We start from the raw sequence: 70,011 nt of genomic DNA on the forward strand, positions 1-70,011 counted from the left end.
TCACATGACCAAGGAGCTATTGAAATTCTAAATTTTGAAAAATTTATGTTAAACCATGTGAGATAAAATGGACAAACTAAAGGGTGTGCAATGTCTAGGCCCACTGAGTGGACATTCTGAACCTTGTTTGAAGTCACTAGGTCACATGACCAAGGAGCTATTGAAATTCTAAATGTTGAAAAAATGTATGGAAAACCATGTGAGATGAAAATGGAACAACTAAAGGGTGTGCAATGTGTAGGCCTACTGAGTGGACATTCTGAACCTTGTTTGAAGTCACTAGGTCACATAACCAAGGAGCTATTGAAATTCAAATTTAGAAAAATTCAATGTAAGACCATGTGAGATGAAAATGGACAAACTAAAGGGTGTGCAATATAGAAGGGTAGTCAGTGGACATTCTGAACCTTGTTTGAAGTCACTAGGTCACATGACCAAGGAGCTATTGAAATTCTACATTTTGAAAAATTCATGTAAAACCATGTGAGATGAAATGGACAAACTACAAGGTGCTGCAAATATAAGGTAGTCAGTGACATTCTGAACCTTGTTTGAAGTCACTAGGTCACATGACCACGGAGCTATTGAAATTCTACATTTTGAAAAATTAATGGAAAACCATGTGAGATGAAAATGGACAAACTAAAGGTGTGGTGAATGTGTAGGCCTACTGAGTGGACATTTCGAACCTTGTTTGAAGTCACTAGGTCACATTACCAAGGAGCTATTGAAAATTCTACATTTGGAAAAATTCATGTAAAACCATGTGAGTGAAAATGGACAAACTAAAGGGTGTGCAATGTGTAGGCCCACTGAGTGGACATTCTGAACCTTGTTTGAAGTCACTAGAGGTCACATGACCAAAGGAGCTATTGAAATTCTACATTTGTTAAAAATGTATGGAAAACCATGTGAGATAGAAATGGACAGACTAAAGGGTGTGCAATGTGCTAGGCCCACTGAGTGGACATTCTAACCTTGTTGAAGTCACTAAGTCACATGACCAAGGAGCTATTGAAATTCTACATTTTGAAAAATTAATGGAAATCATGTGAGATCATGTGAGATGAAAACGGACAAACTAAAGCATGTGCAATGTGTAGGCCCACTGAGTGGACTTTCTGAACCTTGTTTGAAGTCACCAAGTCWCATGACCAAGGAGCTATTGAAATTCTACATTTTGAAAAATGTATGGGAAATCATGTGAGATGAAAATGGACAACCTAAAGGGTGTGCAATATGTAGGCCCACTCAGTGGACATTCTGAACCTTGTTTGAAGTCACTAGGTCACACGACCTAGGAGCTATTGAAACTTTACATCTGGAAAAATTCATGTAGAATCTTGTGAGATGAAAATTMACAAACTAAAGGGTGTGCAATATAGAAGAGTAGTCAGTGGACATTCTGAACCTTGTTTGAAGTAAGAATGTTACATGACCAAGGAGCTATTGAKATTTGAATGTATAAAAAGTTTGTACTTTGTTCACGCTCCCTAACTAATTCAACTAGGAATACAAGACGCTGCAGACATGTTTATTAGCTTTGGAAAGCAAATTAATGTCTAAATCATGAAAATAATGTCCTGTGCAATGTTGTGCGCAATTATTCCAACATCAGTATTTGGAGTATGTGGCTCAAGTGGTTTGAAAGCTATTGAGGTTTGAAAGCGCGAATATCCATCGAATATCGAACTTGAAACTGTCTTTACCTCGGTATTTACTTTCTATTTGGCAGCTCAGGCGGTTATTCTAGACAAGGCTCTTCTGTGTCTTTATCCTTCTCACACAAGTGCTCAAGCCTTCAGGGCTCTCGAGTGGCGCAGCGGTCTAAGGCACTGCATCCCAGTGCTAGAGGCATCCAAAAACACCCTGGTTCGAATCCAGGCTGTATCACAACCGGCCATGATTGGGAGTCCCATAGGGCGGTGCACAATTAGCCCAGGTTTGGCCGGTGTAGGCCGTCGTTGTAAATAAGAATTTGTTCTTATCTGACTTGCCTAGTTAAAAAATGTTGTTTAAAAAAAATATACTACAGTACATAATCTACTGGTATAACGTTGTTGTTGAATGCTGTTCTAAAACAAGCTCTAGACTTTTATTTTGGAAATGAAACCGGAAGCTGCCAAGCAACTTTAACATCTGGGCTAACTTCGACTAGCTCCATCCGGTTCATATATTTAGCAGATTCCACATTATTGACAAAAGTTTGCACACATTAAAAAATATCTATAACCGAGTAAAGTGAGACGTAAAGTTAGAATTTAACGTGTAAATGTTCATTCATAGTCGTAACATAGGGTTTACAGATCTATTTTAACATTTACGTTTCATTTTATGTTTCACTGTATTGGATCACTCCAATATATTGGTATCACTCCACGGCAGAAGGATACATCCGAGGTGAGGATTTACAGATTTACTCACGTGTACACCTGTGTCACAGCTGGGGCCGCCCCTATATTTAGACCCCATGGCCGCGACACAAGTTGTCTTCATTTTCTCGCGGACGTCTGTATTGTTTGTGGTACAAACTTATGAAAGTTCGCTTTGTAAGTCACTGGTAAGTGTAATATCTTGCGTGGAAGTATACTCACTGACTGTTTGTAGCCTGGAGCAGCTGGCCACATGGCCAGCCCCTCTTGAGTGCTCCACTCYCTGCACAGGGTTGATCTGTATCTTCCTCCTGTGGTTTTTCGTACTTGAGTTTTGTTAGCGGTACACTACGACTCTGTGTGCATCCATTAGTATGGTGGCTCTTGCTGCCACAAACTGTAATTTACCTTACACAACTTGCCAACTGGCTTGTTCTATGTGTGTGTTGTGAATTGCTTTAACCGCACCTTAGGTGCGGGTTTTCTGCTAATTACCCTGCAGGGTTATTTTCTTGTTCTTTCCCCTGCAGAGTGTAAGAATATCGTGGTGGGCTTTCCACTACGTTGAGACATTAACTTTGGAGTTCCTTAACTGAATTACTCCATCATATGGTGCTGTTTTACTGCTTGGATATTAAACCGGCTAGGTAACATTGCAGTTGGCGTAAACAAAAAACAGATAAAACAAATCRATTACCTGGTTGCTGTTTTTTTGTCTGCCTGCTTTTCCCACACAGGTCTTCCATGTTTTTTGCAGAGGTACTGGGTAATTTATCTCTCACCGGGTTCCTATTCCTCCAAGCAGGTCACGACATAAGCTCTCCCAGGGCGTCGGACCCCTGCTCCGTTGCCTTGTTGGCTTGGCTGAGCTTATGGATTCACTTTGTGAGAGGTGATGGTGGCATCCCCCTGGGGATCCACATACCTTGTGTATGCACTGCCTGGGTTTGAGCCACGTGGASAGGGTGGTAGAGCGCCCTACCGGATGCCTGTTCTGTGTGATGTTCTCAGAACGCCTGCGCCTGGCGCGATTGAAGGCCATGCGCAAGTGGGTTGGCCAGGCTCTGGCTCAGGCTGGGGACGAGCTCCCTCCCTAGGAGTGGTGCGCCCGCGAGCTGTTAGTCCCTCTACTGGGCCCAGTACCCCTCCCAGGAAGCTTGGCCGGAGCCACCGCCGGCAGAGCCCATCTGCTGCTAGTCCTGGACGGGGACAGGAGTCGGACAGCTGYGACCACCTTGAACGGAGGGCGCATGCCCTGCGTCAGGAGGTTGATAGTTTCGATGGCGACGACAGCTGTTCCCTGTTGGCCAGTGATAGGCAGTTCCTGGGGGACGATGCTGGCACTGTTCACCACCGTGAGCGGGGCTACCAGACTGACATGCCATCAGAAGCCGGCAGCAGGGCTTCATCGCCCCCAGTTCCCCTGGGTGTTGTCCATAATGCTTGAAAGGGCTACCAACTCCAATTCCACGGTGGCTGACCCCCTGAAGAAAACCCTGCGGCTGGAAATCTCCTAACTCCTGGACAATGGTGTCATCCGCAGGATCGAAACATCAGAACGGCTAGGTGGGTTCTACTTATTTTGTGGTTCCAAAAAGAGACAGAGGGTTTCAATGGTTCTGGACCTCCGCAACCTCAATGAGTACTTGAAGGTACTGAGGTTCCACATACTGTCCCCAGCCCACGTTTTGTAGGCCGTGTCCAGGGACCCTGTGGTTTGTGACGCTGGACCTGAGGGATGTGTACTTCCATGTTCCTGTTCACCCAGCTCATTGGCAGTACCTCCGATTCACTTTCGAACCGACGGCTTACGAATTCATGGTTCTTCCCTTCGGCCTCTCCTTGGCACCCCGCACTTTCACAAAGTGCATGGACACTGTCCTGGCACCTCTCACGTCCTGAGGATTGTTGATCCTCAATTACCTGGACGATTGGCTGATTTGTTCCCCGACAGACAGAAACATGCTCCTGACCCACATCGGCGGGCTGAGCATTATTGTAAACAACAAGAAGAGTTGTCTGATGCCCACCCAGAGGGTGGCCTTCATTGGCATGGAACTGYAATCAGTCCTCATGAGAGCATGCCTGCCCACCAGAAGGGTTCAGGCGATCTTATCTTGCCTTGACCACCTTCGGRAGGGGTGGGTGGTATCTGCCCTGACAATGCATGTTGGGCTTGCTGACCACGGCCTCGTTGCTAATTCCCCTGGGCCTGCTACATCTCCGGCCTCTACAACAGTGGTTCAACTCCCACCGGCTGCACCCAAAGCGTCACCGCCAGCTGCGGGTGATCGCACAGTYCCTCAGGGCATTGTTGAGGTGGCGCTGTCGCTCCTTTCTCTCAGGGGATGGAGGAGATGCCGAGGATGTGCCGCCGGGAGCTGGTCAGCACAGACGTCTTCCAGATCGGCTGGGGGGATGTGACCAAGGGCAGGTTGGCCAGAGGCTGTTTGCTACCTCCTTGGAGCGGCAGGCACATCAATACATTAGAGCTCCGAGCTGTACTGCTATCCCTGCGGTCTTTCCTTCCACATCCGAAGGGAAGATATGTCCTGGTGAGAACGGTGGTGGCTTACATCAACCATCAGGGTGGACTGAGGTCCCACCACCTCCATCTTATGGCACAGGAGCTTCTTCTCTGGGCTCAGGGACGTCTAGAGTCTCTACGCGCAGCGCACGTACCTGGCATCCTGAATGTGGCAGCGAATATGCTCTTGAGGGAGGGACCACCACCTTGGGACTGGAGCCTACATCCCCAGGGGGTGCAGCACCTGTAGGCCAAGTTTGGGAGGGCGCAGGTGGACCTGTTTGCAATGCACACTGGACATCTGGGCTTGGATGCTCTGGCTCACCATTGGCCAGGGCTGGAGCTTTACACATTCCCCCCTTTTCCCCTGATCCAGGCTGTGCTGGACAGGACCAGGATGCTGGTATCCCCATACTGGCCCAGACGACCCTGGTTCAGCCTTCTCATGTCCCTGTTGTCTGGGACACCTTGGCAACTGCACCTGAGACCCGACCTGCTGTCTCAGACCGGGGGAACTCTGTGGCATCCGAGACCACACCGCCTCAGTCTGTGGGCTTGGCCGCTGAACGGCACCAATGGTCCATGTTAGGACTACAGGAMGGCATAATGAACACCATGCAGAGCGCAAGGGCACTGGCTACAGTTGCACTGGCGGTTGTTCGGCTCTTGGTGCACTGGTATTGAGGTTGTGCACGAGTCATGCGGGTTGCAGTATGTCCTTCAATACCTGCAGTCTCGCTTGGATGAGGGCTTGGCAGCCTCTACACCGAGAAGGTATTTGGCGGCTATATCGGCCTGCCATGTGGGGTGGATGGACAGGCCAGTGGGGCATCATCCCTTGGTCTCCAGGTTTATGAAGGGGGTTTGTCGCCTAGAGCCCGCTCAATGGCAAGCTGGGATCTGGATGTGGTCTTGGCAGCTTTGGCAAAGCGGCCTTTCGAACCGTTGGAGTCTGACTCCCTGAAACACCTCTCTATGAAGGTGGCTTTTTTGGTATAATTTACTTCCATGAAGAGGGTGGGTGAGCTCCATGCTCTTTTGGTAAGTTCTGAGTGCTACCGGATGGACCCTGGTGGGAGGAGTATATCTCTCCGTCCCAACCGTTCATTCCTCCCGATGGTTCTGTCAGACAGGCATGTGAACATCTTTTATCCTGTCTGTTTACGACCCCCGGCAGTGGCAGGGGAGTCTGGTGTCCGACATGCTGTGCCCTGTGCGGGCACTGGCTGCCTATGAGGAGCGGACACGGTCAGTGAGAACAACAGACCAGCTCTTTGTCTGCTATGGTAAGAGAATCCTGGGGGATGGGCCATCAAAGCAAAGGCTCTCTCGCTGGATCGTGGACACGATTATGACAGCATACCGCTTGGCTGGCAGGCCAGTGCTGGGATCTGTGGTGGCACATTCAACACGAGGTGTGGCTGCTTCCTGGGCTCTACCGAGAGGAGTGCCCCTCACTGATATTTGTGCTGCGGCCAGCTGGGTAAATGTGGAACCTCCCTCTGCGGTTGGTTCAGCGATCCTGGGCGTTGCCTCCCTTTCCGGGGACTGTGCCGAGACCCCCCCCTTCCACATGGAAGGTTACATATGTAACCACGGTTATGTGAGCTATATGGATCACTCCAATCCTCTACGGTACTAGAGGCGCTTCAAAAATGATGTAGAGAACGTGTGTCGCGGCCATTGGGTCTATATATAGGGGCAGACCCCATCCATGACACAGGTGTACACGGGAGTAAATCTGTAAATCCTCACCTCGGATGTATCCCTCCAGCGCAGATTGATACCAATATATTTGACTGATCCATATAGCTCATATAACCGTGGTTACATACGTAACCTTCGTTTCACGCATGCCTTTTCTTACGATCCTAATAATTTACTTATGGATTTTGTTACAATCCTAACGATATGTATGTTCAACCTTTTGACAAGTATCTGGCTCCATATGTGTGCATCGTTGATACAGACAGGCAGGGAGAAACGTTAGTCAGATAGTAGACAGTAGATGCTCGCTACTACCATTGGTTATTACCGAAGACAGTACAGTTTAGAAAATGCTACTACCTAGCGGCTACGAGTACACACTGCATGGGAAGGGAGGGAGTCCCTGAAGTGGGCAGGGCAAACGTTAGCTAGCTAGGCTACGTCACAGTCTTGATTTCAGGCGAGGGCTTGCAGGAGATTGAATAGGAAGGTGGCAGAGACGCTGTGAATATTTACTTTTTTTAAATCGATTTAACCACACAACCAAAGTATATTACAATACAGAAGGGTTTCACGCATATTTGTGAGGATATATCACCGGAAGAAGATGGGTAGCTGCCTTACAGTTGGACCAAATGAAGCCGTGGTTGTTTCTGGTAGGTGTCCTCCCTGCATGCTAGRTAGCCAACAAAATGCGTAATTGTTATTAATGTATGATTATTTTGTTAACCTGTTCGTTTACCAAGTGTTTTCAGTTCATGTATAGCTGACTTTAGCTAGTTAATGAAACGGTAATTGCGTTGCTTTTGCTCGATGGATAAACATAAATCATGTCGCTTCACTAACGTTAGCTAGTTGTAACTAGCCCTTGATAATGTCTCAGTTATATTACATTACACATTAAGATACATTGGACGAAGGCGTCTTCTGTGGGGGAGTTTTATCTGTAGGGACAAGTTTTATTGTCTGGGTAGTTTTGTTTGGAGCACCGCTCAGTCTGAACATTAACACACATTGCTTGCAMTATGATTTGTGAAGCATAAGGACCTTATCTTTCATATCAGAGAAACCATCCTCAAAAAAACAAAATGTTACATTGATACACACCTTTTTATAGGGTTAGTGTTCCCACACAGCTATATTTCCGTGTTTACTGTTTACGGAAGACAGAGGGACCACCTGTACTAATTAGCTATCTAGCATGCGCCGAACACCTGTGTGTAACCGAAGAAGGCCACCATAAACGTGTTGCCGGCTGCAACATACTGTCGTCTGCAACTGTAATAAAGCCAGTTAAAACAGTATACGTTAAGTGTGTATTATGTTTGTAGAACCGTATCACAATTGAGAATCGATAGATGGAGTGTTTGGCTGCCAGGGCCAGTCTACCTCTGAAAATAACATACTCAGCAAAAATATTAACATCTCACTGTCAACTGCGTTTATTTTCCAGCAAACTTAAAACGTGTAAATATTTGTATGAACATGACAAGATTCAACAACTGAGACATAAACTGAACAAGTTCCACAGACATGTGACGAACAGAAATGGGAAAAATGTGTCCCTGAACAAAAGTAAGTCAGTATCTGGTGTGGCCAACAGCTGCATTAATTACTGCAGTGCATCTCCTCCTCATGGCCTGCACCAGATTTGCCAGTTCTTGCTGTGAGATGTTACCCCACTCTTCCACCAAGGCACCTGCAAGTTCCCGAACATTTCTGGGGGGAATGGCCCTAGCCCTCACCCTCCGATCCAACAGGTCCCTGACGTGCTCAATGGGATTGAGATCCGGGCTCTTTGCTGGCCATGGCAGTACACTGACATTCCTTGTCTTGCAGGAAATCACGCACAGAACGAGCAGTATGGCTGGTGGCATTGTCATGCTGGAGGGTCATGTCAGGATGAGCCTACAGGAAAGGTACCACATGAGGGAGGATGTTTTCCTTGTAACATAGTGTTGAGATTGCCTACCATGACAGACCCTCCATCTCCAAATCGATCTCGCTCCAGAGTACAGGCCTCAGTGTAATGCTCATTCCTTTGACGATAAACGCAAATCCGACCATCACCCCTGGTGAGACACAACCGCGACTCGTCAGTGAAGAGCACTTATTGCCAGTCCTGTCTGGTCCAGCGACGGTGGGTTTATGCCCATAGGCGACATTGTTGCCGGTGATGTCTGGTGAGGACCTGCCTTACAACAGGCCTACAAGCTCTCAGTCCAGCCTCTCTCAGCCTATTGCGGACAGTCTGAGCACTYATGGAGGGATTGTGCCTTCCTGGTGTAACTCGGGCAGTTGTTGTTGCCATCCTGTACCTGTCCCGCATGTGTGATGTTCGGATGGACCGATCCTGTGCAGGTGGTGTTACACGTGGTCTGCCACTGCAAGGACAATCAGCTGTCTGTCCTGTCTCCCRGTAGCGCTGTGTTAGTCGTCTCACAGTACGGACATTGCAATTTATTGCCCTGGCCACATCTGCAGTCCTCATACCTCCTTGCAGCATGCCTAAGGCATGTTCACGCAGATGAGCAGGGAACCTGGGCATCTTTCTTTTGGTGTTTTTCAGAGTAAGTAGAAATTCCTCTTTAGTGTCCTAAGTTTTCAGAACTGTGACCTCAATTGCCTACAGTCTGTAAGCTGTTAGTGTCTTAACGGCTGTTCCACAGGTGCATGTTCATTAATTGTTTATGGTTCATTGAACAAGCATGGAAAACAGTGTTTGTTGAACCCCTTACAATGAAGATCTGAAGTTATTTGGATTTTTGTGAAWTATCTTTGAAAGACAGGGTCCTGAAAAAGGGYCATTTCTTTTTTTGAGTTTATAAGGCCCTTGGACCTTAAGAAGTAACAGTAAAGTTAGGCTCCTTAATAGTACATCTTGGGCTATGTTGTTACCAGCTGATTAACCAACCTGGTGTCAGAGCATTTCATATTGTTCTGTACGTAAATATGAGATACCATTTAGTATGATWTGTTTTGTATGGTAAAGTGGAGTCTGGTAAAGTATGGTAAAGTAAAGTCCTCATGGGAGGAAGGGGAGGACCATCCTCAGTGAATTTCATAAAAACAAAAATATTGAAACATTTAAAGTTGTCCTGTTTTAGATAAAACTTTAGCAAATAATTGATTAAAACACACTGTTTTGCAATGAAGGTCTAAAGTAGCCTCAGCAGCACTCTCTAGGGTCACACCAAGCTGTAGCTGGAGGACAGCTAGCCTCTGTCCTCCTCTGGGCGCATTGACTTCAATAAAAAATCCAGCAGGCTCTTGGTTCTCACCCCCTTCCATAGACTTACACAGTAATTATGACAACTTCCGGAGGACGTCCTCCAACCTATCAGAGCTCTTGCAGCATGAACTGACATGTTGTCCACCCAATCAAAGGATCCGGGAATTAATCTAGTACTGAAAGTATAAACTAAAGCTAGCTAGCACAGCATAAAATGTGGTGAGTAGTTGACTCGGAGAGAAAGACAATTGTTAAACAGTTTTGAACAAATGTATTTCTTCCAAAATTTAAGGAGACGCAAGAGAGCGCTAGCTATATTTGGTTGAATTTTTTTTAAATGTTCATTTAGCTAGCTGAATGCCATCAGCTAGTTTAGCCTATTCAAACACCTGGCTCAAACAGAGAGGGATGTTATGTTAGCTAGCTGGCTATGGCTATCCAAAATTGGAACTCTTAACAAGTCAAGGTAAGCTTTTGGTTTAATAAATMTATTGCCCCCGGGGCCTGCCGTTGTAACTGTTGAACTGCGTTCTGACTGTACACTACTGCATGATTGTAGCGGGTTTACTAACCCATTAGTTCCAGTAGCTATGTTGACTGTGAGGTGACAATGATATAGGCTCTGCGTAGTGGTTAGCAGTCATGATATGGTTTGGCTTGAAAGGTTTTTTCGCCCGGTCACAGACAGCTTATCTGTGGTGCACATAAGTCCACAAGCGAAGGGAAAAGGTGAGAGGAGAGCGAGTATATGGTTGCGAGATGGAATGATATATATATATATATATATAAGGAGCAAAGTGATCATGCTCTTTTTATATGGCTGCTATGAAAGTGAACTGTGTTTGCGTGTGATCAGGGGTGTATTCATTCCAATTCTGTTGAAAAATGCTTCTTAAACGAAAGCAAAAGGAATGGGGATAAACATACCTGAATTTGTCCAATGAACTAATTTGCCAATTTTGGACTAGTGATTACACCGTAGATCAGCTAGATGCAGGCAAGAATGTGCAAGGAGGTATTGAATGTGTCACTGTCTGTCACCTTGATTACTCAATTCTCTCYACCTGTGCACTTAGATTGTAAACTTTTATTCATAGGCTAGGTTGTAGCAACCTCATGGTGGGTACAGGGGAAATTTTAGTATCATGCAGTAGCCTAAACCTATCAATGTTACATTGAGCTGGGTGAATGGAATACGAATGAGTCATCCAATATGCTGTAATAGAAATGTCCATGCTCGTAAAAAAAATAAAAATAATCATCCTCATCTTAAGCGGCASCGACCGCCACTGGTATGGTATGTATTAATTTGTGGATGTCCATCACCCAATTCATGATATGTTACGAATTACAATTTGTATTATATGTTACGAATTTCCAAAATATATTGTTATACAATACATTATGAATTTGAAAAACGTACAATATGTTAATAATTCTAGCTAGGTGGCTAACTTTAGCTCGGCTATGGGTTAGCTCGGCTAGCTCGGCTGAGCAGCTAACCGATCGCTGCAGCTGTACATAGTCCATCTGTAAACAGCCCACTCAATTTACCTACCTCATCCCCTTACTGTTTTTATTTATTTACTTTTCTGCTCTTTTGCACACCAGTATCTCTACTTGCACATGATCATCTGATGATTTATCACTCCAGTGTTAATCTGCTAAATTGTAATTATTCGCTGCTATGGCCTATTTATTGCATACCTCCTCATGCCTTTTGCACACAATGTATATAGACTCATTTTTTCCCCTACTGTGTTATTGACTTGTTTATTCTTTACTCCATGTGTAACTCTGTGTTGTCTGTTCACACTGCTATGCTTTATCTTGGCCAGGTCGCAATTGTAAACGAGAACTTGTTCTCAACTAGCATACCTGGTTAAATAAAGGTGAAATAAAAAAATAATAAAAGGGTTAAGATTAGTAGTTAGGTTAAAGGGTCAGGGTTAACTAAAAGGGTTAATGTTAGGGTTAGATAACATGCTAAATGTATTAAGTAGTTAAAGTTGCTAATTAGCTAACATGCTCATGTTGTCAGTGATGAGATTTGAACTCGCAACAATAAATCGCAAACAATTCACACAATGAAGTTATGAAACAATGAATGTGCACAAGTTGGCTGGAGAGTGCGCATTCTGGAGAGAGAAGTGCGTTGTGCATTGTCAATCTGACGTCTGCATTGGCCATGCAGCATTTACGGTGATATAGCTTCAGCATAAGTCAGGGTATTCATACMTCTTGCACTTCACAGAGCAGTGCAGAGCTGTTGTCAAGTAAGTGAATGTGTGTTTATACAAGATCTACCGCCCCCACCTACCGTCAACCAATCATGTCAATGTGGAGCTATACAGAGCCCTCCGCATTGTTACAACATTTGGGAGGAGCATTGCAATACTGTACAGAGCTCAAATTGGACTCTGCATTCCTCTGGAGAATCCGCAATTGTGTCAGACCCTCGATATGGAGCCTCCGCCCACATTTTCGGATCAAGCGTAAATTGGCTTTTAGTCTAGGCCTCCGCAATGGATTAGTTCACTGAGATCGGCACACAAATATGTGTTTTAGTCAAGCAGTAACACACAATCTCGGTCGAACAAACAGCCTAACGACCAAACACTCGACCAGTCGACTAATTGGGGTCAGCCCTAAGCTAAATAATATATTTTGATTGGTTTTGTTACTACATCCTTAGCTATATACACTGTAATAGGATCCTCACTTAGCTTCCAAGGCCAAGGGATTTCTGAGCTTGCAGGGAAATTATACACAAGGCTAGGTAATCATGTAGGCTACCCTTATAGAAGTTTGAGTAGCCTATACCTAAACATTTTACATTTGGCCCTGTAGTAACATAGCTAGTGCAGGGCAGCAAGACAAAGGACTTGTTGTGCTAACAACCTAAGAAGGTCTCGGACAAGTGTGTCAACTGAGTATCAATAATGAATGCTGATGAATGATGAATTCTTTCCCCAATGGAAATCTTGTGCCACTGACTCACGCCTTGTCTGTTTAATTTTTCAGGTGCCTGTTGTGGCTCAGATGAGAAGACCTACATGGTGGGGGGCTGGGCCTGGGCCTGGTGGCTCATCACTGACATTCAAAGGTGAGACCATTGATGATGGCATAGAATTGTCTTCATCTATCAGTCTATCAGCAGTTATGGGTTGTTTTGCTAATGGTCTGGAGGAGGCTTGTTTTATTTCTTCAATGGCTAAATAATCCTACACGTTTCCATACAAATACTAAACTGGATAAAAGGGCTTCCTGAGGTTTAGAAACCCACTATTATTTATGAACACGGATCCAACAGGTTATCCAACATTTTAGATTTCCACAATGATAGCCTATAATTCACTAATCACACCCATCTGCGGCCTGACAATCAGCCAGGAGGCGTGCGTGAAAGACTATTTTATTCTGTGCCACACTTTACTTACTGACCTACATTGTGTTAATGAGTTCTGGATGTTTCAAATGGAGACACTGCAAAGGACACTTAGCCTCACCTTCTTAAACTACAGTACACATTAGAGGTCGACCGATTATGATTTTTCAACGCCGATACCGATTTTAATTTGCAGGAACAAAAAAGCCGATACGATTAACCTTTTTTCGGCGGGCGTCAGGCCCGAACATCCTCGGTTGACACTTATGACAAACATCCAGCTCAAGTGCAGGTAGGCGCGCAACTTCAACAGCTATTTTTTTTTTAAATATATTTAACGTGCCACGACGATTAAACCAGTCCATATACAGCATATGAAAGGTTAGAACTTCTTGTGAATCAAGCCAACATGTCCTGATTTTTATAAATGTTTTACAGAAAATGTACATATGAAATAATTATGTTAATCTATATTGCTAACCATACGTTTACAAAACACTCACTTTCCTAAACACCGATCAGTTAACCTCCATCACCAGCTATACTAAATCCCGAATTAAATAAAGATATATTATAGCCACTAACGCAAGAAACAACTTCATATATATATCATGTCTATAAAATATTTATTGTATAGCATATGTTTTTTTTTTAAATGTCCGTATTTATGGTATAAATAATCTATAAAATTACATTTCAGCTACAATCAGAACATGCACCGAAAGCAGCCATAACATTTACAGACACCAACATCAAAATACCTAATTACTCCTCATAAACATATCTGAGAAATACATACTGTGCAGCAATTGAAAACAGGATTCTTGTGATTCAGACAATATTTCCGATTTATTAAATGTTTTACAGCGAAAACAAATGTAGCGCTATATTAGCATAGCCACATTAGCCAGACACACTTGGGCGCGCACGACCCAGTTACATGCACGACAGATATATGAAATAACATTATAAATTGGGTCTTACTTTTGCTGATCTTTCATCAGAATGTTGATCAATGTTCTGCTTTGTCCAGATGAGTCGTTGTTTGGATTTCATAATTGCAACTTTCCACCTTAATTTAGCATGGTACCGGTCCACTGGCAGGATCTGTCCAACATAAATAAATTCAGAGAACGGAACACGGCAACTCCCGAAAAAATTCAAATAATCTGATTAAACTTATATTGAAAAAACATACATTACGATGATATGGTCTCATTTATCAACTAAAAACCGAGCCGGAGATTGTTCCCGTCCAAAACGGCAGCAAAACAGAACCCAATGTCACTCCCAAGTCGCGCGTTTCAGACTTCCGGAATTGGTCGGTCACGCCAAAGAAAGCTATTTATTCAACCTCTAAACAAGATGAACACAAAACCTTCTCTCACACCCTCTTGACACCCAGAGGAAGGCGTCTGAAGTGTCCGTAGGGTCAACGTCAAATGACCATTTATAGGCATAACGTTAGAGAGACAGAGATTTCTGACATCCTACTTCTGGTCAGGGAAAGTGCTGCCAAATGACTTCTGTTCCACTCAGAGAAAAATTTAAACGGTTTTAGAAACTAGAGACTGTTTTCTATCCAATAGTATTATAATATGCATATTGTAAGAGCAAAAATTGATTAAGAGCCCGTTTGAAAATTGGCACATATTTTCCAGTTTTTCCAATACGCCCCCTGCAGCCATAACAGGTTAATCGGGCGATTAAAAAAAAATAATATTAATATTTTTTAAATATATATATCTCTCATACACACACGTTTTGTAAAAATGACAATTGCAACAATACTGAATAAACAATGAACACTTTTATTTTAACTTATAATATCATAAATAAACAATTTAGTCTCAAATAACATGAGAACATATATGTTAAAACGAACCACCAGCATTCATGGGTCTTCAATATTCCCAGTTAAGAAGTTTTGGGTTGTAGTGCAGAAAGCAGAGCTTGTCTGCATGGTCCCCTGTCAGTCTGCTCCTCCGAAACACAGACCTTATTTGAAGTAGATCAAGACATTCTCTGTAAGAATGAACTGGTAAAATAACGAAGGAAACCCTTTCAATTCAGCCGCAAGTTATTACAGGAATTAAACGGTCGACTATTCTCTCAAAACCATATACCTTGACTAATCCGGAAACTATCACCTCGGAAACAAAACGTTTATGCCGTTCCGTATTTTATCTAACGGGTGGCATCCATTGAGTCTAAATATTCCTGTTACATTGCACAACCTTCATGTTATGTCATAATTACGTAAATTTCTGGCAAATTAGTTCGCAAAGAGCCAGGCGGCCCAAACTGTTGCATATACCCTGACTCTGCGTGCAATGAACGCAAGAGAATGACACAATTTCACCTGGTTAATATTGCCTGCTAACCTGGATTTCTTTTAGCTAAAATATGCAGGTTTAAAAATATATACTGGTGTATTTTATTTTAAGAAAGGCATTGATGTTTATGGTTAAGTACATATTGGAGCAATGACAGTCATTGATTGTTTTTTTAATGCTAGCTAGCAATTTACCTTAGCTTACTGCATTCGCGTAACAGGCCGGCTCCTCGTGGAGTGCAATGTAATCAGGTGTTAGAGCATTGGACTAGTTAACTGTAAGGTTGCAAGATTGGATCCCCCGAGCTGACAAGGTTAAAAATCTGTCGTTCTGCCCCTGAACGATGCAGAAAGTTCCTAGGCCGTCATTGAAATATAAGAATGTGTTCTTAACTGACTTGCCTAGTTATAAAGATTAAATAAAGAGTGTAAAAAAAAAAAAATAGGCAATCGGCCCCCGCACGAACACCTATTTCCGATTGTTACGAAAACTTGATATCGGCCCCGATATTAATCGCCATTCCGATTAATCGGTCGACCTCTAGTACACATTCACTCTTCTGCCTTTTTTCCGGTGTCACTTGGCCAATTCTTACCTTCCTTTTCGCTGTAGGTTAGCTGCTGTCCTCTGCGGGATTTCAGCCGTAAGAAGTTAATAAACAAACGGGATCGATATGACAACAGCCAGTGAAAGTGCAGGGCGCCAAATTCAAACGGAAATCTCATAATTAAATTCCTCAAACATACAAGTATTTACACCATTTTAAAGATAAACTTGTTGTTAATCCCACCACAGTGTCCGATTTCAAAAAGGCTTTACGACAAAAGCACACCAAACGATTATGTTCTAGTCACAGAAAAACACAGCCATTTTTCCAGCCAAAGAGGAGGCAGAAAAAGAGATAAAATGAATCACTAACCTTTGATCTTTGATATTTTGTTCGATAAAGTTCATATTTATATCCCAAAATCTGTTTACATTGGCGCGTTATGTTCAGTAATGTTTTGCTTCCAAAACATCCGGTGATTTTTGCAGAGAGCCACATAAATTTACAGAAATATTCATAATAAACATTGATAAAAGATACAAGTGTTATGCATGGAATTAGATCTCTTCTCCTTAATGCAACGGCTGTGTTCAGATTTTTTTTTAAAGCACCCCGTGCAATAATCTGAGTACAGCGCTCAGACACAAAAACAAGCCATACAGATACCTGCCATGTTGTGGAGTCAACAGAAGTCAGAAATAGCATTATAAATATTCACTTACCTTTGATCTTCATCAGAATGCACTCCCAGGAATCCCAGTTCCACAATAAATGTTTGTTTTGTTTGATAAGTCCATTTATGTCCAAATACCTCCTTTTTGTTGGCGCGTTTAGTTCACAAATCCAAATTCATGAGGCGCGAGCTCTAGGTCCAGAGGAAAAGTAAAAAAAGTTCTGTTACAGTTTGTAGAAACATGTCAAACGATGTATAGAATCAATCTTTAGGATGTTGTTAACATAAATCTTCAATAATGTTTCAACCAGAGAATTCCTTTGTCTTCAGAAATGTAATGGAACGCAGCTAACTCTCACGGGCGCACGCGAGACTGAGCTCATGGCACTCTGCCAGATCTCTGGTTGAAACAGCTCTCATTCTCTCCCCCTTCACAGTAGAAGCCTCAAACAAGGTTCTAAAGACTGTTGACATCTAGTGTAAGCCTTAGGAAGTGCAATCGGACCAAATTTATACTATCTTGGATAGGCAAAGAGTTGAAAAACTACAAACTTAAGATTTCCCACTTCCTGGTTGGATTTTCTTCTCAGGTTTTTGCCTGCCATATGGGTTCTGTTATACGCAGACATCATTCAAACCGTTTTAGAAGGTTAGAGTGTTTTCTATCCAAATCTACTAATAATATGCATATCTTAGCTTTTGGGCCTGAGTAGCAGGCAGTTTACTCTGGGCACCTTATTCATTCAAGCTACTCAATACTGCCCCCCAGCCATAAGAAGTTAACTGACTCTAAGGCATTATCCCCTGGGTTTACATGAAAGCATGCAATGTTTAGGTTTTCTTCAGGTTATATTTGTCAGGTTTGCTCAATAGCCAGTAACTAGTCTCTAGTCGTTTTGGCCGTGTGTCAAGGAAGTGTGTGGCAATAGAGGTAATAAATCTCCAGAAACAAACGTTCCACTATAGAAATATTCCATGGCTGAAATGTCGCCATTGTGAAACTACTCATGTGACTTCCCAATAATATTTATTCAATGATGAGAAGATATTTCAGCTGAGCCTCAATTATCCCATTACTTCTGCTACAGATGTTTTGTCAGTGACAACAGTGTCCCATAATACTGATTGTCAAGTTTTGACCTCTTTCTTGTGCAATTCCCCACTTGAAAAGGACAGTCCCTCCACATGAAGATTTTAACTGGATTTCACTCAATAAACAGCCATGGAATCAGTTTTTTGTCTTTTATTTACCATTCTTTGGTTGGCAGTAAACAGGTGAAAAACCTCAAAAAAGAGATGACAAATACAAGTTACTATTTGAGTTGACAGCCCAATCAAATACACAAAATTATCCACATTCACTCCAGATAAACACATTTCTGCCACCATAAAACACAAGGTTTCCACTTTTAAGCAAATGTTTCCCAAAATAGAAACCCACCATTTTTTATCAAATGAGCAGAATCAGTATATTTTCTCTGAATTTGCATTTTAGCCAAATACATTCTAAATATTTTTTGTAGTAAAAAATTACATTTATTTTCTAATCAGTAGTTTTAAGCAGACAAATCTTAAWTTTTTTWGCCAAAGATGTTTTAGACTATACATTTGTTACTGAATTAAGAACTTGGTTTACTAAGATTTCTACAAAGTTTAAATTACTTTTAACCATTTCAAACAAGTTCTTTGTCAACAATGAATTTGGCTCTTCTTACTTTTCCTTTATACCCCACAAACAACATTTGAAGTTATAAATACCACTGCAAAAGTCCTATCAAAGTTAAGAGTTAAGAGTCTGTGTTTTCCAGAGTATCATTAGCAGTGCACTGCTTGAGTCAGTCTAGCCAAGCATGGCTAATATGGCGTCTTTCACAGTTTTGTGGAGGGCTTGGACTTGCACAGTCACCTTGATCACAAAGATGAAGTTTCCTTGGTCTTGTGGTGTTATAAATGCTCCTTTCACTGCGGTCTAAAGACAACAGCAGAGCCAGGTGCTGGCACGCCCAGATTGCCTGGAAGATTTGTTCCACCTGGTTCACCACTGATTGAAGGAGGAGGAGTTTCACCACTGAGGAGCTCCCAGGCAGTTTGTCAGCACACTGATACAGAGCTTTTTTTCTCCTCTGCCTGTTAACTTCAGGATTGGTGGGTCCTTGCATCCATAGCTCTATGAATTTGAGTGGTTGCATTTCTACAGCCCCATCGCATACCTTTTTACCCAAACAGTGGGAAGAGAACGTGTTATTGTTTGAACTGCAGGTTGCCCCTTTAAGGTCTGCATTACTTAAAATACTGTTTTTCCTCAAACAGGATTACACTGGAGATTATGACACTCCAACCTAAGTGTGAGGATGTTGAGACTGCTGAAGGGGTCGCCATCACTGTCACTGGGGTGGCACAGGTAAATAATACAATGCTGGAAAGAGACCAGTTACCACCATGACATGCCTCCGTCGTTTGTCTCACAAAATGTGTTGTCAGTGAGAAGAGTGACAAAGTATAATTTTGTCAATTGTATTGAATTGGAAAATACCGTTGAAGTCGGATGTTTACATACARTTAMGTTGGAGTCATTYAAWCTCGTTTTTCAACCACCCCACAAATTTCTTGTTAACAAACTATAGTTTTGGCAAGTCGGTTAGGACGTCTACTTTGTGCATGACACAAGTAATTTTTCCAACAATTGTTTACAGACAGATTATTTCACTTATAATTCACTGTATCAAATTCCAGTGGGTCAAAAGTTTACATACACTAAGTTGACTGTGCCTTTAAATAGCTTGGAAAATTCCAMAAAWRMATGTCATGGCTTTAGAAGCTTCTGACAGGCTAATTGACATAATTTGAGTCAATTGGAGGTGTACCTTTGGATGTATTTCAAGGTCAAACTCGATGCCTCTTTGCTTGACATCATGGGAAAATCTAAAGAAATCAGCCAAGACATCAGAAAAAAAATTGTAGACCTCCAAGTCTGGTTCATCCTTGGGAACAATTTCCAAACACCTGAAGGTACCACGTTCATCTGTACAAACAATAGTACGCAAGTATAAACACTATGGGACCACACAGCCGTCATACCGCTCAGGAAGGAGATGTGTTCTGTCTCCTAGAGATGAACYTACTTTGGTGCGAAAAGTGCAAATCAATCCCAGAACAACAGCAAAGGACCTTGTGAAGATGCTGGAGGAAATGAGTACAAAAGTATCCACAGTAAAACAAGGTCCTCATATCATTCATAACCTGAAAGGCCGCTCAGCAAGAAGAAGCCACTGCTCCAAAACCGCCATAAAAAAGCCAGACTACGGTTTGCAACTGCACATGGGGACAAAGATCGTACTTTTTGGAGAAATGTTCTCTGGTCTGATGAAACAAAAATAGAGCTGTTTGGCCATAATGACCATCATTATGTTTAGAGGAAAAGGCGGAGGCTTGCAAGCCGAAGAACACCATCCCAACCGTGAAGCACGGGGGTGGCAGCATCATGTTGTAGGGGTGCTTTGCTGCAGGAGGGACTGGTGCACTTCACAAAATAAATGGCGTCATGAGGAATGAAAATTATGTGGATGTATTGAAGCACATCTCAAGACATCAGTCAGGAAGTTAAAGCTTGGTCGCAAATGGGTCTTCCAAATGGACAATGACCCAAGCATACTTCCAAAGTTGTGGACAAAATGGCTTAAGGACAACAAAGTCAAGGTATTGGAGTGGCCATCACAAAGCCTGACCTCAATCCTATAGAAAAGTGTGTGCGAGCAAAGAGGCCTCCAAACCTGATTCAGTTACACCATCTCTGTCAGGAGGAATGGGCCAAAATTCACCCAACTTATTGTGGGAAGCTTGTGGAAGGCTACCTGAAACGTTTGACCCAAGTTAAACAATTTAAAGGCAATGCTACGAAATACTAATTGAGTGTATGTAAACTTCTGACCCACTGGGAATGTGATGAAAGAAATAAAAGCTGAAATAAATCATTCTCTCAACTATTATTCTGACATTTCACATTCTTAAAATAAAGTGGTGATCCTAACTGACCTAAGACAAGACATTTTTACCAGGTTTAAATTTCAGGAATTGTGAAAAACCGAGTTTAAATGTGTTAGGCTAAGGTGTATGTAAACTTACGACTTCAACTGTTTGTCTTATTTATAACTTTAACTGTTATTGATTTAATATCTCGTTGTGGCATACCAGTTTACAACTGCTGCAGTAGCTACTCCATGTACTGTAAGCTCTTTTTGTGTCACAGGACAGATTCTGTTCTGAGTATGAAAAATACATTAATGTAAACCAAGGACTAAATCCTTGTGTAAACTAACTTATAGCCTGTTAGGAATTTTGTTAATAAATAGTTAAAACAAATTCTAGCTTTAGATAAAACTATAACTAATTGAACTCTGCATGCCTGGGGAAAAGAGATTTGTGTTGTGGGTCATAAAATAAGCAGAAAGGGTCGTTAAACTATGGTTGAACTGACCCAACTTAGCCCTGAGGTGTTTAGATAAACTTTTTAGGTCTTCCATTATCTTGAGTTGTCTGCTAAAGTGGTAATCAATTATAGTGAGCCTTCAGGATAAATGATTATATGGTGTTTCATGTGAGTGCCCTGTGAGGTTAGAATGAACTTTTGAACCTGTTTTCTATTTGTCAGGACAATGAGACTCATTCTGTAACCTATGACGTCATATCTTGTATATAACCCTGTGTTTATGATCAAATGGCAGCGTGCTCCGAGAATAAACACTTATTATCTAATTTTGATAAGACTGTATCCTGTCTATTTTATGTTAATAAGTATCTTACAAATTCTTATAAATAGACAGATTGAATTTAATTAATGAGTACATTAGAGGAATTATTTAATTCCACTAACATAGCCATAGATCAAGTTAAAGCACAGTGATTCATATTTGCGCATGCAACCAGGCCACAGTCTGTCTTTCTAACCCTCCATCTTTTCTCCAGATCAAAGTGATGACAGATCATGATCTTTTGGCAATTGCTTGCGAGCAGTTTTTGGGCAAATCCGTCCCCGAAATTAAAGGAGTGGTTTTGCAAACCTTGGAGGGACATTTACGCTCAATTCTAGGTAAGGAGAATCTTTCCAAAGTGAAAATGATCTTTGTCTGTTATGGTCATCTGTTGATTTCAGCTTTGTTCTCTGTTAGCTGATGTAAATCAGTGGCTAAACCTCATTATACAACAGGTGGGTCTAATCCTGGATGTTGATTGGTTAAAACTGCATTCTAGCCTGTGTTTATTCCACAAGTGACCACCGGCTAAATGTATGATGTTGAAATGCCTATTTACTCTATTCCATCTCACATCAGCCCAGCCAGGCAATTTATACATTTGATACCCACTATAAAAAGCATCTAGACATCATCTCCAATTTCTTTTAGACTAGCATATATTCTCAACAGTGGAGATTTGTTTAAACCTTGCTGTCTGTCTCCGACATTTGCAACATTGTTTCAATATTGAAATTCGATCTCCAGCTGTTCCATAATAATGAACGTGTTGGGACGAGAATAATGGGCAGGCAGCTTTTCTCAGCCAGTCGAAATCATGAATCAACTGCCATCATTTTTATTGATATACAGGTATACAAAGAAATGTCAATAGAAAATGGGGGGGAAAGTTTAGCTAGTTTGCTGTCTTTCCAGCTTCAGTTTAAAGTAATTGTGTTAGCTGTGGTGTTGGCTAGCTTCTTTGAACAGCAGTGTCCTGGCGAGAGAGCACATTTTGTATGCCAGGCGAAATCGAACATCATTAGCTCATTGTTATGGATGCATCCAAATAAATGTCACTAGAAAACAGCTTAGACAAACGCAAATGCAGCTACTTTGTTGTTATTCTGGCTGAACTGTTTGCCGTGGCTAAGTTAGCCGTAGTTGGCTAGCTAGCAAGCACGGTATAAGAATGTTGCCAGCCAGTATGGCATTGGAACATTTAGAACGAACGACTGGGTTGCGTCTATAGATACAGAACAAAAATACTTGACTGGGTCACGTCTCTGGCAACCAAACCGATAGAACAAACGACCAGCCGGCTTGGGTAGCAACCTTAGATATCTGTCGGGACTGTATCTTGTGGAAGGATGAAACACTGGCTTCTCAGGCATTATCACTTAAYCGTTCCACACACGTTAACTTCTCTAGGATAGGGGGCAGCATTTTCACGTTTGGATGAAAAGCATACCCAAATTCAACTGCCAGCTACTCATCCKCAGAAGATAAGATATGTATATTATTAGTAGATTTMGATAGAAAACACTCTGAAGTTTCTAAAACTGTTTGAATCATGTCTGTGAGTATAACAMAACTTATTTAGCAGGCGAAACCCTGCTAAATAAGGTAAAGGTAAAGAATCCTTAACTGGAATAGTGCCAAAAGCAAGTCTTATGGCTATAGGTTTTGAGGAGCTGGCTGCTAAAGAACTCCCAAAAGGTTCACCGACATGCGCCTCAGACTCACTCAGATTGCTGCTAACAGTGATCCGCCAGAATAAAATGGAAACTTCCTTCCATAGACATCAAATCTGCCTTTTTGCAGGGAACAGCGCCGTCAAGGGACACATCCGACCTCGCCTGAAGCTAAGCGTGAAGGAACACTGTGGAAATTTTAAAAGTGTGTGTATGGCTTGGCAGATGCATCGCTCTACTGCTACAACAAATTCAAGACAACAATGCTAAGTACAGGTGGAAAAATGTCACCYGTGGATCCAGCACTCTTCTATTGGCTTGATCAAGACTGCAATGTGACTGGAGTACTTGCCTGTCATGTTGATGACTTCATCTGGGGTGGCTCACAGACCTTTGCTACAACTGTGATTCCACACCTCAAAGCTGTTATCCAGGTCGGCCACAAAGGAGCAGCTTGCTGACTGTCTGACTAAAAAGGGAGCATCCGGTCTTGTGCTCCTAAAGGCAATCAGTAATGGAAAGTGGCAGCTTGAGTAATACAATTAAAAACTTTGTCACACAACCCATTTGTAATGGGTAACTTAAATAATACTTGGGYCATTTAATTATGTTGATTTTTTGTCTTTAAAGAAAAGTGGGAGATTGTTAAGTTCATGTTTTAAGTATCCCTATATTTCTGTTATTACAGTGCTATCATTATTAGTGTGCCTGCGCAGGAGTCTCATTGTTGATGAACCTGGCCTGAGGGGAATGGAAACCATGTATTGTGCTAATACGGTTGAGTAAACGTTGTTAAACTGGAACCTTGTCATTTTGAGTTAGCGTCCCACATATCCCAGAGAATTTAACGTCCCACTTGAGCACCAAATTTTAAAAAAGAAATTACTATAAAAATCAAACTTTCATTAAATCACACATGAAAGACACCAAATTAAAGCTACACTTGTGAATCCAGCCAACATGTCTGATTTCAAAAAGGATTTACGGCGAAAGTACACCTTGTGATTATGTTAGGTCAGTACATAGCCACAGAAAAACACAGCCATTTTTCCAGCCAAACAGAYGAGTAACAAAAAGCAGAAATAGAGATAAAATGAATCACTAACCTTTGATCTTCATCAGATGACACTGATAGGACTTCATGTTACACAATATATGTATGTTTTACAGGAATACTCATCATAAATGTTGATGAAAATACAAGTGTTATACATGGAATTAAAGATATACTTTTCCTTAATGCAACCGCTGTGTCAAATTTCAAAAAAGCCTTACAGAAAAAGCACACCATGCAATAATCTGAGGGGAAGGTTTTGAGGGAAACGTTTACATACAGTAGTATGATTTGACATGTTTTCTTAKAATTTTATCCTGTTTTAGCATATAAAAAATGCTTGGAAAGATCAGAGATTGGACCTAAGCAAATGTATAAATACTTCCCTACACATATAGAATATTTTATTATTTATATATAAATATTTTATAGAATACAATAAATAATTTCCTCTTGAAACAAACATCACCAATAACTATAACATGAAGCATAAGCAATCTCATACAGATAAGGAAATTGAGAACAATTCCTCAAGAGTGCAGAGCTCAGGCAGAGCTCAGGCACCAAAACAATCCATACAGATACCCGCCATGTTGTGGAGTCAATAGAAGTCAGAAATAGCAATATAAATATTCACTTACCTTTGATGATCTTCATCAGAATGCACTCCCAGGAATCCCAGTTCCACAATAAYTGTTCGTTTTGTTCGATAAAGTCCATAATTTATGTCCAAATACCTCCTTTTTGTTCGCGTTTAGTTCACAAATCCAAATTCAAGAGGCGCAGGCACTTAGTCCAAACAAAGTCAAAGTTATATTACATTTCGTAGAAACATGTCAAACGATGTATAGAATCAATCTTTGGGATATTTCTAACAAATCTTCAATAATGTTTCAACCGGACAATTCCTTTGTCTTTAGAAATGCAATGGAACGCAGCTAACTCTCACGGGCGCGCGCCYACTTAGCTCATGGCGTTCTGCCAGACCCCTGACTCAAACAGCTCTTATTCGCTCCCCCTTCACAGTAGAAGCCTGAAACAAGGTTCTAAAGACTGTTGACATCTAGTGGAAGCTGTAGGAAGTGCAATCGGACCACTGACACTGTATYTTGGATAGGCAAAGACTTGAAAACCTACAAACCTCAAGAGTTCCCWCTTCCTGGTTGGATTTTRTTCTCTTTTTTTCCTGCCATATGAGTTCTGTTATACTCAGACATCATTCAAACAGTTTTAGAAGCTTCAGAGTGTTTTCTATCCAAATCTACTAATAATATGCATATCTTAGCTTCTGGGCCTGAGTAGCAGGCAGTTTACTCTGGGCACCTTATTCATCCAAGCTACTCAATATTGCCCCCCAGCCATAAYAAGTTAACAATACTTTGTTTTTCCTTTGTGTTCATGTTCTCTGTGAGTGTCAGAATCTCCTAGCGCTTTGTGTTCGTCAGAATCTCATTTTTACATGCACTCTGTGACTTCTTTGTCTAAAATGTTTACACAATCGTGGCCTGAGGTAGTAAGTTCAAGGGTCACTGGTTGTTTAAWKWTCACTGCCTTGTCATTTTTTATGTCTCGTACAGCCTCTGCCTTCTTGAMGGAAGCTTTGCTTAATAGTAAGGGGATATCTGTAGTGACCACCTCRGTTTCAATATGACACTTAATCTGACCAATTGTTCCTGGTATCTTAACTTTCGGTAGAATGGACGATTCTCCCATCTCCAAATTTGAAAGCTCTGTTGCTTGGTGTGTCAATCATATTGTGTACTTTTATATTTAGTTCACTGACATAGCTATCAAGCCATTTTGCACCACACACTGTGCGTGTACATGCAGTATCAATCACAGCAGATCCTATGGATTCAACTATAAAGATCTCAGTATCAGAAGCAGATTGGTTTGAAAACAGTGTAATGTTACACTGCTCTGTTTACTTTTTCCTCTGTTTAACGTGTTAATTTTTATGACAGTCATTAACCCAATGGTAAGTGCTTTGACAAATAGCACATTTGGATCTCCTTCCATCTGTCCAGTGGATTTGTGCCGAGCAATGGTGCCCTCGTCAGGTTGTCTTGAGAACGTGACTTTTTGGTGCCTTTTCTCTGCTGACCAGTGTAATATGCTGCTTCACTCACTTGCATTCCGTCTGTTATTGGCGCCACAGACGTCTTTCCACCCAAAATTATTTTTAGCGCCGACTTCATTGACGCAAAAGTCAGCACAGTACAAGCAGTCAAAGCCAACTGTTTCTCCCTACCATCCAGACAGGCAGCATCTAGCAACTTGAAAACTAACACTGCATCTGGGAGAACCATCTCCCGGAGGGGGGAGGCCAAGATGGCGGCTTGAACAGACGCTTTTTTTTACCGAACTCCGCYCCAATGTTCAGAAAGATTGTGAAAAAACAAGTTTACAGTCATTACTATTACTGTTTTTATTTGTTCAAGATATAAGAACTTTCCTGTGACTGGAATAAGAATTTGATAATTTATTTCGGCATGTCCATGTGAAATCGTGACAAAAAAAAGAAAAGCTAACTGTTCTATTGCTAATCAACAAGAGAGAAACGTGCTTATAGACAACTGCCATAACTACGCTTGCCCTATGGATACTATCATGCTTTCGAATGCTGTTGAAGATGACAAATTCCCCTCTTTACCTGTTACTCCGTGCAAACCTCCACCCTCCAAAAAAAAACAAGACTCTGACATCGTGGCTACCCTCTCCTTACTCATCAACTCCAGGTCTGACGCCATTGAGAAAATGGTAGGATCGAAGGCTTGAAAATGACTGGAGTTTGCATGTGGTGAAAATGAGTGGCAAAAGTTGAAAAAAGTGTGGAAAAGAATAACAATGTATACAATACTGCCCTCCCAAGCAAAAAGGCAGTAACTGCTCATTTGGTCAAATGAGTTAATGTCATTTTTGTTACATTAAATGCATGCTTAATCATGTGGACAAGTATCCTGCCTCTTTTGTTTTGTGTTTTGGAGAAAATGGGGGTCGTATTAGCAGTAACTGCAAAAAGTTACTGTGAAACCAAGGTAAATGGCAGTAACTGAACTTACTGCCTTTTAGCTTGGTTTCAACCTGCCCTTGGCTGCAGTTACTGCGTTTTACCTTGGTATCATATCATTATATTCTGATAGTTATGCAATCGAACCTGTATGACACTGACTGACAGCTACAAACACATACATTGCTAATCTAGGGATACAACACCATGGCACAGCATTCCCGGGGGGAAATGATGGTTGAACTTGCTCTGAAACACCGACATCCAGACACTGGTAAGAACTAGCTAGCTAAATAGATCTGAGATCAAAATTAATTAGCTAGCTAGCAAGCTAAACTAGCTAGCGAGCATAGATTAACAATGCTACCTGTTCTCATAAGAGGAGATCTGCAATTGATACTAACTTAAATCTATTAGCCGTATAATGAATTATATTCTGAAATTTCATCTGATGGTTTCTTTGAATCAGTACACCATATACACTATTTCTAGCCAGTGACAGCCACCTAGCTAAAACTGACACGACCCTACCAAAACGTCAAAACCAACCTAGCTAGCATTAGCATGAAGCAATCGATTTGTGCTACATGTTCCCATAAGAGACGATCAGTTTATACTAGCTTCAATCTATTATACCTAGAATTAATATAATCCCTAGTTGTATTGTGACATTCCATGGGTTATTTGAATCCGTAACGTTACACCACACACACGATCTCTAGCCAGCTGACAGTCAGTTGGACGTGCACCCCATACTGAATTGTCAAAAGCCATGCACACTCGTTTCTGGTTTTCTTTTATATTCCAGTATTGCGTGACTGTACCGGTCAGGAAAGTTAAAATCCCAAATTGTATCCATCACCTTTGTTGGTGGCATATGTAATTAGTACAACAAGCTTTGATATGCCAAATGTGTGCTCAATGCGTCTGCTTCAGTGCCATCATTACATGAATGCAGAAAAAACAGTTTTGCATGACTTCCACCAATCCCTCTTGTCTAGATAATAAGTATCTATACGGATCAAAGTTGCCACGTAAGGGTGCATTAGGACAGTATAACCACGTCAATACTAGGTTTTATTCCTGTCAATGTCCATCCATGCAATTTTTTTGTATTTGTAAATCAAAATAAATTTAAGAGCCTTTTTGGGAGTTATGACAGTGAAAATTATGTTTACACAAGATAAAATCAACATTGATTCTATCCTATATTATAGAATAACTGAAAAGGATTATGATCAAATGTTTGCACACCACAAAATGTCAGTATTAATTATCATGACAGAATAGAATCATTTGGATGCATGTCCCTGATTATTTGCTSTATTTATTTCAGTTGAGTTTGAGGGCCACATTCCAACAAAGATTCCTGATCTACCCCCTTTAACTGAAGTCAGTGTCAACACTATTTGAAGAAATAGAGAACCAGTGGGTGGTCTATGACTCCTTCGACATCAGTCTATCAGATGAGACWTCAATTGCCGATGATGAAGATTATCATCCACTTTCAGCCTATCAAACAAGAAATCCAAGATTCCACCAATGGGTAAGCCATGTGGTCCCAAATGCAATTGGCAATGTACTCAGAATATTTCAGAGGGTAGGCGAAAGGAAATATGGGAAAAGTATTGGGGAGATGAAGTATAAGGAGAAGAGGACATTGCTGTACCACCATGTGGAAGATCCATCTAAGAAAAATATCACTGTTGGTGCTGACAGTCGACGCAGCAGGTCGTTTCTGTACCATCTTCCAAACCAGAGCGGTTCTGCACAACAGGTGTGCAAAGTGTTTTTTTTCTGGCAACATTGGGCTACCACCCCAAAAATGACAGGCTGATTGTCATGATGATGGGCAAGTCAATCACCACCAAACTGATTCCACCAAAGGATCAGAGGGGAAAGAAAGCTTCAGCGAGCAAATTGAACATGAATCCATTCCTGCAGCACATTGAGCCCTTCCATCCCCAAATCAGCCACTACATTCGCCACCATTGGAAAGAAGTCTCAAAGGAAGAATAAAACAATCTCAGTGGTATGGCATGAAGGAACAGATGGTCGGAAGGCAGAGGAGATTGTCATCTTACGTAACAGCACTGGAGAGGGAGAGATGTCAAGCATGCGGTGGATAACTGTACTTCTCAAAACAAAAACTGGTGCCTCCTATCATCACTGGTGAGTGTTGTCAATGCTGACTCAACTTTGATGGAGGACATCACCCTCAAGTTCTTCGAGCCAGGACCACCTTCATGAGTGCAGACAGTTTCCAACATGGCGTGGAACAGGAAATMAAAGCTCGACCTGAAGGTGTTGTGTACGACTTTGGGGACTTCCTCTATGTGGTCGCTACTTCCAATGCAGGCAAGGTGGAGGTGGTCGAAATGAAAAAGGAAAACATCCTGGCATGGAAAGCTGGTAATTCCATCGTTAAGCTGAAGAAGGCAGCAGCACCAAAGCTGGCAGAGATGTCTGAGATCCAGTTGAGGCGTGGGTCCAGGAGCCTCTTCTACAAAGTCTCCCATGAAGAAAAGGACTTCAGAGCTTGACTTCATCGTGAAGAAAGTCATTATGTCCAAGAAGATGGACATAATCACCAAGCTGTGTCCTCTGATGCCTGCAAATCGAAGGCAGTTCTGGAATGCATTGGCTGTGAACAGCATTGCTGAGGATGAGTGATATGGAAGAGCACTGAAGAAGTTTTACTTACATTTCATTTTTAAGTAATGTTTAATTTAACTATTCAGCATTTTATCAATTGAAGCTAAATGTCATTTGGGTCCTCTTATGAATATGAACATGTAAATATGTTTACAATGTCTTCTTAAAGCTGTTATTTATTCATTCAAGTGTCATTTGAAAAAATACATTTATTTTTTATTAGCAAACTCATGGTCCTTTTTTAAATAATTTGTATTACCCTACATCATACTTCTAGCATGTTCCATCATTATATATTTAAAGACAGGTAATCATTTCATGTAATTCAAACAATTGCAGTGCTGCTTTTCACATTTATTCTTATAACAAGACATAGGCTACTTGTCAAACACAGTATGTAATGTGACTCATGCAGAACCTACATCTCTATGTAAATGCAACGGGTATCTTAGTGGAAGACACACAAATGATGCCGTTTCAACTCTGTTACACTGTCAGTAATTACACTGCTCTTGTATTAATAGTATAAATTAATACAAGAGCAGTGTAATTACTGACAGTGTAGAAGTACAAGTATAGTAAACTAACAAATGAAAATGGCAGATACTGCTCTTTGCTTTGGTATTACCCTGCAATTTATAACGTATCGTGTCACGGAAGAAGGCAGTAACTGCCGTTTAAGGGTCAGAGGTCAGGGTCAACATTAATAAAACATTTACTCATAGTAATGCAACAGATCATTACATCTCCAATAATCACCCTATAATTCATTTGGCTGGACAATTTAAAAAAAAACTTCCATTCTATGAGCAGTTACTGCCTCTGCTTGGGAGGGCAGCATAGATGTCTCACTGATCTGGAACAATACACAAGAAGATGGAACCTGAGACTCTGAGGTGGAGAATGAGGATGTGCGAGGAGAGGCCATCCGCATCTGCCAAGAAGTTATGCCTGCAGGGAAGAATAAAGTTGGTGATACCATCGACGTTGTCCATCGCCTCGGCAAGAAACAACAGCAAAACGATTCAAGACCAAGGGGTATCATCCTCTTCACTGCCAGATTCTACAGGGATGCTGTCTGGAAAGCTGCTAGGAAGAATGCCTTCCTTCAGAACCATGGTATGCTTTTTGCCGAAAAACTCAGCCCGGAGGACATAGAAAGAAGGAACAAATTGTGGCCAACGATCAAGAAAGCACGAAATGAGGGAAATGCTGCTTACTTCGTCGGAGGACGAGGCTTCATCAACGGTTCAGAAATCCATATTCCTCCCTAAAATCTCACCAGAAGGAACAGATTGATGGTTTTGACCAAGGTATTCTCATTTTCCTTGTATTGTTTAACTTTACCTAACAAGCATCAGGTGACTATTTTTTGGAATACTCAGGTACTTCAATATATTAGTTTGTTCTTGTATGACCAGAAGGCCTATTTTGTTTACAAACTTACGAAGACTGAAAGTTGTATTTATTTTTTATGGATACAGTAACTAAGATAKTGTTTTAAAGGGCGTACAGGTCTGCTCTGACTTTACACAGTTATTGTTCTATTTAGTTATTAATACTTATTTCCAAGTGAAAAAGGTCTTAGGAACATGTATATGTAAAACATTTTTTATTAAATTGTTTTATGATCAGTTTTCATATGCACTTAAAATACACTGCTCAAAAAAATAAAGGGAACACTTAAACAACACAATGTAACTCCAAGTCAATCACACTTCTGTGAAATCAAACTGTCCACTTAGGAAGCAACACTGATTGACAATAAATTTAAAATGCTGTTGTCCAAATGGAATAGACAACAGGTGGAAATTATAGGCAATTAGCAAGACACCCCCAATAAAGGAGTGGTTCTGCAGGTGGTGACCACAGACCACTTCTCAGTTCATATGCTTCCTGGCTGATGTTTTGGTCACTTTTGAATGCTGGCGGTGCTTTCACTCTAGTGTTAGCATGAGACGGAGTCTACAACCCACACAAGTGGCTCAGGTAGTGCAGCTCATCCAGGATGGCACATCAATGCGAGCTGTGGCAAGAAGGTTTGTCCAGAGCATGGAGGCGCTACCAGGAAGGACAAAGGCAAGTACATCAGGAGACGTGAAGGAGGCCGTAGGAGGGCACAACCAGCAGCAGGACCGCTACCTCCGCCTTTGTGCAAGGAGGAGCAGGAGAGCACTGCCAGAGCCCTGCAAATGACCCTCCAGCAGGCCACAAATGTGCATGTGTCTGCTCAAACGGTCAGAAAACAGACTCCATGAGGGTGGTATGAGGGCCCGACGTCCACAAGTGGGGTTGTGCTTACAGCCCAACACCGTGCAGGACGTTTGGCATTTGCCAGAGAACACCAGATTGGCAAATTCGACACTGCGCCCTGTGCTCTTCACAGATGAAAGCAGGTTCACACTGAGCATGTGACAGACGTGACAGAGTCTGGAGACGCCGGGGAGAACGTTCTGCTGCCTGCAACATCCTCCAACATGACCGGTTTGGCGGTGGGTCAGTCATGGTGTGGGGTGGCATTTCTTTGGGGGGCCGCACAGCCATCCATGTGCTCGCCAGAGGGAGCCTGACTGCCATTAGGTACCGAGATGAGATCCTCAGACCCCTTGTGAGACCATATGCTGGTGCGGTTGGCCCTGGGTTCCTCCTAATGCAAGACAATGCTAGACCTCATGTGGCTGGAGTGTGTCAGCAGTTCCTGCAAGAGGAAGGCATTAAAGCTATGGGCACATCTGGGACATCATGTCTCGCTCCATCCACCAACGCCACGTTGCACCACAGACTGTCCAGGAGTTGGCGGATGCTTTAGACCTGGATGCTTTCCAGGTCTGGGAGGAGATCCCTCAGGAGACCATCCGCCACCTCATCAGGAGCATGCCCAGGCGTTGTAGGGAGGTCATACAGGCACGTGGAGGCCACACCACTACTGAGCCTCATTTTGACTTGTTTTAAGGACATTACATCAAAGTTGGATCAGCCTGTAGTGTGGTTTTCCACTTTAATTTTGAGTGTGACTCCAAAATCCAGACCTCCATGGGTTGATAAATTTGATTTCCATTTGATCACAAACATTTTGTGTGATTTTGTTGTCAGCACATTCAACTATGTAAAGAAAAAAGTATTTACTAAGAATATTTCATTCATTCAGATCTAGGATGTGTTATTTTAGTGTTCCCTTTATTTTTTTGAGCAGTGTATYTAGATTAAAAGCAGAAGGAGTCTTTATTAGATCTAGGAAAAAATGGATTGAGGGAGAACAGAATTCATCCTATTTCTTTAGACTTGAGAAATTTCACTCTACAAATAACACTATCCATAAGTTAAACWAAAATTAATCGCTAAATACTGTAGCAATTTTCACAGAAAATTGTGTAGCTCTACGTACTGTCAGGAATCCACAGATATGTTTTATTTGACTCACTGAATAATGTTCACTCTATCAGTGACATAGAATCTAAACAGTGTGATGAACCCATCAAAGTTGAAGAGATTATAGAGTCTATCAAACATCTAAAGAACAATAAATCACCAGGTGTTGATGGAATTACATCAGAATTTTACAAATTATTTTCTGAACAAGTAGCTCCCTTCCTATTTGAAGTCGTCTTAGAGAGTATTAAAAACAATGTTCTCCCTCCTACAATGAGACAGGGGTTAATAACACATACCTAAGCCTAAAAAATAAGTGCTGCTCATCGATAACTGGCGTCCAATTTGTCTTCTTAATAATGACTATAAGATATTAGCCTTACTACTTGCAAAAAGAATTAAAGAAGTCCTGGATGCAATCATTGATGAAACACAGTCTYGCTTTATGAGGAACAGACATATTTCTAACAATTTCAGACTAGTATTAGACATACTTGACTACTCAGACCTAATAACCGAGGATAGCGTCGTATTATTTTTTGATTTTTATCAAGCAGTAGAGCATCAGTTCCTCTTCCACTCCCTTGAGAGACTTGGCTTTGGCTATTTTGTCTTTAAGGCTATTATGACTCTCTATACAAATGGTAACAGCTCTATCAAATTGAAATATTTTGCGCCTCACCTAGATTTGAGTTAAAGAGAGGAATTAGGCAAGGTTGTCCTATTTCTCCGTACCTGTTTTTATTAATCACCCAACTTCTTACAAATTCTTTAAATAATAGTCCTGTACAAGGTATTTCCATAGCTGGTAAAGAAATGATTATAAGCAAGCTGGCTGACAATACTACACTTTTTCTGAAAGATGCTAACCAAATCCCCATATCGATCAATGTGATACGATCCTTTTTCAAAGCGTCTGGTCTATATCTTAACATTAATAAATGTGAACTCATGGCTGTCAAAGATTGTGTGACACCTTCATATTATGGTATTCCAGTAAKAGAAGAACTTACATATTTAGGCATAACCATTACAAAGGATCAGAAGTGTAGAGGCTTATTAGATTTTAACCTTCTTATAAAAAAAAACCCAGAAGAAGCTAAATCAATGGCTACAGAGGGACTTATCTTTAAAGGGAAGTTCTAATAACCAAGGCTGAAGATATGTCTAGAATAACATATGGCGCTCTATCTTTATATCTTGACAGTAAAATAAGCAAGGCGATAGACCAGATGATTTTCAACTTTCTGTGGAGAAACCATACCCATTACATTAGGAAAACTGTTGTAATGAACACTTATGAGAATGATGGGCTGAATTTTCTGGACTTTACTACCTTAAATAATACTTTTAAGATCAATTGGATAAAACAATTCCTAAGAAGACCCACTTTTATGTGGAATTTTATTCCTCATCATGTTTTTTCTACTTTTGGTGGCCTTAACTTCATGTTGGTTTGCAATTATAATATTGACAAAGTTCCAGTGAAACGTTCTGCTTTTCATCCGCAGGTTTTCTTGTCATGGTCCTTAATTTATAAGCATAATATTTCTCCACACAGATATTATATATGGAATAATCGGGATATATTGTATAAAAATATTTATTTGATTTTAGAATATTGGTTCCGAAATAATATCCTATTGGTGAGCCAACTGGTAAATGCAGAGGGTCTTTTACTCAGTTATAAGGAATTCTTATRACTTTACAAGGTCCCTGTAACACCTAAAGATTTTGCAATTGTTTTAGGTGCCATTCCCTCAGGTGTTGCTTTATTATTCAGGAGCATGTCAAGACCTGACCCTCAGAGCCTACCTTCCGTTGACCCTGTTGACTCATCAGTAGGAAAGATTTGTTTCCCTTTTGATCCATTCAACAACAGAGCGATACGAACCTTGTTTCAGCAGGATGTTATATCTATACCTTATGTCATGCCTTATTGGAATTAATTTATTGATAATATCTGTTGGGAAAAAGTTTGGATGTTGCCACACACATACCTACTTAACAAAATTAAGGAAGTTTCCTTTAAAATTATTCATAAATATTATCCTGCCAACCACTATATGAAGAAGTTTAAGGAAAACATAAACTCAAATTGCTCCTTTTGTAATGACCACCCAGTAACAGTGTTGCATCTTTTTTGGCATTGTATTCATGTAAGAAAACTGTGGCAAGACATCAGTAGATTTATAATTGAACACATTTATGAAGATTTTACACTATTGTGGAGAGATGTACTGCTTGGATTCTTTACCTACGATAGAAATAAGCTGAAACATTTTTATGTAATTAATTTCATTATTCTTTTGGCCAAATTTCATATTCACAAATGTAAATTTACAAACACAACACATTTTCTTACCTTACAAAAATAAATTGAACTGTATTTMAAGACAATTAAATACTCTACTAACAAAAAAAGCTGTTACAATTATTATTTTATGTATGTCCCTTAAAGTCCTTGTGTAATGTGATATTGTACCCCCTAGCCCAATTGTCCTTWGTATATTATTTATATATACTTGTGTTCCCACATGTACTTCCTGTATTGATTTGTTGTTAATAAAAAATAAAACTCTGTTCGAAATCAATTATGTAATCCGTCATTGCAACCGAAATGTCTCTAGTAACACTGTCAAAGTTTGAATATGCCTCGTAGGCATCTTCTTTAATAAACACAGAATCCAGTGCTCTAATATACAGTGGGGAGAACAAGTATTTGATACACTGCCCGATTTTGCAGGTTTTCCTACTTACAAAGCATGTAGAGGTCTGTAATTTTTATCATAGGTACACTTCAACTGTGAGAGACGGAATCTAAAACAAAAATCCAGAAAATCACATTGTATGATTTTTAAGTAATTCATTTGCATTTTTATTGCATGACATAGTATTTGATACATCAGAAAAGCAGTACTTAATATTTGGTACAGAAACCTTTGTTTGCAATTACAGAGATCATACGTGTCCTGTAGTTCTTGACCAGGTTTGCACACACTGCAGCAGGGATTTTGGCCCACAATCAGACCTTCTCCAGATCTTCAGGTTTCGGGCTGTCGCTGGGCAATACGGACTTTCAGCTCCCTCCAAAGATGTTCTATTGGGTTCCAGGTCTGGAGACTGGCTAGGCAACTCCAGGACCTTGATGCTTCTTACGGAGCCACTCCTTAGTTGCCCTGGCTGTGTGTTTCGGGTCGTTGTCATGCTGGAAGACCCAGCCACGACCATCCTTCAATGCTCTTACTGAGGGAAGGAGGTTGTTGGCCATAGATCTGCTATACATGGCCCCATCCATCTCCCCTCAATACGGTGCAGTCGTCCTGTCCCCTTGTACAGAAAAGCATCCCCAAAGAATGATGTTTCACCTCCATGCTTCACGGTTGGATGGTGTTCTTGGGGTTGTCTCATCCTTCTTCTTCCTCCAAACACGGCGAGTGGAGTTTAGACCAAAAAGCTCTATTTTTGTCTCAATCAACCACATGACCTTCTCTCCATTCTCTCTCTTGGATCATCCAGATGGTCATTGGCAAACTTAGACGGGCCTGGACATGCGCTGGCTGAGAGGGGACCTTGCGTGCGCTGCACGGATTTTAATCCATGACGGCGTAGTGTGTTACTTAAAAGTTTTCTTTGAGACTGGCGGTCCCAGCTCTCTTCAGGGTCATTGAACCAGGTCCTGCCGTGTAGTTCTGGCTGATCCTCACCCTTCCTCATGATCATTGATGCCCCACGAGGTGAGATCTTGTATTGGAGCCCCAGACCCGAGGGTGATTGACCGTCATCTTGAATTCTTCCATTTTCTAATAATTGCGCCAACAGTTTGTTGCCTTTCACCAAGCTGCTTGCCTATTGTCCTGTAGCCCATCCCAGCCTTGTGCAGGTCTACAATTTATCCCTGATGTCCTTACACGGCTCTCTGGTCTTGGCCATTGTGGAGAAGGTTGGAGTCTGTTTGATTGAGTGTGTGGACATGTGTCTTTTATACAGGTAACGAGTTTCAAACAGGTGCAGTTAATACAGGTAATGAAGTGGAGAACAGGAGGGGCTTCTTAAAGAAAAACTAACAGGTTTGTGAGAAGCCGGAATTCTTACTGGTTGGTAGGTGATCAAATATCTTATGTCATGCAATAAAATGGCAAATGAATTACTTAAAAATCAATAAACAATGTGGAATGTCTGGATTTTTGTTTTAGATTCCGTCTCTCACAGTTGAAGTGTACCTATGATAAAAATTACAGACCTCTACATGCTTTGTAAGTAGGAAAACCTGCAAAATCGGCAGTGTATCAAATACTTGTTCTCCCCACTGTAAGTTCCCATACCGTCATCCTTCAAATCCTCAACGGATATTTCCAGTGCTGTATCTCTCGCTCTTCCTTTGAGCGATAATACCACCGCAAGTGCTTGCTTTTTCTTGTCCAGATTAGTAACCCGTGTCCAGATTCCTAGTTCATTTTTCCAACTTTCATACGACCTCAACGGATATTACAACGCGAGGTGGCACGTTGTCYTTATTAGCCATCCTCTGCTACCAATGTTAACACAAAAAATAGCACAATACATGGTTGCCATTGCACTCAGGCTAGGTTAATCAACAATGAGACTCCTGCGTAGGCACACTAATAACAGAGTGATAGCACCGTAATAACAGAGATATAGGGATACTTAAAACACGAACTTAACAACACACACATGGTTTTTGCTAATGGGTAGTTTTTCAACAACAAATTGCTGATAGGTAGCTTTTCAAAGAGTCTGTTCAAGCTTTGTACTAAATATAGCCTGTCCAAATTCAAATAATTTTTCCAAATGTAAATGTAATGAGAGCCTGAATGTGTGAAAGGGTAAAGTACTTAAGTAAAAATACTTTAAAGTACTACTTAAGTAATTTTTTGGGGGGTATCTGTACTTTTACTTCACTACATTCCTTAAGAAAATATTTCACTTTTTACTCCATTTTCCTTGACACCCAAAAGTACATTACATTCGTTACATTTTGAATGCTTAGCAGGACAGGAAAATAGTCTAATTGGGAGCCGGCACGCATATCAGAAGAGCCYAATCTATTTATAAAAATATATAAAAAATTAAGATATGAATAATCAAAAGATTTAAATGAATAGAATTAAGTAATTCAAAGAACGAAAAAATAATATAGGCCTAAATGCTCAAGCGCACACATTCGTTCTGACTGTCTGGTCCGACTAACAGCCTCACCTGTTGTTCCTGTCAATCAGACACGCAGTGTCAACCAATGAACCAAAGATGCGTGAGGGAGGGCGAAACCAACTCACTCAGTCACATACTTAGCAGTRGAGGAGAGAAAACAACAGCTGGAAAATGAGTCGGAAGCACAGTAGCATTTAGATACATTTTAATAATGTAGACAATTTTAGAGCACAGTGTAGAATTTGCCAAAACAAAATCTCATAAAGCCGGTTCTACGCACAACCTACACCGGCATATGCGAACTGTGCACCTGATTTCCAGCCATTTTCGATGGTGGAGGACAGAGGTTTTAGAAATTATAGCAGTAGTCTAAATCCAATGTACACAATTCCAAGCAGGACAACTTGTTCAAAATCACTTATTCCACAACTGTACGAGAGCACACAGGCTTCAGTGCAGGAAAGAGTCCAAAAAGCTACTGCACTGACTGCTGGACGTCAAGGGTAACCACTTCTTACATGTCGTTTACTTGCACTTCATTGAATATTTTTTGTCTTCTGGACTGCTTTGAGTTCAGCGACAGACACACCTCAGAGAACTTGGCAGAGGAACTGTTGAGAGTGGCCAGAGAATGGCAAGTAGATGGAAAAGTGGTCTGTTTTGTAAGCGACAATGCAGCTAACATAACCAAAGCCGTTAAAATGGACCCATCATCCATGTCTTGCCCACACAATCAACCTGATTGRAAGAGATGCTCTGAAGGTGATGAAGCCCACTGTGGACAAAGTGAAAGCAACTGCGGACTATTTCCACAGAAGCACAGTAGGTTCTGAAAAACTAAAGTCTACACAATTCCAGATGGGGAGGCCTGAGTTGAGGCCTAAACAAGACTGCACTACATGGTGGAATTCAACATTTTATATGTTGAAGCGGTTTCTTGAGTCAAAGGATGCCATCATCTGGCCATTGTCAATGCACCTGTTTGTTACATTTATATGCACTTTGTTTATATACATTAAAAAAGTTATCTCAAAAGCACATGTGTAATAGCATCCTTCTTTTTTACATTTTAAATTTGTGGGATGCTGCAGTTTTGCAAATTGTTATTTATTTTTCTTTGATATGGTGGAATTTTCTATTATACTATTCAGATTGTGTTCATTTTGAATGGTTAGAATTATATGCACTTTGTTTATATACATTAAAAATGTATACTTTAAATGCAAATGTTTAATAGCATTATTTTCCATAACAAACCAATGCATTTTTAAATACATTGTGGTTAAGGTAGAGTATGATTTCATTTAATTAGACTTGTTTTAACACCAATCATAGTCATAGTATCTCAAACTGTTTGACTTGAAAAAATACAAAACATKTATTTTTTTAAAGAGCCATTTGGGAGCCAAAAGAGCCAGCTCTTTTTGGTGAGCTGAGCCGAGCCGAACGAGCCGMCTCACTGAAAAGAGCCGGAATGCCCATCACTAGTAAATGATGTCTGAATGTTGGAGTGTGCCCTTGGCTTTCTGTAAATGAAAAAAAAAAAAATGGTGCCATCCGGTTTGCTTAATTTAAGGAATTTTWAATTATTTATACTTTTACTTTTGATATTTAAGTATATTTTAAACCAAATACTTAGACTTTTACTCAAYTAGAATTTTACTGGGTGACTTTTACTGAGTCATTTTCGATTAAGGTATCTTTACTTTTACTCAAGTATGGCAGTTGGGTACTTTTTCCACCACTGGTAACTTCTAAAACATGAAATCCAAGAATATATAGACTGCACTATTGAAAAGTAAACATTATATGTTCTGTATTATGAGATTTTTATCATGTTTTACTATATGATSATGATGACTTTATAGATCTGTGCTTTTAACAATGCATTTTGTCTTTGTAAATACCCATGAATTTCAGTGATTATTTGACTACCATGTGGGATAGCTTTAATAAAGTAGTCAGTTAGTGAAGTGGGTCTATATTCAGTGTTGTAGAGACACTGACGGGCTCTGCTGCTCTCCCCTCTCCACAGGCACACTGACAGTGGAGCAAATCTACCAGGACAGGGACAAGTTTGCCCAGCTGGTGAGGGAGGTGGCAGCTCCCGACGTGGGCAGGATGGGCATCGAGATCCTCAGCTTCACTATCAAGGTGAGTCTGTTGGGGGTGCCATGAAGAGTGGAGGATAAAGGCAGTTAAACACACCTTTTTTTATATTTCAAATGTTATTTTTTTGCCTTTGCTGTGTTTATCGTGTGACTTTTTAAAATTTTAATTATTTTGCATTCCATGTGTATTGGTGCTTGTTTTCCTATGGAATTTAATGGATGATGTTGACTGGGAGGCGACTCCAATTAACTAGTCTTCACCGTTGTTGATTATGATTAATTGTGGACTGGTAGTAGTTCTAATAGCTGTGAATTAGCCTAGACTGTCACAGTCCCCATCAGTGAGATCCACTTTTAATTATCAGCTCCTCACTGCAAGGGCTACAATCAATTAGATGTTATCACATGTTGTTGGACATTTTATTGACGTTTTTGTTCCCTCAAGTGTCTCAGGTTGTGTGTTGTAATCTGTGTGTGTGTGTGTGTGTGTTGTAGGATGTCTATGATAAACTGGACTACCTGAGCTCCCTGGGGAAAACTCAGACAGCAGCAGTTCAGAGGGATGCAGACATCGGTGTGGCAGAGGCAGAAAGGGATGCTGGGATAAGAGTAAGATTCAATGAACTTGATTAATTCCAGAGGGCAGTGTAATGAGTGCGTGCTGGTGGCAGGGAAGTCAGGCGCAGGAGAGTGAACTTGGTTTAAACGGAGCAGTTTAATAAATGCTAAAAAACACTGAAAACCAATATATAAAACCAATATATACAAAAATAATATAAAAAGGGTACAAAACCCGCCGCACACCAGAACATGACTTGCACAAACAAAACAACAAACAATCAGGGTTAAATACACAACATGTAATTGATGGGATTGAAACCAGGTGTGATGGAAGACAAGACAAAACCAATGAAAAATGATCAGTGATGGCTAGAAGGTCGGTGACGTCGACCGCCGAACACCGCRCGAACAAGGAGAGGGACCAACTTCGGCAGAAGTTGTGACAGGCGGTGTATATTATATATATATATATATATTATATATTATATATATATTATTATATATATTATATATACATGTATATTAATATACATTCTTTTAATTTGAGAGGTTTGTAAGCTCATTTTATTAATTTCCCCTTTTCCTCTCACCCTCTCTCTCATGTATATTATTCTCTCTCACTCTCTCGCCAGGAAGCGGAGTGCAAGAAGGAGATGATGGATGTCAAGTTCCTGGCCGACACCAAGATGGCCGACTCCAAACGAGAACTTGAACTGCAGAAGGCTGCTTTCAACCAAGAAGTCAACACCAAGGTCTGCATGAACTCCATGCTCCACTCTTGAATGCCAGTTAAATAAGTACAGTGTGGTAGAAATTCCAGTCTACTAAATMATTCTATGATGTTGGTCCATCCGAGTCTAAATTATCATTAGGCGTTAGTAATTTAGTAAATGCGACATCTTACGTGATCAGAGAGCCTGGAATGAACATTGAATATAGCCCTAAGCAGCCAAATGCTCCATCCAGRCAACCTTAACATTAAAACTCCTCTTTCAACATAGACGGCCGTCTCTCTGTCTATGTGCTTCAACATGGACGTCATGGTCATGTAACTCTCTGTCCCTGTGTCTCCAGAAAGCGGAAGCTCAGCTGGCCTATGAGCTGCAGGCAGCTAAAGAACAGCAGAAGATCAGGCGGGAGGAGATAGAGATTGAGGTGGTTCAGAGGAAGAAGCAGATCACCATTGAGGAGAAGGAGATTGTCCGCACAGAGATGGAGCTCATCGCCATGGTGAAGAGGCCTGCCGAGGCAGAGGCATACAAGATGCAGCAGCTGGCTGAGGGACAGAAGTAGGAACACCTTTTATATTATATCAGAACATATCCACAGTCTATTTCCCATTATACGTTTACCTAGCTGTAACATACAAACTATGTCCTTCACTAGGGATTCCACTCAACTTTTGTGCATTGTCTTCTATCGCAAAAACATTTTCTCATCAGTCTGGAATGCTTCAACACATTGGTAGCACTTCATTTAACAGTGCAAAAATGTCCCCGTATTTACTAAGTGATCAGGTTAAATGGTAATTACACAATAATAGCATATGAATTACATACAAATTGTTTGTTTCGGAAATCAATCTTGTTTCCAATTTGTTCTGATACGAGTGTGTTGTGTTTTTCAGGATGAAGAAGGTTCTGACGGCCCAGGCGGAGGCAGAGAAGATCCGGAGGATAGGCGAGGCAGAGGCCTGCTCCATAGAGGCTATAGGGAAGGCTGAGGCTGAGAAGATGAGGCTGAAGGCTGAGGCCTACCAGCAGTATGGAGAGGCAGCCAAGACTMCTCTGGTCCTGGAGGCCCTTCCCAAGGTAACACACTATGGAATTAAGTCACATAAGTCATATTGTTTTTAAATGCAGTGTATCTACACGTGTGTTTGAATTGTTTCGATTTAATCAGATTAAATCACTACTGCCTTGACGAGACCTTCATACAGATGTATTCATATTGAGGTAGTAATATGTAGATTTACTGTAGACACCAGTGTTGTAGTACTCAAGATCAGTCTCAAAACCATATATTGAGTATCTCTGTCTTGTCTTGGTGTCAGATCGGTCTTGACTCGGTCTCGGACAGTGAGTGTCTGTTTGCATCATAAACATGGATGGGCCTGGGTGGACAGAGGCCCACCCACTGGGGAGCCAGGCCCTGACAGGCCCACCCAATAAGCTTGATGTGGTTTAAGCATTGTTGTGGACTGTCTTTTTTTCTATTTAAAAAAAAAAGGTGTGATTTTGAGAGTGAAATTCTGAAAAATCTATAGCAAAACTCATAAAAAAAACACAMGATTTTTCACATAGCGTGCCTTTCCTTCACTGGGRGGGCCGTTTGGGAACTTTTTTGGCAAAATTAGAGTATACCCACTTCTCCAGGCACTACTACACCACTGCATAGGGCCGATGGAAAGACAGCAGTCACACACAGCATGATGTTAAAGGATAAGCAGTTCATAAACTCAGACATAAGCCAGCAGGTCCCAATCATAAGAATACAAAAACAATGCCATTAAGTATTTCCCAATCGAAATGTGTAACTATTACTTCCCATTGCATAATACATTTCACATTTAGCACACAAAGTAACCAGTGACATAAAGTTTAAAGTGGAACTGAGTGTTTTAACTACTTTGCAGATATAAAACAGACAATCATGATATTAGTCCAAAATATCAAATTCTCAGTTTTATGCTACAAAACCAACTACATACGAGGTTTTAAAAATGCTATATTTGACTCAACTTCCCATGACGTACACTAAGGCATTGTTGGCAAAATAGATGGATGCAGTTCAATGCATGATTAATATAATTCACCAATACATGTCTTGTTAGTACAAAAAATATTGTTATCTGGTTGTAAATCACAGCTGGCCTGGTACATTGTTTGCTGCCTCCATTCGGACAAATGTAACTAAGGCTAGGAATGTCAATACAATCAAACTAGCAAGGGCAATGATCAAAAGTCAGTCATAATGTGGCTAATAGGCTAGCATATCTATTTATGTAGCAAGCTAAAAGCACAGAGCCTAATGTTAGCTAGCTAGCGGCTAGGAGGATGTTATGCCATTGGAGTGGGAGTGACTGACTTTTTCCCCTCATAATTTTTCAGTGGCTATACACAGCTAGAGATGCAGGTGTCATTTGGTTAGCTAGCAAAAACTTGAACGACTGTTATCCAGTTAGTATATCTCTTGATTTGGCAAATTCACTCTGGTTGTTTACTCCGATTTCAGAGCACTCTGGTCTGAGTGTGCCAGAGCACAGAACAACTGATATGACTGATATTTTACTGATATGTCAGTAAAAGTAGGRAAAAAAAGTAATAGTTAGTCAAGAACACTCAATAGGACTGTACAGTTCCCAGATGTAAGAGGACTCCTGTGGTGTTTACGTATTTGCAGAAATCCATTCAGATGTATTTTGGCTTTTGGCTTTTGGTGAATGCTTTCTAATGATCTAAAGTCGCGCTGTTGCAACTGCCTGTAAACACACAGTCCAGTTCAAAGTGAATGAAGACAGGCCCTTGTGATGGCTTGTTTGTATGAAGGCCTACAGTAGCTCTGATTGGCTATAGCGCACTGGTCTGTGTAGACTCCGGTTCTGGACAAGACAGATGTTTTTATTCAGTTTTATCTACTGCAGTGTCTATTAATAGTCCAAACGCAAGTCCTCTTTCCCACTCTATAATACTATAGAATTTTCACAACTGCCTTAGTATACGTAATTRCCAAACATTCTAAGAATTCATGAAAACGTGAAAATGATCATATCTAAGTGGTCGCTTGTCATAAAAATTTAAAAAAAGTTTAATTCTTTCTGGGGGTGTATATGAACAAATTTTCATAAGATTTCATGTTGCTAAAATGCTTTCAGTTCCACTTTAAATGCAACACGGTTTCACACATGTTATTTTCAAAGGGATGGCTAACCGCAAGTGCGCTGCAATAAAAAAACACAGTTCGAATCACCAGATGATGATGATTTGAAACGTAACTTCTTCTTGAAGTTCTTGAAGAACTTCTTCTTCTATTATTGAAAAGGGAGAAGCTAACAAATTAGCAACATCCTTTTTGATAACACCTGCTGCAGCCGCTGCAAACTAGCCGACTTTTGAAATGGCGCCGGAGGGGGTGGCTGCTGTTTTACGTGCTCCTAACCAACCGTGCTATTTTGTTCGTTTTTTGTAACTTTAAAAAAACAACGTATTGTCTACATAGTGTTGCTGCTACCGTCTCTTATGACCGAAAATAACTTCTGGACATCAGAACAGCGATTACTCACCTCGACTGGATAAAGATTTGAACGAGTCCGACGCAAAGATATACTGATTTCTCGGGAACGGGCACAAATCCCCGTCATTTGCGTGAAGAAAAGACGGAGAAAAAGGGGGTGGAGATCGGGCTGCCTTCTGAGAATTCATAGGCGAGTGAGTTGCCATCTGTTTTATTGGCCAACGTGCAATCATTGAAAAACAAAATGGATCTACGATCAAGATTATCCTACCAACAGGACATTAAAACTGTAATATCTTATGTTTCACTGAGTTGTGGCTGAACGACGACATGGATAAAGCTGGCGGGATTTTCCATGCATCGGCAGGACAGAGAAGCTACGCTTGGTAAGACTAGGGGCGGGGGTGTGTGTCTATTTGTCAAAAACAACTGGTGTGCGATGTCTAATATTTAAAAAGTCTCAAGGTATTGCTCACCTGAGGTAGAGTACCTTATGYTAAGCTGTAGACCACACTATCTACCAAGAGAGTTCTCATCTGTATTATTCGTTGCCGTCTATTTACCACCACAAACCGATGCTGGCACTAAGACCGCACTCAACGAGCTGTATAAGGCCATAAGCAAACAAGAAAATGCTTATCCAGAAACGGCGCTCCTAGTGGCCGGTAACCTTAATGCAGGCAAACTTAAATCTGTTTTACCTCATTTTTACCAGCATGTGCAATGTCTAATATGCAACCAGAGGGGAAAAAAACTCTACACCACCTTTACTCCACACACTCATACAAAGCTCTCCCTCAATTTGGCGAATTTGACCATAATTCTATCCTCCTGATTCCAGCTTACAAGCAAAAACTAAAGCAGGGAGTACCAGTGACTCGCTTTAAAAAGGTCAACATTCACAAAGCCGCGGGACCAGACGAAATACCAGGACGTGTACTCAAAGCGGGGCCAAGCTTCCTGCCATCCAGGACCTATATACTAGGTGGTATCAGAGGAAAGACCCAAAAATTGTTGTCAAAGTCTCCAGTCACCCAAGTCATAGACTGTTCTCTCTGCTACCGCACGGTAAGCAGTACCGGAGCACCAAGTGTAAGACCAAAAGGCTCCTTAACAGCTTCTACCCCCAAGCCATAGACTGCAATAATCAACAATTAATCAAATGGCCACCCGGACTGCTTCTTCCCTAAATAGTTATTGCATAGTTTGGAGCTCTGTTTTGGGTCATTATCCTGTTGTAGGAGGAAATTGGCTCCATTTAAGCGCTGTCCACAGGGTATGGCATGGCGTTGCAAAATGTAGTGATAGCCTTCCTTCTTCAAGATCCCTTTTACCCTTTGCAAATCTCCCACTTTACCACCACCAAAGCACCCCCAGAACATCACATTGTCTCCACCGTGCTTGGCAGATAGCGTCAAGCGCTCCTCCAGCATCTTTTCTGCGTCTCACGAATGTTCTTCTTTGTGATCTGAACACCTCAAACTCAGATTAATCTGTCCATAACACTTTTTGGTTACTGGCCCAACGCTCTAACCACTAGGCTACCTGCCGCCATATCTGATCAATTTGATGTTATTTTAATGGACAAAAAAATTGCTTTCTTTTCAAAAACTGACATTTCTAAGTGACCCCAAACTTTTGAACTGTAGTGTACATGTACAAATTACCTTGACTAACCTGTACCCCCACACATTAACTTGGTACCGGTACCCCCTGTATATAACCTCGTTATTGTAACTTTGTTTATTATTTTTTTACTTTTGTTTATTTGGTAAATATTTTCTTAACTCTTTCTTGAACTGCACTGTTGGTTAAGGGCTTGTAAGTAAGCGTTTCACAGTAAGGTCTACACCTGTTGTATTSTGCGCATGTGACAAATAGCTTTTGTTCAAATCAAACTTCATCTCGCTAGACCGTGGGAAAACTACTGCTCACTATTGAGCAGTGACCAGTTGGCCTGCAAGGCAGAAGTTTCCAAGTCAAAATGTTATTGGTTGATTCCACTGTCACTCCAAAATGTTGTCCTAATACAGTTGAATCCCAGACACCTTTATTTAGCTTATGATGGCCTATCCAATGGCTGATTTTTAGCTAGCTAGATTTAGCTCCCTAGAGATCAGCGAAGTTAAATCCTGATTGGATCTTTTTTTCCCTTCAGTGTTAACCCTTTCCAACAAAAACTGAAGAGATTCAATCAGAACATCATTGAAGATAGTAATATAATTATCATTATTGTATTATAATCATTATGTTATAAATCCTTAGCCCTTCTCTGAAGGCGTAGAAGGCTCATTGTTCCCCACTGTGTTTGGGTTTGTAATAATTTGTAGAGTCGCTATATTTTCCATCAYCATGCATTTTTTCACTATTCTGAATGTCTAAAGAATCCATATTTTCTGAAATATGAACACAGAAATACTGGATATTTTTAACTCTTATTATGGTGGTGATTTGACAAAATTAAAATCATGGTTTTGAATTGGACATTTTTCTGGTCTCAGTCTTGACTCGGTCTCGGACCCCTTGTCCCTCTCCCGGTCTCGGTCTTGACTCTGACTCGATTTGCTCCGGTCTTGGTCTTGAATCAGTCTCGCTTTAGGTGGTCTTGAACACAACATTGGTAGACACACTCATTAGCATGCCCCCAGATAAACCTAGTCACATTTGATACTAATACAGCAGTAATAAACAGTTAATCTCGTCACTGTAATAATGACAAGCCAGTGTTTGACTTTTATTCGTTTGTTTCTTTATGACTGGACAAAGTACAGTAGTATCAGTCATAACCAACCAGTAGTTATCTACAGTAGCTTTGTCAGCCAGTGTTAGAGGTGGTAGTACAAGTGGCAGATTACACCATTTTAAAGTGACTCACAAGTGATTTGTTCAACCGGCGGTTTACATCAGTTGATGTAATATGGCATCATATACCTTAAACGTGTCTTGTGATGTGAACACAATAAAAAAAAKATCTCAATGTGCCCGTGTCTTCCTAGATTGCAGCCAAGGTGGCGGCACCGCTGGCCAGGACCAATGAGATAGTCATCCTGAGCGGGGAGGGCAACCGTGTGACTGGGGAAGTGAATCGCCTCCTGGCTGAACTTCCAGTGTCCGTCAACGCCCTCACTGGAATTGACCTATCAAAGGTAATTAGGGTGTGGTCTATGGTAAAAATTGTAGAATAAACATATATTAGTGTGTCTATAGAAATAGAATTACACTCATTATTGCTGCCAGATGGTCCACCTATCATGGAACGTTGACTTGAATAGAGTGTTAATGTCTGTTCTAGTAATTCTAATTCTATGAATTAGCTAATATGTTGCATAGGATCCTATTGGTGCTGTTGGATTTTCCAGCCTACATGTAATTTTTCAGAAATATTGAAATTAAACCTTAGAATACGATATCTTTTTCTAGCCTAAATTGAATAGTTTTTGTTTTCTATTCAACAGATCCCACTACTGCAGAAGATGACCTATGCTCAGGCCTGAAAACAATCTCTCTCTTCTACTCCGAAATCTGTTTTATGCACTCCCATAGACTGCCTTCAATACACTTGAAATGATTATATATATATATATATATATATATATATATATTTTTTTTTTTTTTATGAAGTGGATTTTTTTTAACCTCTGGTGCCTTAATTTCTACAGGACCAGAATATCTGCATGTACTGCTGCTCCTTTATATACTCTATGTATCTTTGAGTTCACTACTTTTTCAATCATGGAAGCCTTTTACAATAAGTAGATCACATGGGATGCATTGTTATCATTTAGCATGAACTGAGCCTTTTTTTGTTTAACTCATATACCTCTCTAGTCTCTACCTTACCATGTAATTTCAGTGAACAGTTAGCTGTTAAGAAGAGCAACCTCAGTGATTTTCTTCCAAAGGTGTACTCACCTTGCCAATTATACACTTCATGATTACTGAGTCATTATCCATTCTTGCTATCACGTGATTATTGTATAGGTTATGGAAGTTACTGTACTCTAATGTATATAACTTTTCATTTAACTGATTTAATTTGTATCCTTTATGATGAGTTATGGGTTTTCGCAATCAGGTGATAAGTTGTATGAAGTGCTACATAAAATAAGGTGCTCACTGCTTACTATCCTCAAATTTATTTAGGCTTCTACTTAGTCAAAGCTCTGAGTAACTGGGAATTCTTCCCACTCAATAAGCAATCATGTGTTTTCGTTTAGTTGTATGTTGTAAACAATACGTGTAGTACATTATTCCTAACACACTTTAATTTATAGCAACAATAATGGCCTTTTTTACTAATCACAGAAACCTGATTGCCAGACCTTTATTTCTTTGGCTACGATGCATCTTTCTGAATTGGCTCAAAGTAAGTTGAAGTACTGAATTGACTTCAAGTTTGAGGGAGAGATTATGAACTTTGTGGGATGCTATGATCCAGGGTAATTTATTGAGAGAACTCCGACATGGAGAAGGTTCAGTATGTGAAATATTGAAGGGTTTTTGAGTCCAAGAAGTAAAATGGCGTTACTCATAGCCAAATACTAGTCATTGCACCATATCATTTTTTATTATACACGAGTTTAAAAAAAAAAGAAAGAAAAAAAAAAAAGTTTGAACTGGGATATGTTTAAGAAGTGATTTTGTTCATTCTGTTGATTTCTTAATTTCATGTTTCATTTGATTAGTGTGACTTGACTATAACATTGACAGACACTTATTTTTTTTGGGGGGGGGGGTAGCAGTTTTATACAGTAATATAAGTCAATGTTAAGCCATGTAAGACAGCCCTTCAGGTTCTGTGCACAATGTAATCTTTGCTAAAGATAACTTTGTATATCATACACTTGTGTCAGAGAAAGATATCACTGCTGTTCAGACAATGCTATTCAATGTATTTAGTAATTTATCTTGCTTTTAATTAAATATAATTGTGAAAATGGGTATATGTGCTGTTACACTATTGTCATTCCACATTACCTCCATGTTTATGWTCTGTTTGTTGAGCTCATTCCAAGACGGATCATCACAATCTGATTATATTGGCTTTTTTTGTGGAGGTAGACTAACTTTCTGCTTGTTTAGTATCACTATTTARGTTGTAATCTTAAACAAGGTGGAGAGTAGCTCTTTGTACAAGGATAGGGAAATGGCAGATCTTGTTCATTTTTAATATATGTGGATGCCATCATCACTGATTTGGTGACTTGCACTATTTAACACAAGATCATGGGAAATGGTAAACCAAGATGGGAAATGTCCAGCTATCATGTAAGTAGACAGATTCTAATTTGCTCAGTGCTTTTTTTGTAAAGAATATCAGTGCTCAAACAATGTTCAATTGMAAAAATGCTGTCCTTTTCCCCCTCCCAGACATATTGTAACATTCTTTGTAATAAGTCAAATGAAAGTTACTACTATGAAGGACTGTTAAACTGTTATGTTTATTTTTTGCTGCCCTCATTGATTTGACTCATTGCAGCCAATGTAATTTTTCTAATACTGTGAAAATGTGTCAATTGTGTAGCAGCTGTCATTTTGATTTTTGAGTTACACTGTGGCTTCACGTCCAAATGCATTGTTCTCGCTAAGCATACAATTTGTAGACAAACCACTAAAGATATTGTATGTTTGATCCAGAGGTCATTTGGAAATATGCTTTTGTCATTTTTGTGTGAAAATCATCACTTTACTGTTGTGTCAAATGTAGAGATAGTGTAGAGATATTCACAGTGCATGTACTTATGCCACCAGTTTTGTGGTAATGTAAATGTTTTTTCTCAACAGGACACAAGTGATCCTACATATTTGTGAATGTTATTCATCTGTAACATTATATAAAATTACTATATTTGTCTTCATCTGTCATTCTAATAAAATTACAACAAATAGTTGTGCTGTTTTTCTAATGGCAATGTAATAATTCAATAGACAACAGGGTGGGTGTACAGCATAGGTATTGATATATGGTCTGGGGTGAACAGTACGATCAAAGCCAGCTGACACATTCATGGCATGTAAAACCAGTTAGTAAAGTATTGCATTCTAGCAAGACTAACTTGAGCCAAGGCCTGTCATTCAATCAATCCTTATCATAAATCGTTTTTAAAACCTCCTGCATTAAGAATCTCAGCACTTCCATCTCTTGTCAGATCACCAAGGAATATTAGTCAGGCATTCAGTATGCACACCTAAAATATGCGGAATAAAGGTCCTAGAACTCCGGATGCCTAATGCGCATGCCTTCTCAAAGTTTCTGTTGCAGAAAGCAAGCAGCAGAAAAAGCATCGGTGAGCAAACATCATAACCAAAATATCGATGTTCGATCATCTCGCAAAAATGTTTCGCAAATACCTTTCTCTTGATTTCGCGGGGGAGTATGTATTTTGCGCYTTATGACTTTCCAGCGTTTCGTTTTGCAAAATGTTTACTTCAGTAGCTATCAGACGCCGGTTATGATAGCTGGCTAACGTTAGCTAGTTAACCTAYCTGATCGCTAGCAGCACAAAGAAGTGTTCAATGCTTTGTGGTGCTATGACTCGAGGTATTTGTTTGCTTMCTATATTGCTTGCTTCTTTATCAACTGACTAACTTAGATGGTTAACTTCTCGTGTAACAGTACGTTAGCCTAAGCAACGTTACTGATTAGAACTACAATGCCTGTGTTATGTAGTTTGTTTGAAAAAAAATAAGTACTTTTTGGCACGCTAATATTGTGTAGCTAAATAGTTAGCGCTCATTTACATTTTAAGTGGTCCATTGACTACTAGACGACAATGCTGCTCAACGATGACACCAGCTAGTTAGTATTTAAGGTCTGTTCATAACTAGTTATATTAATGTCCTCGCATTCTAGATCAGAGAAGCCCTACCCAGCCCAGAGCCAACGTTGAATGACTGTTATTGATATTTACGCAATGATGCAATAACATTTATGGTAGACCRAGTCATCAGACTGTCTGAGTATATTTATTGTAACTAGTAGTTCCATCCTTTTCAAGAACTGGTCAGRTGGACACTAATCAGCTACAGTGTAAGACTGCATTCTTGAGTCATTGGGACTTCTGGGTTCTGACACATTTAGCTTTGTTCCAGAACTGAAAGGTGTTCTAGGTGACATTAAAGAACCATTACATACTTAAAACACAGCTGTTCTGCATCGCTTAGTATTGTAAAGCATTTACATTATAGTCATTTAGCAGACTCTCTTATCCAGAGTGCATACATTTTCATACTGGTCCCCCACTATTGGCCCAGCGTCGTTAGGGTTTGGCCGGGGTAGGCCGTCATTGTAAGTAAAAACTTGTTCTTAACTGACTTGTTAGATAAATAGGAATTGAACCCACAACCCTGGGGTTGCAAGTGCCGTGCTCTACCAACTGAGCTACACATGCGCACTAGACCTGAGCTCATTTTCCCTGGCTAAACAAGCATTTCAGTACACCTGCAATAACATCTAAATATGTGTATGTGACCAATAAAATGTAATTTAAACTAGCTGGCTAGCTGAACTATGCTAGTTTTTAACCTAATTACCAAACTTCATATATGCTGTACTCTCAACTTAAACTCATTTGCTAGTTATACAATCATGTAACTAAGTKATTTGCTGGAAAGAAACTTAAATTGTATTTTGTTGAAAAGTCATGACTGTTTCCAGATATGTCGTAAGATGACAGTGGRGAAGGATATCATTGCTACTTAACTRGGATCCAAGTTCAGTTTTGAGATCCACCATCTTCATTGGCACAGGGTTAGCTGGAAGTATCTGACTGGTCTTGGAACTGTGACAACAGGCAGCCTCTCCCCGCTTGGCTTGATAGGATATGTAGTGATTTTGCCAACACAGCCAGATATGTACAAGGTCTTGTACCCTTAACCTTTTTTCAACTGACTATTGTAGTTGTTGATTACTCATTAATAATGTCGAGTTAATTGACAAGAYAACTTGAGAAAATATCAACTCTACATATCGCAATGCCTAAATTACCTCTGGAGACTAAGGGTCTGTGGAGCTCCTCTTCCTCCTCACCACTCTATGGGCCCTGGTCAGGAGTAGTACACTATATAGGGTGTAATTTGGGATGCAGACACAGAGATTGGAGGAGCCAGCTTGAGGTTCTCTAGCCAGTAGCCGTCATGCAGTATGTCCTGCTGTGCCCTGGGAAAGGAGAAAAGGCGTCTCCATCTAAAGCCCCCCTMCTCTGTCTGTCTAGCGGCAGGTAGGGTGTTTGCTGTAAAAGGCTGAGGCACAAATGCGGGCTGATTACCGACTGACTGCCATTTTAGAAAGGTTACAATGTACAGGAAATAAATAGCCTTATGGCTGAGTCATTTTACATGGTCAATGTGGCGTCTCTCTCAGCATGGTGAGGAGAGTGTTTCTCATGTTGCATTAGTGGAAGTGTGACATGCTGGCCTGTCTGCCAGCATCATCAGGTGACCCTACAACCCGATTTCTCTCCCACACGCAGATGAACACTGGACTTCAGCAATGTAAGTGTTTTTATCTGATAGAATTGAATACTATAGTTTTATAGAAATCTGAAATCAGTTTCCTATTCATATTTCTACTTAATGAGTTGTAAATCCTGTCCAGTTACTAGTTGAATGAAGAAACTTTGGTTGTGTAAAAATTCCTTGTTCTGTSTCTGTCCTTCTTTCCATCCTAGGGGACACTACACAGAAGARGAGATCTGCCAACTATCCAACCCCAGCAGAATTGGATGCCTTTGCTAAGAAAGTCGCCAACAAGCCTCTGACCATAAAGATCTTCCCCAACAGTGTCAAAGTACCTCAGAGAAAGCACATCCGCCGCACAGTGAACGGGTTGGACACGTCCAGCTCCAGCCAGCGCCACAGCCCCTACCCMTCTCAGGTCAGCAGCACCAGAGCGGGCCTCCTGGCCGTCCTCCGCACTTCGACCGGCAAAAGCGCCCTCAAAGACACAGACGGCAGCCGAGCCCATCTGCTTCCCAAAGCAGCCATGAACCTCCACAGCGGGTCGTACGTTCCTCAAAGCTCTTTAAATCTCCCCGAGCATGTCRCCCACCTCCAGGGCATGTCTCAAACCCAACACCAGGCATTGAAACAGAAACAGGGCCTCTCCCACCCACATCCACAGCATGCTGTACAGCAGCACAACATGGCTCACCATGTGACTTCACAGCCACAGAATATGCCTCAACCTCGCCCTAAAACTTTACAGCAACAGAACATGGCCCACCCTCAAACTTTACAGCGGCAACAAAGCTTGTCCCAGCTGCAAACTGTACAGCAGCAACAGCAGAATCTGGCGKACCCCCAGAATATCCAGCGGCAGCAAAGTTTGCCTCACACGCAGACTTTACGACAGCAAAATCAGACTCTGCCACAAACCTTACAGCAGCAGCATCTTCTTCATCCTCAGACGCTGCAGCACCAGACTCATCCTCACCAACAAGCTTTAGTACAGCAGGCTGTGGCTCAGGCTCAAGGTCTCCGGCACCTGCCTGACTTAGCCCACGCCCAGCCTCCACCTAGTCTGCAACATTCCCAGGGCCTGCAGCACTCCCAGAGCCTGTCACAGCCTCTCACCCAGGGCCTCCGGCACCAGCCTGACGTAGCCCAGTCCCAGCCTCCACCCAGTCTGCAACATTCCCAGGGCCTCCCCCCATCTCAGCAGCTCCCCCAGGCCTCCTGTGCCGGCCCTGGCCCTCCCTTTGCTTCCAATGCCCTGCAGCCCCAGCCAGGCCCCCCCTACGGCCCCAGGAAGCTGCCAGACGCAGACGTCCCGCCAAACGTAACTGTATCTACCTCCACCATCCCGCTATCCATGGCGGCCGGCCTGCACCACAACCGGCCGGGCACAGACCTGAGCAGCATCGTGCACCAGATCAACCAGTTCTGCCAGGCTCGGGCCGGAATGGGTGCCACCTCGGTGTGCGAGGGCCAGATTGCCAACCCCAGCCCCATCAGCCGTAACCTTCTCATCAATGCCAGCTCCAGGGTCAACACACCCCACAATCTGGACCTCCTTCCCTCCTGCCTGCTGGGCCCCACAGAGAAGGCCCCTGGAGAGTCCCAGGGCCCTGCTGGTGGCCTACAGCCCAACATGGCTGTCATGAATAGGATGCCACCTGCTTTCCACGCTGACATAAAGCAGCAGTTACAGCAGCAGCAATTACAGCAGTTACAACAGGTTCACCAGCAGCAACAACATAATCAGTTACAGCAGCTCCAACAGGTCCATCAGCAGCAACAACTACAACATCAGTTACAGCAGCAACTCCAACAGCAACGCTCCTGGAACCAGCACCAGCTGGTTCACATGCAGCACCTGCCCGAGGGAGCCAACCCCAGCAAGAACCCCAGGAGAGAAATCCCCTCTGGGCCTGTCTTCCCTGCCAAGACCCTCAACTATCCCCARGTGCTGCTGGCTTCGCAGCCACAAGCCTTCTACCTTAAACACCCATCAGACAAGACAACCCCCTCGCCCTCCGTAACCGGCCCACCGGGTGGCACCATGCCCAGTTACACCAATGGGGGCMACCTGCAGGCTCCATGGGGCAGTGTCCTACAAGCAGGCAAAAGTGATGGTCTAGGCCCTCTGGATTTGGCCTTCCAGGGGGGCCCGTCAGGGGCCTCCATAGACTGSAGCACACCAGGATCACAGTACCGACCAGGAGCCAGACCCGGGTTCCCAGGTTCGGGTCAGACCAAGCTGATGAAGCAGAACGTGTCTGATTACCTGGCTGGGGATTTCCAGACGTTCCAGCATAACCCAGGTGCCATGGGGAAGATGCACAGGCCCCCCATGGGTAGAGCTCCAGCCCAGGGCCCAGAGCTAGGCAACGSTAGAAATATCCCCGCTCACCACACAGGCTATAGATAGATGGATAGCAGTCTTTACCTCACCAGTTGTGTGTCATGGTTTGTGAATGATTCAAGATTATAATCAGGTGTCCACATGTTGTAGAGTTCTTGCAAGTGATCAATTGAATGTTCTCCCTAGTCGGTTGCTCCTGCTCTCAATGTTCAATCGCTGACTTATGTTTTAAAAGTAGGTCCTCAGCCCTTAAAGGTATCTGTTAAACCTTAGTGCCAGATGAAGGGTTTTTGATTGTTATTCCAATGATGAAGAATACTTACTCATACCACAACATGGACATCTGCTTCTTGTAGTATTTTCTGGAATACTCTATTGTGATCTAGGACTAAGTAGAGAACCTAGTAGGGCTACATCCTTTCCACATAACAATTACCAGTTATGCCCAGGTTGTCATGGAACCAACCACGCCCTTTTACAACATTAGTGGCCTTAAAGCTGCCAATGCAGCGGCTGAAAATGGGTTGTTATTTCCTGGCCTATGTTTACATTTGAATGGGTATTTTTGTATGKTAATATGAATCAGGTTCATGTCTGGGTATATTCTTACTTCAATCTCTCCCCATATAGAGTAAGGTACTGCTACAACCATTTTGTCCTGTCCTCCTGTGTGTGATAAGACCTTAAGACGGAGTACTTTTGAAGTCGTTTTTAGTGTTTTTTCTTATCCCTACCTTGTTCTGTTACTTAAATTAAATTGTCTCTACTTGAATTTCTCCAGTGACGTTTTCAGTATGAGGGCTTGGAGAATCGAAATGTCATGCTAAACATTTACAAAAGGAACAAAACATCCCTTTGGGGAAAAACATTAATTGTCTTTTGAATAATGTGAACCCAGTAGGATCAATCCCCTGATCTTGAAAGGAATTGTCTGTGTGTGCATAGACCAAATTGATCACTTGCAAGTGTGCAAGTACAACCGAACATACCAGAGGGTTAAAATATTTATTTGTTTCACCACTATACTACTGTAAACAAGTGAATGGATTCCTTGTGGATCTTTACCTGTCTGTGGGGGTTCTGGTAAGCTGGGGGGTATCCTACGAAGCAGGTTTGAAGAGTTAGCGAGGTAACTTTGGTCAACTGAGTCTTAATGAAAAGTTTGACATTCGACTAGCCATGTGCAACGTGCAGTTACAAGCCTGCTAGAATTAGTGGCAGGTGTACGAGCAATATCCACTGTCGTAGTACGGCTGAAGACAGCTGGAATGTGACGCTAACAGAAGCTGGTTCGCTTCAGAAAACTGAGTAGATCTAGCTTGCTTATTGGGATACCCCTCTTCCTTCACTTGCTAGCCAAACCCTAACTGTGTATTGTCTCTGTACTACCTAGAAATTTTAAATGCAGGTTACCTCCTCATGCTAGTAGATGGGTCTAGCCATAGAAATATAATTACTTCTAAGTAATGATATTTCTATGGGTCTAGCATGCTGCGTTTTTCCTCAGTTTAATTTGGGGAACGGCTTACTCTTTCCTCCTCCCTGATAACTCTTGGGGAAAAAGCCTTAAATGTTATATTAGTTACCCTCTACCTTAAATGTTGACTTCTTACACCATGCCGGATTTCCTCACAGTGCATGGCGTAGCATCCTTTATCGAAAATAGTTATGATACTAGCAATTGTTTCTGCATATGTTTTCATTTAAGGCCACTGTTAAATTMCTAAGTAAAAGTCATAATTTTAAAGGATAATAAGTATGAATAGTGTTAAGCAGAGTTTCATAGGTTTGTGTGTGTGGCACTGGGCTGTAACTATGGTTTTTGGACTACGTTTCTTTAGTTGTTTCTACATGACAAATACACTACACTAATTTAGTTCTTAGCTAATTTATTTATTTGAACACTGCATCGTGAAGCCATAGGTTTTTCCACATGGGTGCCATAGATAACGCATATGATCAGACACAAAACAATGCAAACTGATGTCTCACAACTAGCTGCATTCAGTAAGCGATGGAAAGGTTAATTAAGTCATAGAGGTAATTTTATTTATAGGGGTTATGTAGCCTTAAAGGCGCTGCACCTTTTTTTTRKWTTTTTTTTTTTGCATTGTCATTCAGAAAATTGCCATAATATATCTGCAGTACTAGGGGAATGATAGTGTTTCACAGTATTACTTTCCTGCCCGCCAGAGCGGCATTTGTTGTCAAAATGGGAAAGCTGTTTTGACTTTGCCTGTGTGGAAATCGGGTCAAGCAGCCAATGGAAAAATTGCTCTATTTTCCTGGTTGCTAAAATTCTACACGGTTCGCTCATTTTCAGTTTGTGAGAAAAACAAGCACTGAATAGTGGAGGGAATTATTGTATCATCTAAATTGCTGTGAAAAATCTTTTTAATAACAAAAARGTTTTTTACAACTGAAGCTGGCGGACCAAAACCGAAAGTAAAAGGCTCAAGCGCAAACATGTTGCGTGGGAGATGGTACATTTGTTTTGAATGCAGCCTAGTGCTGTTGCAATTCTCCTAGCTTCCACATAGGGGAGACATTCTGTGTAGCACCTTTAATGTTATGGATTGAGCTTTCTTCCCTGAGGGCAGTTGCTAGATTCTGTTTGGCTCTTACTGTTGTGTTCCTGATGTGCCTGGCCCTTGAAGCTGCTATTGAATTATATTCTGAACACACAATAGTGTGTGTGTGTGTATAGTAATGATGTATGGGTTGTACTATTGGAATAAAGGTTCCTATTTATGTGTTGTCATGAATTTTTGAAATGCGAGATTGTAAATCTGTGTAGTGGAAATGGACCAACTGTTGCTGCAGTGAACCAAGCAATGTACCTGTTGTTCCATTTGACCTGATTTACCTGTTCTATAATGTTGTACAGCCATGTTACAGCCCGAGAAATCCAGGTTTACGGTTACGCTTTCTATATTAAGCCCAGCGGAGGCATTTCATATGGAATAGTATGTGGGTGTGTGCGAGAGAAAGGGTGTGAAGCCTAGATACTTGCGCACACACGTGTGTACACTACACAGTGGTGCACATCTATCCATTTTGGGTGGGACCAAGCTTCTAACTAACTACTGATACTGGACAGAAGTCCATGCTTACGTGCCACAATGATTCCAGACACTGTTGGGAGTCTGAACGGTTGCTGCTGAATCACTGACCAAAGTCACCAAGCCTTCCCCTTAACCATAATCACCATGGCCCAAAGCCTAGTTACAGTATATGTCTGAAATGGCACCCTATTCACTACATAGTGTAGGACTTGACCTAGGGTCATAGTCAAAAGTAGTGCACTATTTCGAAAGTAGTGTGCCATTTTGGATGCTAACATTCTTTAGCCATGTTGGTTTGTATTAGTTTTAAAGAATCATGCTATTTTAAGGTTGTGACAAAAGAGTGGTCTGCTGCCCTCTAGACAGTTGTAGGAACAGCATGTGGGACTGTGATGTATTAATGGTGCTGGTGAGTGTTTTTGCTCCACATAAGTGGAAATATGACATGAATGGCAGTGGTTGTGTTATTCCAGTTTACCTATCCTTGAACTATGCTTTTCACCAACATTACGCCCTAACCAAAATAAAGTTTGCGTTTGCAAAACTGATTCCTTTTATTTCCAGTTTATTTTATTTGTAACAGCAAGGCTTGAGATGTCTATGAAACAGGGAATTTTCAAAGGATATAAAAACATTTCTAATAGTCATTCTACTTCTATGTCAATACATAGATGGAATGAGGTTAAACACTTCCAATTGTTTATAATTCCTAAACATTGATTATACATTTTTTATGGATTTGTTGACAGTCTATAAATAATATCCAATAGTCATATGGTTGGTGTGCTAATGTAAGATTTGACAGACACCAATGCAAACATGTCCGAAAACACCGTCTAGGGTGTGTGAGGTTAGGTAGGATGAACTCAAGACTTCAGAGCTCATGGATGTGGAGCTGCGGCAAGTGGACAAGCAAAACCTTTTCAGGATAGAGCCATCTCCCTGCAAGTTTGAATAAAGGATTTGAGCAGATGAGGAATAACCTCTGTTAGCTCTACAGATCCTGTCTCTTATACACATCTAGATGTGTATAAGAGACAGATTTACATTGACCCCCCCCCCATTTTCACTTTTATACTACGGGTTACCGACATATTCAAATAATGACTGACATATTTTCATTAACTTTATTTGTATTAATTTATTCATACTATTTCATCCTACCATAAGATATAGTCCGGTTGCCAGAGACGCAACCCAGACGTTCAGTCTTTTTGTTCTGTATCTATGGACAGGACCCAGTCGTTTGTTCTGAATGTTCCATTGTCATACTGGCAACGTTCTTATCCCTTGCTATAGCTAGCTAGCCAACTATGGCTAACTTAGTCATGTCAAAAAGTACAGCCAGAATAACAGCAAAGTAGCTGCATTAGAATTTGTATAAGCTGTTTTCTTGACATTTATTTGGAAACATCCATGACAATGAACAAATGAGACCCGATTTTGCCTGGCCCAGAAAATGTGCTCACTCAGGACACTGTTGTTCAGAGGAGCTAGCCAACAACACAGCTAACACAATCACTTCAAACTGAAGCTGGAAAGACTGCAAACTAGCTGCACTTCGTTTCGTTRGACATCTTTTCAACGGACATTTCTTTGTATATATCCATAAAAATGATGCCAGCTGATTCATGATTTCGATTGCCTGAGAGACGCTGCCTGTCTGTCTCGTCCCGACTCGTTTATAACTATGGGACAGATGGAGATCGAATTTGAATATTGAAACAATGTTGCAAATGTCGGAGAGACAGATAGCAAAGTTTATACACATCTCCCCTGTTTAAATGAAATGTTAGTCTAAAAGAAATTGAGATAATGTCGAGATGCTTTTTATAGTGGAGATCAAGTTTAACAGTTGCTGGGCTGATGAGACAGTGGATTGCGCAGTCAGATGGAACAGAGTAAATAGGCATTTTAAAGTCATAGATTTGWGTGGTAATTTGTGGGATAGACACCAGCTGGAATGCGATTTTAACCAATCAGCGTTCAGGATTAGACCCACCTTGTTGTATAATCTCACATACAGTACCGGTCAAAAATTTGGACACCTACTTATTCCAGGGTATTTCTTTATTTGTACTATTTTCTACATTGTAGAATAATAGTGAAGACATCAAAACTATGAAATAACACATACGGAATCAAGTGCTTTATTTCCAAAAAAGTGTTAAAAAATCAAAATATATTTGATATTCTTCAAAGTAGCCCTCCTTTGCCTTGATGACAGCTTTGCACAATCTTGGCATTCTCCCAACCAGCTTCATGAGGTATTCACCCGGAATCCATTTAAATTAACAGGTGTGCCTTGTTAAAAGTTAATTTGTGGAATTTATTTCCTTCTTAATGCGTGTGAGCCAATCAGCTATGTTGTGACAAGGTACCTGTGGTATACAGAATATATATATATTTACCTTTATTTAGCTAGGCAAGTCAGTTAAGAACAAATTCTTATTTTCAATGACAGCCTAGGAACAGTGGCCTAGGAACTGCCTTGTTCAGGGGCAGAACGACAGATTTRTACCTTGTCGGTTCAGGGATTTGATCTCACAACCTTTCGGTTACTAGTCCAACGCTCTAACCACTAGGCTACCTGCCACCCTAATCCACCCTAATAGCCCTATTTGGTAAAAGACCAAGTCCATATTATGGCAAGAACAYCTCAAATAAGCAAAGAAAAACGACAGTCTATCATTAAGACATGAAGGTCAGTCAATGCGGAAAATTTCAATAACTTTTTAACGTTTCTTCAAGTGCAATCGCAAAAACCATCAAGCGCTATGATGAAACTGMCTCTCACGAGGACAGGAAAGCAAGACCCAGAGTTACCTCTGCTGCAGACGGTACGTTCATTAGAGTTACCAGCCTCAGAAATTGCAGCCCAAATAAATGCTTCACGGAGTTCAAGTAACAGGTACATGTTCAGAGGAATGAATCAGGCCTTCATGGTCGAATTGCTGCAAAGAACCCACTACTAAAGGACACAAATAATAAGAAGAGACTTGCTTGGGCCAAGAAACACGAGCAATTGACATTAGACCGGTGGAAATCTGTCCTTTGGTCTGATGAGTCCAAATTTGAGATTTTTGGTTCTAACCGCTGTGTCTTTGTGAGACACAGAGTAGGTGAGCAGATGATCTCCGCATATGTGGTTCCCACCGTGAGGCATGGAGGAGGAGGTGTGARGGTGTGGGGGTGCTTTGCTGGTGACACTGTCAGGGATTTATTTAGAATTCAAGGCACACTAACTATCATGGCTACCACAGCATTCTGCAGCGATACACTATCACATCTGGTTTGCGATTAGTGGGACTATCATCTGTTTTTCAACAGAACAATGACCCAGCACATCTCCAGGCTGTGTAAGGGCTATCTGACCAAGAAGGAGAGTGATGGAGTGCTGCATCAGATGGCCTGGCCTCCACAATCACCCGACCTCAACCCAATTGAGATGGTTRGGGATGAGTTGGACCGCAGAGTGAAGGAAAAGCAGCCAACAAGTGCTCAGCATATGTGGGAACTTCTTCAAGACTGTTGGAAAAGCGTTCTAGGTGAAGCTGGTTGAGAGAATTCCAAGAGTGTGCAAAGCTGTCAGGAAGGCAAAGTGTGGCTACTTTGAAGAATCTCAAATATAAAATGTTTTTTTATTTTAATAAAATTATTTTGGTTACTACATGATTCCATATGTGTTATTTCATAGTTTTGATGTCTTCACTATTATCCTACAATGTAGAAAATAGTACAAATAAAGAAAAACCTTTGAATGAGTAGGTGTGTCCAAACTTTGACTGGTATAACCAGATGTCGTATTCTCGCGAGGCTATCCTTTGTCCTACTATAGGAAGGTACTCAAGGGACCGGTTTCCCGGACAAAGATTAAGTCTAGTTCTAGAGTAAAAATAATGCGTAATGGAGAATCTCCATTGAAATAGCTTTTTAGTCCAGGACTAGGCTTAATTTCTGGCCTGGAAATCAGCCCAAGGAGGTTTACCTGAAAAACATTCTACTTTCATCTCCGGCCAACGATCCTTTCTTCTGCACCTCTCCTGAGCACAGTTTCTCTTTCAGACACATGGGCAGGTAGCTCTCCAGGTTTAGGATAGTACAGGCTCTCTGTGGACACACACACACCCAATCCAGACTTCTAAGCAAGTCACTTGCTTACACACAAGCACATACATGTAATGTATTTTTATACACTCATTATCGTCAGCCATTTTCTTTTTAGAATCACTTTCAGACTGACTCGTCAGTGGGTTTGTTACCTGTAGTTGCCAGATGCTTTTGCTCTCTGGAAATCTTTTCCACTGTCTTTCCCATGAGAGTGATAAGCATGGTGGGCGTAGGTGAGCACAATGTAGGATATGAGTAGAATGTAAAACACCTGTAAGGCCGATGATAAAGAATGATGATTCAGGGGCACTACGACGACTTCAGTATAAGACGCAAAGGTTAAATTCAATCAGAGTACTACACAACTTACTCGGGACAAAAATAAAATAACACATAAAATGAGCACATGCCCTGCTCTTTACCCCAGAGCCAGAAAATCTAATAAAAGTCTCACTATCAAAATAAAGGTCTCACAATACAGATCCCATGTACACACCTCTTTGTACTGGACCTGCTCCATGAACTCCAGGTCTCCTATGCCAATGGTGAACTTGAAGTTCCATTGTGGCGTCATGACTATGAGTATCACAATGGATCAGATCAGGTTGGCAATAGCTGACAATAACCAGACCTTCTCTCACTGTAAATTAAGCAGGAGAGGACTCTCTCTCTACCCTCCAATATTGGCTATTGGAATGTCCTTTTGTCTCCAGAGACCATGTCACGAATCCTGCTTCCTGAGTCTGTTTTTGCCTGTGTTCTGTCCTGGAGTGTTTTTTCCGGTGTCCTGGAACGCACCCTGTCTGGTTGCCGGGCGACGTAGCTAGTTGGAGGATCTCTGAGTACCCGCACCTGTATCCCATCAGCTATCTGCACACCTGGTKCTGATCATCACCCCTCCACTTCATAAGCGCTGACCTGACATCCATTCCCTGCCGGATCGTTAGCCATGAACAGTATGTTGTGCCAGCGTATCAGCCTCCAGTTTGATAGAGTTTGTTTTGTTGTTTTGTACGTCTTGCTTGCCTTGAACTTACCTCCGTTTTTTCTGTATACAGTCATTCACCCGGAACACTCATCCCATCCCTACCTGGTCGTCGGTGACTTCAGTTACTTCCTTGGATCTGCTTACTCAATTCCATCAACTCACCTCCGCTGCCCGCTCCGCTACTTGGATTTTTCTATCACTACATTTAAACTTGTAAATAAATACTCACCTTCGTCTTACTCTCCTTGTCCTGGTCTGCTTCTGGGTTCTACTTTAGAGAACCGTGACAGACCATTGCCCACCCAAAACTCTAACGTCCAAAAAGTSGATAATGGAACAATAATTCTAACATAAAGAATGTGGGGAATGGTCAGTGGGGAGATGTAGAAAACTAATGTCATATTGTTTTTCATTTTGTGATGTCATTAAAAACTGTATGGACGAAATACTGTAACTTGGAAAGGATACCCCCTTCATCTGTCAAATGTCCATCCAATATGTTGTGCATATGATATGAACAATGATGAAAGTATTGTTGTTAAGATATGACTGTGATTTTAGGAGTCATAAGAGATAACTTCTAATCATATCCTTTACACATTAAGTAGCTACACCCCGAGTGAGGTCAGAAGAGCGTGTCAGATGAACAGAGCCATCCCCTAAGGCCAGAGTGCATAAAAAGCTTTGGTAACGAAATTAACATTAGACCAGAAATGCGTGGAGGGGAAGGTACATGTCTGAAATGGTTGGAACTTTGAACTTCAACATGAGGTGAAGAATTAAACTCACCTTTCTTTGAACCAGGAAAGACAGGGAGCTGCAGCCCATGTCTGAAGTGGTCTAAATCCTGACTATCAACACGAGGAGGAAGAGGCGACAAACTCCCCTCTCAGACAATCACTGATACAGCTGATTAGCTGCCCTGAGTCATATCTCAAACTCTTCAAACCATCCCATCCTACTACGAGTCTCAAGTCACCGTACGCTACTCTCATCACCCCACTGGAACCATCGGCACAGCTGGCTTATCTTCAAATAAGCAGCTTCAGAAGCGAATGGAAGAGTGAACTCTAGTTCTGTTCAGGACTACACGACGAACAAAGGCACTCACAAGTAAATACAGTCATGATTTTTTATTCCAAACGGGCGGTGGTTTGTGTGCAAAGTATAAGTCTCTCTCGTTGGGTAAAATGCCATATTGTGTCAGTCCGCTAGGGACCTTTGTCTCATGTAGTAAGTGTGTGTTTGTATTCTGTGTTATTATATAGTTAGCTAGTAAATATATAATTAAACCAATTTGTGTAGTACTGAATAATGAGCACGGCTGGGGTTTTTGCAGATCCAAGAAGGTTACGATTGTTCAGAATGATGATATAAGAGGTAATAATTAATAAGATTACTGTTTATCAGTGTAATAGGTAAAGACCTTAGAGTTTAATTCGGGAGATGGTAACTCTAAACAACCTCTTCCGTGATGCCTCAAATCCAGGCAAGGGCCAGAGAGAGCACCAGGGGCCCCACATATGCCCTACACCCACAGCTTTACAACACTACACACACCGTGAGGAGAACTCCCCACAGGAAACAATGGGAGAACAGAGAACATCACTTGGCATCTTCTTCTGCATTAGAAATAGAGTTGGTGCCATTTACATTACATTTTAATCATTAGGAAATGCTCTTATCCAGAGTCACTTACACTTAGTGCATTCATTTTGTAATGCTTATAAATCACACATTCTCACCCCTCTCCAGAAGACGTAGACTGCTCCTATGACACTGATGAGCTCACCAACGAATTGCAGGTAGTCAAGTGGTGTATCCTCAACAGGAAATGGAGGTTTGCAAATGTCAGCCTCAGAGATAATTTGGTGAAACCATTGAAGTCTTTGATAAATACAGTATTTGGCAAAGAAAACGCAAAATGAAATTGTGTATCTGTGAGAAAATAAATGTTATAGAAAAAATATTGTCATGGGTTAGTTTTTTGGAGAATCTTTGGTCAGTAAGATACTCACCTGTCCTTCCTTTCTGTAGGAGCACACAGTGGTGAAGATGCCCAGGTATACCACGTAAATCACACTTCACAGAAAAGTCTGTAAAGAGTCTGTCCCCAGAATGTCAAGACGATTCTAGGGCAAACGGGTGGACATTTAAAAAAAGTCACACTGAGGACACTGAGAACACACTGTATATGGGTTGTTCCATGAAATTAGTGTTTTTTCCTTCCGTTTGATATTTTAAATAGACATTGTGCACCAAAATTGAATTGTAAAAGCCTGTTATATTAAATTAGGTGCCATTTAATATACTGTAGACCAAAATGTTTTATGCGTTTTGACATCTCCCTCCGTCAACCATGTGTCACTTCTAGGAAGATTTTAACCCACTCAATCACAAAATGTATCGAAGTTTCACCATTATTGTAAAGCCCAAGTTATTTTGTTGCTTTGAAAAAGTATTTTCTGAAGATTATTATTTATTTAATGTGATTAGTGATTTATTTATGTCTGTCCCTCATTTTAAGGTCAACCCTGTTACATGAACTGAAAGGCGCCTCTGGAGGCTCCGGGCTGGAGAGCGACTCTGGAGGCTCCGGGCTGGAGGGCGACTCTGGAGGCTCCGGGCTGGAGGCCATCGCTGGAGGCTCCGGACTGGAGACCCCCGTTGGAGGCTTCGTGCCATGTCTCACCCCTGGAGGCTTCGTGCCATGTCTCATCACTGGAGGCTTCTTGCCATGGATCATCACTGGAGGCTTCGTGCATGTCCACCACTGAGCTTTCGTGCCATGGATCACCACTGGAGGCTTCGTGCCATGGATCACCACTGGAGGCTTCGTGCCATGGATCACCACTGGAGGCTTCGTGCCATGGATCACCACTGGAGGCTTCGTGCCATGGATCACCACTGGAGGCTTCGTGCCATTGGATCACCACTGGAGGCTTTGTGCATGGATCACCACTGGAGGCTTCGTGCCATGGATCACCACTGGAGGCTTCGTGCCATGGATCATTTTTCCAAACTGGAGGCTTCGTGCCATGGATCATCACTGGAGGCTTTCTTGCCATGGATCATCACTGGAGGCTTCGTGCCATGGATCATCACTGGAGGCTTCTTGCGATGGATCATCACTGGAGGCTTCGTTGCCATGGATCACCACTGGAGGCTTCTTGCCATGGATCATCACTGGAGTGGAGAGATACACAGGAGGCCTGGCTCTGGGAGCAGACACAGGACTCACCAGGCTGGGGAGACATGCAGGAGGATTAGTTCTTAACACAGGCACAGGYCTCACCAGGCTGGGGAGACATGCAGGAGGCCTTGTCCTTGGCCGAGGCACCGGATACACTGGGCTGTGGAGGCGCACTGGCGGTCCCGAGCGCAGAGCTAGCACAACTCGTCCTGGCTGGATACCCCCTGTAGCCCGGCAAGTGCGGGAAGCTAGAACAGGCCGCACTGGGTTGTGCTGGCGAACCGGGGACACCGTGCGTAGGGCTGGCGCATGATAACCCGAGCCGAGGAGACGCACTGGAGACCAGATGCGCTGAGCCGGCACCATCCCTCCTGGCTCGATGCCCACTCTAGCCCGGCCGTTGCGAGGAGCTGCGATGTAGCGTACCGGGCTGTGAACGTGCACTGGAGACACCGTGCGCTCCACCGCATAACACGGTGCCTGACCAGTACAACGCTCCACCCGGTAAGCACGGGGAGTTGGCTCAGGTCTACAATCTGACTGAGCCAAACTCCTCGTGTGCCAAACTCCTCAGGACGGCGATGTTCTCTCGTCTGTCCCCAGGGTCCCTTGCCTTCCAGGATTTCCTCCCATGTCCAACTCTCCAGGTAACCACGCTGCTTGGTCCTCTTTTGGTGGGTAGTTCTGTCACGCTCGTCTGATGAAGAATGAGGAGTGGACCAAAGCGCAGCGGGTATGTGTTCATGATTTTTATTTAACTCAGAACACTACGAACAAAAATAACAAAGAGACAAACGAACAGTTCTGTAAGGTAACCAAACTAAACAGAAAACAACTACCCACAAAAACCATGTGGGAAAAAGCTACCTAAGTATGGTTCTCAATCAGAGACAACGATAGACAGCTGCCTCTGATTGAGAACCACCCCGGCCAAACAACAAAGAAATACAAAACATAGAAAATGAACATAGAATGCCCACCCAAATCACACCCTGACCAAACCAAAATAGAGACATAAAAAGCTCTCTACGGTCAGGGCGTGACATAAATCATAGAGTAAAAGCAGGTGAGCTTGGCAGCAGAGAACTGGATGGAAAGGCAGAGAACTGGATGGAAAGGCGGCCAAAGMAGGTGTTGGATTTCGGGATGACCAGTGAGATATACCTGCTGGAGCGCGTGCTACGGGTGGGTGTTGCTATGGTGACCAGTGAGCTGAGATAAGGCGGGGCTTTACCTAGCATAGACTTATGTATGACCTTGAGCCAGTGGGTTTGGCGACGAATATGTGGTGAGGGCCAGCCAACGAGAGCATACAGATCACAGTGGTGGGTAGTATATGGGGCTTGGTGACAAAACAGATGGCACTGTGATAGATTACATCCAGTTTGCTGAGTAGCGTGTTGGAGGCTATTTTGTAAATGACATTGCCGAAGTCAGGGATCGGTAGGGTAGTCAGTTTTACGAGAGTATGTTTGGCAGCATGAMTGAAGGAGGCTTTGTTGCGAAATAGGAAGCCGATTCTAGATTTCATTTTGGATTGGAGATGCTTAATGTGAGTCTGGAAGGAGAGTTTACAGTCTAACCAGACACCTAGGTATTTGTAGTTGTCCACATATTCTAAGTCAGAACCATCCAGAGTAGTGATGCTAGTCGGGCGGGAGGGTGCGGGCAGCAATCAGTTGAAGAGTATGCACTTAGTTTTACTGGCATTTAAAATCAGTTGGAGACCACGGAAGGAGTGTTGTATGGCATTGAAGCTCATTTGGCAATTTGTTAGCACAGTGTCCAAAGAAGGGCCAGATGTATACAGAATGGTGTTGTCTGCGTAGAGGTGGATCAGAGAATCACAAGAAGCAAGAGCGACATCATTGATATACACAGAGAAAAGAGTCGGCCCGAGAATTTAACCCTGTGGCATCCCCAAAGAGACTGTCAGAGGTCCAGACAACAGGCCCTCCGATTTGACACACTGAACTCTATCTGAGAAGTAGTTGGTGAACCAGGCGAGGCAGTCATTTGAGAAACCAAGGCTATTGAGTCTGCCGATAAGAATGCGGTGATTGACAGAGTCGAAAGCCTTGGCCAGGTCGATGAAGACAGCTGCACAGTACTGTCTTTTATCGATGGCGGTTATGATATTGTTTTGGACCTTGAGCGTGACTGGGGTGCACCCATGACCAGCTCTGAAACCAGATTGCGTAGTGGAGAAGGTACGGTGGGATTCGAAATGGTCGGTGATCTGTTTGTTAACTTGGCTTTCGAAGATTTTAGAAAGGCAGGGCAGGATGGATATAGGTCTATAACAGTTTGGGTCTAGAGTGTCTCCCCCTTTGAAGAGGGCATGACCGCGGCAGCTTTCCAATCTTTGGGGATACGATACGAAGGAGAGGTTGAATAGGCTAGTAATAGGGGTTGCAACAATTTCGGCTGATAATTTTAGAAGAGGGTGCAGATTGTCTAGCCCAGCTGATTTGTAAGGATCC

The 70,011-nt window shown here is 41.7% G+C and overlaps 2 protein-coding genes and 1 long non-coding RNA gene across 5 annotated transcripts; all 3 read left to right on the forward strand.

The window, feature by feature from the left end:
• Positions 1–7,044: 7,044 nt before the first annotated feature.
• On the forward strand, positions 7,045–51,256 carry LOC111982826 (flotillin-2). The gene is made up of 11 exons (XM_024014438.2): positions 7,045–7,262; positions 12,863–12,944; positions 19,093–19,183; positions 21,745–21,868; positions 40,499–40,617; positions 41,070–41,183; positions 41,768–41,887; positions 42,210–42,424; positions 42,763–42,946; positions 48,365–48,514; positions 48,824–51,256. The coding sequence occupies exons 1-11, from the start codon at positions 7,214–7,216 to the stop codon at positions 48,860–48,862; spliced, it is 1,287 nt and encodes a 428-aa protein (XP_023870206.1). The 5' UTR covers positions 7,045–7,213; the 3' UTR covers positions 48,863–51,256.
• A 329-nt stretch (positions 51,257–51,585) lies between these two features.
• LOC111982837 (protein FAM222B) lies at positions 51,586–59,785 on the forward strand. Of its 3 annotated transcripts, none has more exons than XM_024014461.1 (3): positions 51,586–51,655; positions 53,731–53,861; positions 54,038–59,785. In XM_024014461.1, exons 2-3 carry the CDS (start codon positions 53,777–53,779, stop codon positions 56,236–56,238), a joined length of 2,286 nt encoding a protein of 761 aa, XP_023870229.1. In that variant the 5' UTR covers positions 51,586–51,655; positions 53,731–53,776; the 3' UTR covers positions 56,239–59,785. The 3 variants fall into 3 exon arrangements, with proteins under 3 accessions (XP_023870229.1, XP_023870232.1, XP_023870230.1); XM_024014464.2 differs by having other exon boundaries at positions 51,618–51,655; positions 53,765–53,861; XM_024014462.1 differs by having other exon boundaries at positions 51,620–51,909.
• Positions 59,786–64,231: 4,446 nt separating this feature from the next.
• Positions 64,232–64,574, forward strand: LOC139022760 (uncharacterized). Its single transcript, XR_011473799.1, has 2 exons — positions 64,232–64,303; positions 64,406–64,574. It is a non-coding gene; the product is annotated as an uncharacterized lncRNA (long non-coding RNA).
• The last annotated feature ends 5,437 nt before the right edge of the window (positions 64,575–70,011 follow it).

This window comes from Salvelinus sp. IW2-2015, linkage group LG22, assembly GCF_002910315.2.
Source record: "Salvelinus sp. IW2-2015 linkage group LG22, ASM291031v2, whole genome shotgun sequence".
In the NCBI taxonomy this organism is placed as follows: domain Eukaryota; kingdom Metazoa; phylum Chordata; class Actinopteri; order Salmoniformes; family Salmonidae; genus Salvelinus; species Salvelinus sp. IW2-2015.